At 36.7% G+C, this 72,089-nt stretch overlaps 1 protein-coding gene and 1 long non-coding RNA gene across 2 annotated transcripts; one reads left to right on the plus strand and one right to left on the minus strand.

Annotated features, from left to right (window-relative positions):
- Positions 1 to 18,969: 18,969 nt before the first annotated feature.
- On the minus strand, positions 18,970 to 34,469 carry LOC129260353 (nuclear receptor subfamily 2 group F member 1-A-like). Its single transcript, XM_064100126.1, has 5 exons — positions 34,378 to 34,469; positions 33,472 to 34,134; positions 29,203 to 29,265; positions 19,516 to 20,450; positions 18,970 to 19,248 (listed from the first exon to the last, which is right to left on the minus strand). The coding sequence occupies exons 2-4, from the start codon at positions 34,100 to 34,102 to the stop codon at positions 19,900 to 19,902; spliced, it is 1,245 nt and encodes a 414-aa protein (XP_063956196.1). The 5' UTR covers positions 34,103 to 34,134; positions 34,378 to 34,469; the 3' UTR covers positions 18,970 to 19,248; positions 19,516 to 19,899.
- LOC135154274 (uncharacterized) lies at positions 21,362 to 25,839 on the plus strand. Its single transcript, XR_010293713.1, has 3 exons — positions 21,362 to 22,367; positions 22,767 to 23,752; positions 23,796 to 25,839. It is a non-coding gene; the product is annotated as an uncharacterized LOC135154274 (long non-coding RNA).
- Positions 34,470 to 72,089: the final 37,620 nt, after the last annotated feature.

A 72,089-nucleotide genomic window follows, 5' to 3' on the forward strand; every position in this document is an offset into this window, starting at 1 on the left:
GGAGGGGGAGTGGAATGAAGTAATGGGAAATGGAAGGTCGATCTGAGAGGAATATATGTAAAGAGGGTAATTGACGTAGTCACATACGTCATACTATGAACTACACATGAAATCAATTGAGAGATAAATAGTTCCGTGGTTCTAAAGTTCACCAGATCTGTCCTACCCTTTCATATATTACATTTAATCAAATTTGAAAATGTGTCTCAGCGGGGAATCGAACCCGGAACTTTGGCTTTGAACGCCAACGTGTTACCCACAAAACCGTGTAGGCCTAGTAGGCCTACATGTAGGGCATGGAATATGAAAAATACATTGTGCCAGGACAGAAGAGAAGGGTGACAGAAAAAAATGATTGATTGGATAGGGTGAGTATCAGTGTGTGCGAGGATGTGTGTGCGTTTACCAAAGTGAGGGAATTTTGTGTGCATGTATTTCGAAGTGTTAACAGAATAAAAGAGAAATGAAACTTGAATTGGTTATACAAAATAAAAGAATCAAATATATACAGTCGAAACGGATTGCAGACAAATACACCAGTTAACAACAGGGAGATAGGGGGGGGGGGCATGAAGCGGAGGATGAAAATTGACGCATTACATACAACCATACCATTTTATATCCACCTCTAATATACCATCGCTGAGTACACAATAGGAGTCTAGTGATATTACGGGTGATCCTACCTATCTGATGGAATTAAAAGGTTACGAGAGGCGTGCTGGCGGGTGGAAAAGTGCAGCAAAGGGTACTGATCTGGTCTTTGACCCTCCTCATATAATACACGCTCAAGTGTTTGCATTTCAGAAAATTACGATTCATATTTTTTTCTCTTCTCTCTAATAAGAGAATGTCGATGCAGAACAAACAGGACTTGGTTAAATACGTCTCGTCGTTGTTGTGTATATAAGAGCAATTTGTTTGCACACATTAAAGAGAGAAGGGAAGGGGGAATGGAGACTAATATGTTGTACAAAACGAGTGTCAATAATGTCTTGCATACAACATAGAGTACGTGTATTAAAAGAATTATTCTCAGTAAGATCCATTTTCAAGAAACGTTTTTTTTTACTGATCATCAGAGCATCGTCCTCTTGTTTGTTAAGAACAGAATGGATAGGAATGCAAGAAGGGAAAAAAAATCCAAAGAAATGCGAGATAAAATGCTTAATAATCTAAGAACGCTTTTTATTCATTACAAACATATATATCTATGTCTTTCAGTGTCATTCTGTGTCAATAATCTAGTATCGGAAAGCTAATAAATAATAGAGGTACAATTATACAAATTTTGATTTCAATATTCACATGGATGATAGTAAATTTGATTGATAGGCTTCCCTTTTCTTTCTACATGATGCGTTCACGTTCCTATTTGCTTGCTAAAGTGCTTTGAATTTACAATAGAGCAGGTAGAATTCCGTCCGTTTTGATATATTCTCCTGTCCTTACTTTGAACAAATGTATTCGTCAATGTTTGTAACATTAAGCTCTCGAGTCGTGCCCAAACCTTGAACACGTCTGACCTTGGGGCTCTCTCAAGAACTTCGTCAACACGTTGTTATCATGGGACATATTTTGTTTAAAGATAAAATTGATTTTTTTTCTTCTAGCAAATGAATGGTAAATTGAATCCAAAGTGAAAAGGTATTGTGGCAATGAGTAGATCAGTACATGAAGTGATATGTCGTTAGTATTAATAACGAGATAAGAAAGACATCTCGCCTCGCGCAAAAATAACGTCACGCTGACGCATACTGATATTTCAATACCTATTATCTATCTATTTCCGAGATATTTCTTCCACAATGGTCTTTGACATTAAACTTCAAAAGGAAAACCACAGAGCATGATCAACTGTCTTCATTTGCCATTATGCAGACCTTCAATCTTAAGGCAAAGGAGAGTAGTTACACCAATTATTTCATGAGAAAGTCTATTAAATCACAATATGATGATAGATCGAGATCTGGTACATTGAAATAAACTTATCTTTGTGAAATCATGAAATCTTGGCTGAAAACCGCTAATTCTGGTGATCACTAACACAAAAATTCATATGTGGGACAGTGTATTAATATTGTTTGGAAAAATACCCGACATTTTGTGGAATCCCGTGCTTATTTTGCTAATTTCTCAGCAATTACACATTTTTTTCCAGAGTCATTTGGTATATATTCTTTTGTTTATACATATACAAACACTTTGGTGGTCATTTCATTAGATTCTGTTCGAACCCATTTTGAGATCGTTACCAGAACTGGTATTTATCTTTAACCCTTGAAAAATTCATGTTCGCCTGTCCCCAATTCATCCTCGTCATTCGCGAGGCGTTGTTATATATTCATGTCGTCACAAGAGTGGGATGGTAATTCGTCAAGTGAGAGGGGAAAAAATGGTATACTTCACGAAGTAATGAGATTTCCGTTTAGCACGTATTCTTTTTGCTATCCTTCAATTTGAAGAAACATTTGTGGCAAGTCTCTGTTGGTGTTCTACAATCCTAGAATTAAATTGTTGGTGTTGCATGATTTTACAAATAAAGCACATGTAGACAATAAGTCAAATTAAAAATATGTATTTGAATTCAGGTTGGGTGAAAGCCTTAAACAGCCTAGGGCATTTCCCTTCTTCCTTTGGGTAATTTAAAATGGAAAATAATAAGTTTTAAAGGATGATGCCAATATCGAGTTTCTAAGTGATGTTTTGACTAAAATTGCAATAAAAGGTAAACAGGAATTAAACTCTTTGGGTGGAATGCAATTGCACCTCATTTGGCTTGATCATATACGATAAACTAAATCAAAAAAAGCTTTCTCCTCGTGTATGCTATCTTTGTATAGACATATTTATACTATAAATATGTCTGCAGTAATGTATAGACAAATGTAGGAATGTTCCTGTGTTTTTATCATTTTGTTCATTCCTTAACATTCAAGGATGACGCTTAGGGCTATGAAGTATCTTTGACTCTTAACATAAACCCTCTTGATGTTTCCTAAAGGTCTACAAGTATCTGGGACATGGCGTAACATTGTATATATTTGTCATTTTGCAACATTTCCTAAGAATTTCAGCTTGGGCTCTAATTGTACAGTGTACAAAATATTATAACTGATTGAAGCAGTAGCTTAGTCAGATCATAGGTCCATGGTCAGATGATGGCAATATTTCCAGCAACTGTTTGAACACGGTGAAATATGTAGGTTGATGTGGAATTATAATTTTATCCTTCTTGTCGGCGAGCTCTGAAACTGAAAGAGCCGCCCCTGTCCGTTCCCCCTTCTCTCTCGAGTTTCTGTTTACCGATTCTCAGTCAGCGCTCCGTAGCGGGCAAGAAGTGCAGTCACATCCTACCCTTGCACGATAAGAAAGCCGATCCTGGTCGCCCGTGTTTACCGACCGTGGCCCTGGCTGAGGTCTTGAGAAGCGCAGAGTCACGTCGAACACCACAAATTCGACTTCTAAATCTCGCACTCATTTAGCCCCCTTAAACCTTTCTGCTTTCTGCAAGCATGGGGCAATGATCAAAACAAGGTTGATCGGGCATTTTTCTCTACAAAAAAACAGGCAGACTCTTTAGTAAGACTAGGTAAATGAGTTTTGGCTGCACTTTTCTTTCTCCCGGTCGAGTTCGTGTTCGTTGAATTGGCAGTCTCGCATTGAACGAACGGACGGCAAGGTGGACGTAAAATAGGAATGAGTACAGAGCAAATTTCAAGGTTTGGATTTCTGTTAGGTATCTAGGTTCTACACACTTCAATTTAAGAGCCCGCTTCCGTGGTCTGATTGATCGTAATTAAGCACGGAATGGGACCTGCAGGGACATCGTCTGTACTTCGGGTTTGTGTCCACCTCTTTGGCGGGAACCAAAGGCTGAATTCGTGTCTCTTTCTTTCCTGAGCACATTACACTCATTTCTTGTCATCTTTAGGTAATGATGGCTCATGTCTTATATTGCAAACTCAAACTCGGTGAAGAAGTAATCAACGGTCATGCAACAATGCCAGGTTCGTTTGGTTACAGCAAAGCGGATCAACTGACTGACATACACACTACTCACTTGAAATAACTTCGAATTAATGTTAAGCAAGCATAGGTGTGAATGCATGAAGAGAATATTACCTAAGACAGCATTTGTTTTCGTTACAAAATTACAATATACTGCAATATCTTTCTCTCATGAGCATTAAACACAGAGAGCATATTAATAAACTTCATTTGAAGTATGTGTACACTGAGGTACTTCATCAAATGTGATCTAGGGTGTATCTGAATAAATTTTTAGAATGCTGGTAATTCAAGAATACATTGTAATTTACCATATTATTCATCCTTTGCAGGAACGCTAGGTATATCAACATGTCATTAATGATGGTTTAACAAATCTCATTTACCCAGGTATTATCTTGCTGCGTTCTCAATTGTACTGAGCTCCTGACAAAAAAGTACCATTTCAAATCTTTGGTGAGACACTATAGAGCATCTATGCCAGGTGGTAATGCCAACAGATGGGGCAGGTATCAATGTATGCATATAGGCAATGTTACTTTTAAGAAAGCAAGTTATATATTCTTGGTGTGACGCCCAACAACTGCAACCGGTTCCCGCCGTCCCATTGAGACGCTGTGCGTCCGGCGTAAAACGCCACTTTGGGGCATATCGATAATAAGGGGGTAGACCTACATATCTTCGGTCTAACGCAAAGGGTCATCATCACATTCCAATGCTACTCCGCATTTTTACTACTACTACTTGATAAATAGTGCTTTGACAATCCTTTGTCACGTGCACCAATTACAGCAGTGATCTTCAAGTCTCGGCCTCACGAAAAGTTAAAAAGGTGTTGGCGTTTTTCATGTCAGTCTTACTTCGTCCTGATTCCGAATACCACCAACTTGGCTCTAAAATAACACAATAGAACTAATTGACATTGCGCAGGAGAGTTGGTGTTTTTCTTTTACCACATCATTTAATATTCGATTTCATAACTTGAAAGTCATCCCTTATACAGAAACTGTAACGGGTTTTATCATTGGGTTGCAACCTTGATTTAGATGTTTTTATCATCATGGGGTTTTCAGTAGATATTGAGATTGCACAGTTGAGATTACATTTTTTTTCTTACAATATGCCAACCACAAAAAGCGCACTGGGGGAGCGCACGAGTAAACATTGTAACTATCTTTAACAATTTTTTCGTAGCGTTTATAACTTAGTATCAAACAATACATAAATTTATGGCTCGTGAAGATGCTTATAAGTTATAACCCATATTTCGCACCTGGTTTCTCGTGACCCGCACAAATCATCAACTATAATATCTACGGATCAATGTACTACACTTTGCGGTTCAATGTACTCGATCGCATGCATAATTGCTCATGCTCAAACTAGCAACCGACCGTTGTCACCGAAGCCATTATCTCTATCATTTTTCTTAGCCTAAGTGACCTCGCTCATTCATTTAAATTGATTAGAAAGGTCTTGTTTGTCTCCTGTTATTAATCGGGGCGTAATAACATCGCTACATCGCCAAACTCTCTCGTTACAAACAACCCTAGATATACGTATATCGGGTTTGATCAATGTCATCATGTCAGGGCAGGATTGACACCGAAAAGCCTCTACCCCCTAAAGAACAATTAAAGGAGAATGAAACTCTTGGAGCAAGTTAGCTTTTGTGAAAGCAGAAATATCAAAGAATAAGATCAACAAAAGTTTGAGTAAAATAGGACTAGCAATAGAAGAGTTATGAGCATTTGAATGTCGAGATCACTAATGCTATGGAGATCCTCCCATTGGCAATGCAACCAAGATCTATGATGTCACAGATGAACAACTCTCCCCTTTTGGACACTGAAAATGTACCCCAAAACATCTCTTTTTGCTCATTCTAATCATATGACAAACGATTCATCAATGATATAATGTTGTGAAACCTATGTACTTGTCCTCTCATAAAGAGAACACCTCACCTTGTGATAGACTCTATAAAAATTAGAATATAAGTGAAATAAGTACTAAAGTAATGAGGGAGTTGTACGTGTGTGACATCACAGATCTTGATCGCATTGTCAATGGGAGGATCTACATGGCATTAGTGATCTCAATATTCAAATGCTCATAACTTTCTTATTATTCATTCAATCTTCCTCAAACTTTCAACAATATGTTTCTTTGATTTTTCTCTTTGATATGGATTCAGCTGGTTTCATTCTCCTTTAAGACAGCTACAGGATATGGGACATTTGATGGCGTTAAGATACAACGATGGAACTTCTAGACCCAATCTACAACGCAGAAAGTGGTAGGCATAGCTAGCTATACATATTTTAAATTCAAATACGAGATGGTTCTCATAAAAGATTCAATGTTTCAGGGGAAACCAAATACAAATACCATTAAAGTGAATTTTGCCAATCGTTTCTTCTATAACAATAAGGAATAATGATGGTTCAAAATCGTTTTCACTTTCGAAAAATAAGGCCCACTGATTAAAAAAGGAGGAATACATGAATGAAAAGTCACACGTTGAGAAGAGCTTTTAATTCACAATATAATTTTTTCAATGGCAAAAGAAAACCGAAGTATCTGAGTCCGAAAAATAACGATCTTATTTTACCTCGTGATCTTGTAAGGATGGGAATATCAACATTTTCATTTCATTTCCATTCATATTCCAATTTCAAATATGACTTGTATGATAATCACCAGGACAAAACGAATAGGAGATATTAACAATAAACACTATTCCAAATACCGGCTTCTGATTAAGGAAGCAAGCGTTAGCTGAACATTTAATATTTGTCATTCACAAACGCTAAACGCGGAGACATATCGACCCTTTAGGAGAAAATGCAAATCGAACCCATGCATTAATACTAGATTACACTCAACCAGGGTTCATTAACGGTCATCAGCCAAGGCCAAGGTTCCTTGAACGATGAACCAATAAAATGAAGAAAGGGGAGGGGCCAGGGGAAGATGTGAGGGACCGGTAAGGTGGCAATAAGGGGAGAGGATGGGAGAACGTTCGTTGGGTTCTCTTTCAGATAATTATTTGCAGGGAGGTACGAATGCATAAAAACAAACCTGCTTGTAGATGTGAGAAAAGGGTGTTGCGAAAGAAAAAAAAATGGAGAAAGGAAAGGCCATCGAAAAGGGGGAAAATATGAGAGTAGAGAAGGGGAGGAAAGAATGAGTGAATGTAATCAATGAGTATCCAAAAATCTAATTCTCATCTCCACCACATCACCCGACATCCGATGCCCCGAGCGACCGGCGCGGCCCTTTCTCTTCTTTCATTACCGCTTTCCCCCATCTCTCTCCCTCTTCTGATTGGAAAAAAGAGGGATAAGTCGCCGGGCCATTTTATCCTCATATTTGAAACAAACAGAATAACCCTTCCTAAATCATTCACCTTCCGCCTTCGCAAATTTGAGGTTCCATGAACTTGTTCATGAAAAGTGTCCTTTTTTTAAAACAATACATAAGCACACATTATTGTGGCACTCTTTTTATTAATAAAGATCTATCACATAAGGGGCTTATGGAAATGAAATGTTGATAATGTTGATGTGTATGATATAAAGGCTGTATTGTATAATGGAATTAGTAAAGAAATTCGCTAATGTTGCAGAGTACTCACTAATAGATCTCTTCACAAAGTGGCTGCGATTAGTTAATAAAACCTTTAAATTGTATCACTATCAAGACATGCTCAATATTTCCAACAGCAGAGTTCGGTCTAAAAAATATCGTGCCCTCTTTTTCAGGTCTGATCATCCATAGTCACTATTCCGTTTACATAATCTGCAAAGGATTGTTTCGGTGTCCAAAGATTATCAGAAATGGTACAATGTAAAGCCTGATATGAACTAAAGCCTACAATATTCAATATAATTGAATATAATCGTCTTTCGGATGGTGACGTTAAAGGTCGGTCCCAGACGTAAATAATCATATCTGATTGATACACGTCTGATAAAACTCAAATACACACACACACATTGGATCAACATACCTAGACATATCTGGATTATACTTAAAATGAAAAAAAAAACGCAGCATATTATGATATTTCCCAGGAAACTTTAATCACTCTGAGGGTTTCATCGTCAACATTGATTCCATTATAAAGATGCTGGCTTTTAAGTTGGCCTTAATGAACTGAAATTCTCAAGTTATATTCTTCAGTATAGCTGCTAACCTTAAGGTTAGATCAAGGTATGGATCTACTCTACTCCTAACATGTCCTGATCAACTCAACTTGCCGTTTCGAATTTAAATTCATTCCTGCACCTATAAAGAAGACAGTCAAGAGAAAAACAAAAACTACGTAACATGGTGGGGGAAATAGAATGTCCCCAACCCTTCAAATATGTAAAATAAAATTTTGAAAGGAAGACCAATCACTTCAAGAAATTAGGTCTGAAGTCAAAGGACGACCCATTTCACCCAAACCCGGTTTTTTTCTCTTTCAATATTGACTTCAAAAACATAAATTGCACGCCTCACGCCCCCCCCCCCCTTCCCCGCAAGCAATTCACTTTTATTTCTTTAAATACTATTCAGACGGTCTTTGTTTGCTCTCAAACAAGCGGCCAGAAATTCCCACTGGAATTCTTAGAGAAGACACGAGGTGAAAACACAAGAAGACGAACTAAAGTTGACAGTTGAAATTGTTTCTTCCTTTTTCCTTCTCAAACGAGACCAACATTTGTGATTACCCCGCCCAACTCCTATCAAAGGAAGATAAATAGTCCTAACCCACATTTTGAGAGGTATGGTTTCGAAGATGACAATTGCAAGCGATGGAATTCAGTTATTACGACCTCCTTTTCCCTATGATCTTGATTTACACGAGCCAATTTGGAAGATTGGATCCACAGTTTATTCCATGGCAATTACACACGCACGCGTATGAGAAAAAAATAAAGGTAATGGTTACATCCATGATCCATGGTTACATGAAATCAAGTGTGACAATAACACACTGTTCCACTGTCTCCCTGCAAAGCAAGAAATAAGAGCGGAAATACACAAAATTCGAATTTTAATTGCAGATTCTGATTGCAAAAAGAAAGGGTGGATTAGCAGGTAGACTTGACGAGAAAAATTTGATATTGAATGTTGACAATGTCTCACGATAATTTTATTTTTCTATCATTGTTTGTGCATGATATAATGTCGGACCCCAATGGTTTCCACATTGGATCAGTCTTTTCGAAACAGCGCCACCTGGCGCGGAATCACGGAAAATTGTTTGGATTTCTCTTTTACACTGCTCGACCAAAACCCATGAGTAAGAACTTGTTCTAGAGTGGGTAGCTATTATACAATAGTTCACTTTATTGATTCCTTGAGGGCAGGAATAGCTTACTTAAAGTGATCTAAAACGTAAGAAAGCTACGGAGTGAAGCGACCGAGCATATAAAAAGGACTTTGAGGGCATTTTTGGTTGAAAATAAATATTTTGAGCACACACTACACACATATTTGTGCAAAAACTTGAAATGAAAATGTTAAAAAATATTGGTTGAATTGTATATCATATACCTTTTGCTGTGTACCACCCAGTACACGTTCATTATGTCAAGTACACTATTTGGGAAAAGAGAATGGGGAAGGAAATCATGATCTCATGATCTCTTCCTGCAGACGGCTTTTTATAAAGAACAATTCAATTTGTTATGATTCACGCCATACAACAGAACGTACAATACATTTACATACATAGAGCTTATTATGTCTGCCTCTGCTAATACAATTTTACAGTTGTTTTTTCATCAAATAATTTTTTATAGTTTCTAATATTTAAGTAACATCCATTTGGTGTAACAGTAACTTAATAAGTTAGTAAGAATATATCTATATCAGAAATAACATCTCCCTATTAGGCTGTTTGACAATTGCTGCACTATGATGGAAATATTAATCCCAGCTGCCCTAAATGACATTGTGATAAATCATTTGAATTTATCACCTTTGCTCTCGAAATGACATTACTGCTCCTCCTCATAAATGTAACTTATCATCAGCCATTTTATATCATTGTCTCAAAGTTTTTTTTTCTTCTAAATTTGGTTTAGTCTCTTCTTTACCAATTTCACATGTTTTATTCATTCTTGTCTCCGTTCTGTTCCCCCTTCTCGCTCTTTCAACATTTATGCAAATGTATTTTCAACAACTGTAGGAATCATCATTTTTTCAATGGACTGGTGAAAAATTAATTTTCCTAGGAGTAGGAATGTTGTGGTTACAATACGGGGTAGGATCATTTAATCAGCATGAAGGAGGAAATAAATGCAAACCGTGTTTTGTTAAACCTTCCCGTAGGAAGGGAACATTATACCAGATAAACACGAAGCGGGATTGCGAGAAATGGTTAATTCAAGGGAAATTTTCTTATGCATGCTTTCTTTTTAACCTTCCCTTTTTCACCGTTTCTTTTCGCACATGATATAATCTATGGTGGGAGTCATCACGTCTACTCAACACGCAACCAATTCACTGACTCATGGCGAACCCGAACAGTACTTTCTGTCCATAGCAGCCAGTGCGTCGCGGTGCAGTCGCTAAGAAAAATGTTGTTCACTCATCAACCATCCGTCCGCCCGCATCAGGTCATTAACTTCATTCATGACATCTTTTCGAGGCGACTTCATCTCCAATGTGATGAACTTTCACAGGCGGGAAAGGCCCATGTACTCCTCCGACACGGCGCGACTCGGAGATGCTGATGATGCTGCGTTGCGGAGGAGCAGGATGAGAGTACTTGCCGGGCTCGGGAATGAGTCTCGGTCATAATCATTCCAGCCCAATGCTTGTTTCGGGCAATCACCGCATATCCTGCGATTACATTCGCTTCGTAGGACCTATATGAATGACTGAGCGCTTTACATTCAGCACGTTTCCTTGAAAAGAAAAAAAAAAATCATCATCAAAATGTTCTCTTAAAAAAATACTCAGCATGATAAGTTTTATTCATATACACTAGGGAGTGCGTTGATTGTACATTGGCAACAATACATACTGTTCTCCCATGGACCCAAAGTTGTCGCCTCTTTTCCATTGAATCAATTTGATCGCATGCTCCACCGATTAGTAGTAGTAGCTCGGCATTAATGGTCTATGTATATGGATTCTCCTAAAAGAAGGAACACTTTAAAAACCACCGATTTTTTTTTTTTCTTCCCTAAAGTTCACTCTTCACGCTGATCTAACCTTGTATCTGCGAACCAGTCGTAAAAATCACTTGGTGTGAAGCACTGGACTTAATAATAACAATAAAAGAACACCAAATCGATGAATGTTTTTTGCATTCTCTACGGATATCTGCAATATTCCAATGTGCGGGAGATGGAAAGGTAAAGAGTGCAAGTGCACTATTCGTCCCTTTCATGCTGGCTTGCTGAGCAGGCATGACACTCAATCGTCAAACATCTGAGAGAAGAGTTCGAAACCAATGACACTACATATTAGAGAAATTCATACAAAAAACTGAGACAGAACAACCCTTCGAATGAATATTACCATGATTAAGTTCAGTTAGAAGAAATAGTGCAAAAGTACGAAGTCTAATGACCCTAGAAGACATTCAGTCTGTCAAAAACTATGTTCATGAGGTGCAAGACTATATTTTCACGTAAATTTACATTAAAGAACAAGTCCACCCAAACAAAAACTTAATTTGAATTAGAAAAAAAATCCAACAAGCATAACACTGAAAATTTCATCAAAATCGGATGTAAAATAAGAAAGTTATGACATTTTAAAGTTTCGCTTAATTTCACAAAACAGTTATATGCACACCCTGATCAATATGCAAATGACGAGACTGATGACGTCATCCACTCACTATTATTTTTGTATTTTATTATATGAAATATTCTAAATTTCTCCTCATTGTCAAGTGAATCAACAATTCCTCCCTGAGCATGTGGAATTAGCATCGTTTAATACTATATGGTTCAGTCAAGTTGTTCCTTATTGTCTCATCTATAAAACATGAATTATTGTATAATTCAAACAATAAGAAACGAAAGAAATAGTGAGGGACATCATCGACTGTCTAATTTGCATGCCACTGAAATGTGCATATAACTTCTTTGTGAAAACTAAGCGAAACTTTAAAATGTCATAACTTCCTTATTATAATCGCTAGAGGGTATTCATTTGTCTCGCAATCTACTATGGTCAACAATGAAATTCGTGATCACTCTCGCAAAAAGTGTTCATTAGCTTTCTAGGAAATTCGTGATCACTCTCGCAAAAAGTGTTCACTAGCTTACAAGTTCACGAGCTTTCGAGTGCCGCTGCAACTCTTTATCAAGTGACGAATGAATACCCTCTAGCGATTATTTCAGTCCGCAATAATGAACCTATTTAGTATTCCTTATTATACATCCGATTTTGATGAAATTTTCAGTGTAATGCTAATTTGATTGATTTTTCTCTATTTATTTAATTTAAATCAACATTTTTCAGGGGTGGACTTGACCTTTAATAACCGGATTGCCTTTGTCCCACCTGTAGGTTTATATTGTATCAGACGGATAAATTAGTAATTACCGTGACAAAAAAATATTGTGTGTGTGTGGGGGGGGGGGGGTGAATACAAAAATATATAATTCGAAATGTAAAGTTTCGATAATATCCATCCTATGAGGAATCATATTAATTAAACGGTGTTTGTTAACTTGATTTTTCAAGAGTGATAAGAAAACTGAGGGACATTTTCTTGTAAATAGACGAAAATTATCTATACAGAGATTTTTAAATGTATCCACTTTCGTAACCCGACATATAAGAATTTGAGACTGAATATTTTTTTTGAAAAATATATACATGTCCAGGATATATGTATAAGGGCCCACGGCAAATGTTTAAGTCCTAATTGCCATAAAGTAGACTTCTTCAGCGACTCTTAACTTTCTAGCTACTAAATTGCCTCAGGTTTAATGTTAGGTAAGCATACGTACCATACTGTCAGCCTGTCAAGGTGCATATTTGAAGCATTCTGATAATCTAAATGTAATTATGACTGTGATCCGTTTCTATGTCATGTATTCTAAACAAAAATGTAGGCCTACATCAAGGTGCTAATCTTTGTACAATGACACATACTCTTCCATGTGCTTTATCATGCAATATAGTGGTAAACGATTTGCCTTGCGAAGAAGATCAGACCAAGTTCACAACCAAATTATCCCACTAATATTTCCCGCAAATCTGTGCTCTATTATTTGCTCTTCCACTTCGATCTCGGAGCTGTTTGTTCAATGCGAGTGACCTTTGACCCGATACATCCAATTTGGAATCGTAGCGACAGGGCTTGTTGTTCGTTTCGCTATTTTGCCTCAATAGCTGAGGTCACATAATCTGACCTCTGCATTTCAAGAGCCTTCTCAGACAAGCCCCAAGTAGTTTAGTCGCGGAAGCCCCTTCCAACCTCGCCAAAAAATGTGAAAAGTTCAAAATAAAACTAGGTTGACAATCTGGGTCAACCTGACACAATAGTATTATATATAAAATCGATCATAAGAAGGCATCACGATGGAATGTGCCGGTAGGAGAAAGATTCGATACTCCAGCTACACCTTGGTGTAATAAAGTTTTCATTCTGCGACTACGAGATACACTCTCGGGTCTTGGAAACCATGATATATTTAGCATGGAATAGTGATATGGGGGTCTGAAAGTCGGTTTAGTTCAAAATCACTCCCTTTCCCACCGCCTCATTGAAGTTCAACAGCAGCCTATATACGATAATATTTCAGCGAGTACATGCTATAGTAATCTTTATTCACCACCCGGGTATGACTTTTGTACCCACCCTTTCATCCAGTGTCGATAAAATGAAGAATTACCTTTTCTTTTCCAAATAGCTCTACAAATCAAAACGAGACAAAACACCAGTCAATACAGGTGACAAAGGCATCAACCCCAGAGATCTGTAACAACAAGTCGCAATTTTTTTCAATGGAGATTAAACGGGAGATTTTTTTTTGGATAGAATTTGTTATTCCAATGTGCAATATAACGTGGAAGTCAGTGCACTGCCAGGCTAGCATAGCCATAGGTATTTCATGTAGTGATCTCTGGGAATCGTCAGTACATGTTGAATCATAGATCCGATTCCCTGGAAGTGGTGTGACATTGGTCCACACTTTATTCCACTGAAAAGTTCGAAATGAATAGTCCTATTATTTTACAATGGGAGAGAACAGAAATGCAGGAAAATTGTCAAAATCAGGTCAAAGAGATACGAACTTACATTATTGGTAAGATGAAGTTTACAATATCATAATGAAATACCTGGAATGTTTTGTTTGAATAGCAACCTTTAAAGTGATAAAAACAGTAAGAAGTGACCTTCAATTTCCAGGGTACCCGGAAGAGAGCAACACTCCATGGGAAAACATAAATCCATTCTGGGTAAGTCCCGCTTCTTTTTCATGAAGCTTTGGCACAACCAATACATCATCCGAAATTACAATAATTTCATACTTCTGTGAGAAAAAATATTTTAGTTTCTATTTTGTTTTCTATTCGGATATGAAAACCACCATGTGCGAACAGAGTAAACTCTAATTAAATTACTTGGTCTGATGAGTTTTGTGATCATGGTCTATATCTCCACGGTTTTAGGATTAGGCCTACACACTATATCATGATTTCTAGTACACAAGACAAACAAGAAGTCCCTATACTTTGCTTTTCAAACTGAATAAAATATCTTCAAAAATCTTAACTTTAACACAAGGGTAACACTAACACTGGGTTCCTTGGCAAACAGTAGTGCCATGATTGTCATAGTGGAAAATCAAACAGATTAAATATTTTTTTTACCTTGTACCCTTTAAAATCATGTGTAAATTGCAGGGTCTATGCTTTTGTTTTTCTTCATCTTTATTTTGAATGCCTTGGATCTAGAGTAGATGTAAAGTCATTAGTCTACACTGTTATTATCTAGGCATATAACAAAACCGGCTTTCTAACTTTGGCAAATCTAACTTAATTTTTTTTCGTGGGTGGGACAACTTTTGCTTGGCGCTGCTTGCTCCAATTTTCTTCCACTCTTGTCCTCGCTTAGTTGTGTGAAGTTCATTGCTGATTGATTGAAGAAGAACGTATTCTTTGTTCTACTACCACCACCGTCTGAAGCAAAGTTCTACTTCTCTCTCATACCACCAAATACAGTACCACCACCAGTGTTTAGACCCGTCGGCCATCGCTAGATCACCGCTCCTTCTTCTTTTTCTTACAATACTGCTTACAGGTGACCTAATTCCTAGGGTAGGCCCGGTAGGGACACCACTGGAATACCAGCGGTGATGTGGTAGAACATGAATATAGGCATAACCTGAAACCCTTTCATCCTGTCTTGTTTCCAGTTTCGGGCACTTTTTTAAGTGTATGGATTTAGCAGGTAACGGTATACAGTCCAGATATTCTGTTTACACCATTGCTGTAAACAGTTGTGTCTTCTTGATAGACAGGCCCAAGAAGAAGGGTGGAAAGTCAATTGCAAGAATATACAGGAGTAACGGGGGTTGTCTATGCCGTCTCTCAACCATTATTTGGCTCATTGTCAACATCATATTTTTGGTAATGACATCGACCCGGATGTGGTGAAGTCGCATGTTCTGACGTTTGAATCACCGTCATCACAATTAATGCGCTTGTAATTCTGAATCACGGTAGCAAACGTGCAGTCTGTCACTTTACCATACTCTGCGCCTTTACTTCAGAATATTGTTTGTTGAAGGAATAGCTTGACATTATTTTGTACCAAAATTATAGGCTTGATCAGAAACAAAATGTCAGTTTGTGGCTGTAACACATATCCAAACTATAGGCCTATATACGTAGGCCTAATTATAATAAGCTCAAAAAATGAGCTACAATGCACGTTGTGTTTAATACCGACAGTCATGCATTCTGCATGCCTTTCGTGTATATCGCCCCATTTTTCTCTCGATTTTTTTTCCATCCCTAAATTCCTTTTTATCTTGCTTTTTCTGTTTCACAGCTTTGGTGTCATTCCATCACGTCTACTTTCAACAGGTGGTTTCCATGCAAGTGTTGAGGGGTGGGGGCCCTCGACCCCAACCTGCCCGGGCCGCGACCAGGGGTTAATTCCTCAGATTTAACAAGTTGCACGATGGGATTACAAGAGCGAGGTAAGCTGATGGCTTTCAGAGTTCTAACCCAATATCTTCAATTCTCTCTTTCCCTGTATCGTATCAAAACTCTCTTGTTGCGCCAGGGAAAATGTGTCAAGGACTGAAATATGAAATTTGATCGAAGAAATCTATTTCGGGGCGCATTTCACACCCGAATAACTATTCTGAGCCCAAATATACAAGGGAAATAATTACCAACATCTTATCGCTTTAAACCATAAGGTGCCTGAAAAAAATCTTCAAAGCAGTAAAAACAAAAACGTACTGGTTACTTATATGAACTATAACAACTATTAAGACAATTAAGGACATTTCTTATTCAAGAATTAAGAATTTATGTTCGGGGGGGGGGGGGAACATTTGCATCAAAATCTAGTTCTGATCGACGATTGTTACCAAAACATAAACAATGTCTCCTTGTAAAGTAGGAAGGTCAACGAATGTAGAATGATTCATGAAGTAATGGAATATTTTGTTATGAAAACTAATACTACCCATCATTGCAACCATTTTGACTGTGAAGTATACGAAATGGTCGGGACCTTCTCTCTTGAAAGGGAATAACGTAAACCATAAGTGAACGCCAAGCAGTTAGTTATCACAAGGGTCATGACTCATATAAACAAAAGTCACACCAGCGAGATAGTTAGAGTAATTTTATTTAAACAAGTGCTCAATTATATTCGCTTCTCATCATACTTCGCTTTTGAAGTTGAACCTTCGATTCCAAAGGTGTATCCAGGATACGATGTCACCACCCAACAAAATTGCTATTAACTAAGACCACTATCAAACATAACCAGATTTTCATTTCATTCAGTCATTTAAAAAAATCTAGTTACTTTTGGATCTAATCATTGCCAATTATTAAGGCAAACAGTCCACCTCCATATTATAAAAAGGGGAAATCTCAATATTTCCCGAATGAAATGTCACAATTATGAATGCGCGAAAGAGGTGGGAATGAAAATAAGACATAACGACGCGAATTCAGCATCAAAATATAACCATAAATTAATACAGCATCTCAATATTTCCCGAAAGCCCAATAGAAATCAGGCGTGAACACTACAGAGACGACAAAGTCCCAGTTCTGATGCAAAAACATTAATATTTATACTCGTAATTGGGTATAATTAGTTATTTCATTTATCTCATCAGGCACGTCTGCGATCTAATCGAATCTTGCGCACCACACGAGGATGCATGCTTGGGGCTAAAGTGGGCTAAAATGTGACAGGCGGTGTCAGGAGACGTATTAAAGGTCAATGCTAGGATGGGAAAGGAAAGCAATATGGTTCCGACGTGGAGTGTTTTCTACTATTTCATTGCATATGGGATTCAACCCCCCTTCTCCCAGTTCTCTTTCACTTTCAACGATTAAGGTGATTACTCAACCCGACCTTTCAGCTTGCAGGAATCTGCATCAGGAGCAGAAAAAAAATCCTTGATTGTATACCCTCTCGTTATCCCGTCTCGCCTTGATCTTTCCTTTTCTTTACCGTCCTATTCAGCTCACGGACTCGTTCATGTTACTTTATTATGTTTCAGTCGGCCTGCACTTGAAGAGCACGGGAGAAGTGGCTGTATGCCCCGGGTGCATCCTAGTTCGTCGGGGTTCAGGGAAGGCCATTGCCCCCGCGACACCATCAAATGCATCTCACTTCTCTCATCGACAGCGAGATGGGAGAATAGCAATGAGAGAAGGGAGAAAGAGAGAAAGGCTACGAGAGAGATATGACAAGATGGAAGATGAGCAGACAGCAATGATCAAAATAAAAAATCGGTCTGCTCAGAATATCCTGATTACACAATCCTTAATTTCAGATGGTCGGGTCAGAATCGGCGAAGGGAACCATTACAATATAGACATCTCTATCACTCAGAAGCGGGCAATCACCACAGAGCTCTTGAATTGCGCAGTCGCTCACCGGGATCAATTTCTATTGAACGAAAGCGGAGAAGGTGGATTTTCATATATATTCAGTCCGTGCAATCAGCGGTTCCTATCAAAATGATTTATTGTATGGCTAACAAAATTGTTCCTCCCTTTAACCGCCGTCCACCTCTGACATTATTTGCTACCTGTGCGAATTATCTGGCTGACATTTGGCGCATCGGGGTCATTTATCAGTTTTAATTCGACTTCGATTGCCAACCATTCCCGACCGGAGATGAGGAGATGAACAAAATGCAGGTAAAGATTTAGCCACAACATCGAAGGAAGCTTAGGATTGAAATGGGGATGGGTCGGAGGGGGGGGGGGTGGAAGTGAAAGAGAGTAGAGTAACCTTTCATTCAATAAAATATTTGGTAATGGGAGAGGCATATATCAGACCATGACGTCCTGGTATCATAAAGACAATGAACTTGACTAAGAGGCCTATGATACATTCAACAAAAGTGCTATATAAACCTACCGATATAGGCATCCATGTCATGTGTAATGCATTATCAAAATCAGGGAAAAAGCAGATAGCGCGGGGATTGCCAAATTTTAATTAGACCTACATTTCTAGAGGGCTGCTATATTAATCAATTTCATGCTTCAATGAATCGATTTTTAAATCCAAAAGATTTATATTTGTAAGGTCATGTAACTGCTCCAGATGACAATTGCCTGTAAATAGCATTTTAATATAAATATCTCCCAAGACGGTAATTCATGTAGGTTGATAAGCTTCGTGTACATCAGCTAAAGCTTCAAGCTCAAAGAATGCGATGTGTCGCACATAAATAACGTTTAGCCACCCTTTATCAATGTTTTTTTTTTTTTGAAGAGACCTCACATTTTTAGATCAGTGTCAAGGTTGCTGATTATTTGACCAGATTTAATTTATGGTTCGAGAACTGACGGAATTAATTGGCAGCGGTACAATTTTTTCACCTAAGTTAAAGGCAAATGAAACCTTTGAAAGAAGATAGCTTGTGTGAAAAAAAAATCAAAGAAACAGGTCAACGAATGTTTGAAAAAATTAATAAATAATAAAGTTATAACTTTTGAAATTTAGATCATTATCGTAATGTAGATCCTCCAGTTGGAAACGACAAAGATGTGTGATGTCTCATGTGAACAACCTTCCCATTACTTTTGTATTTATTTCACTAAAATTGCCCTTTTTTATCACTTCCATAAGTAGATCATGTATTTTCTTTATAGGAGGGCATGTAATACAGATTTTCAAGGAATACATTATGGATAACGAGTTTGTATCACCATCAGAAAGAACAAAAAGAGCCATTTTGGGGGTATTCTATTTATAGTCCATCACAGGGAAAGTTGTTCACATGTGACATCACACATCTTTGTCGCATTGCGAATGTGAGGATCTCCATATGCAGTTGTGATCGCAGTGTTCAAATGCTCATAAGTCATAACTTTCTCATTATTTCTCTGATTTTTCTCAATTTTCTTTGATCTTATTCTTGGATTTTTCTCTTTCCACACAAGCCCATTTGTTCCAAAGGTTTCATTCCCCTTTAAGTTCTTGGTGGAACACAGAGGAGTGTATTAAAATCAGGGGGAAGCCTGCAGACAAAACATTGCTAGATGTTATTTCTTTAGACATGATAATGGTAATGAAAAATGTACATGTTCTACAATAAAGAATATTTTGAAATTTGAACGAGAATGTAGTTATTGTAGAGTTGTAATTATAAAGTAAAGCAAGGAATGGGTTAAAGCAAACCATGCAGCATCAGGACATCACGAGACGTAGGAGGGCCACTCTGTAAACTCACCTGACGTAAAGAGTACAATTGCCTTGATACAACTATACTCTGCCGAGTCCACGTGTAACGCTTTCAGTTTTTCAACTTGTTCCTGGAAAATACGGATATGGTCCATGAAAGCGACCACACGGTCAGCCGACATCGGGCTGGCGTGGAGTCCCGATGCAGCAAGGAGTGGGGCGACGTGGAGGGGCATTGAACACTGCGACGCGTTGAGAACGAAGAGCTCACTCCAGCACATTCTGAGCAAGGCCACCTGGTCGGTGACTTGGAGGTCGGGGAAGAAAGGGATGTTGCGAGCCCACTCGACAGCGCTGAAAAGAAGACGGGCTGCGAGCTCGCAGATGTTGTCGATCCCCATTACCGAGTTGGTCTGCATACACTGGGCGTAACGCGACGTCGGGTAGGGTTCAGCTCGTAGTAACAGCGAGATGTAACCCGAGAGGAATGTATGTCCTTCGAAGCGGCCATCCAGGTACTGACCAGGGCCCGGTTGGGTCGGTGGCATACGACCCCTCTGTACAGCTAGGTTAAACAAAAGAAACAAAACAAAAAATCAAAAAAATCAGAAAAATCAAAAGCATTGAAGTCAATAAATCAGTAAAAAAATAATTCAAAAGTACACAAACTAACTGAAATAGACATGCATATAGGCCTATTCTTATCATGGATTCAGAGAGATATAGGTTAAAGTTGAATTTCAAGTTCTTCAAATTTTGTCTAATGTCAGCCTTTGTATATGGTACATGATATTTACTGTTTGACATGGAAACACAATTTTGTAATTTTCGTTGTAAACTTATTCCCCGTTTGCATCGATCAGATGTACGCCTAAGTATATTAAAACTACGCTCTCATGATTCAATGTCCCGTAACATCAATATACATTTGTTTGTTTTATTTTTCACCATGCTTAAAAATAAATAAATTGACAAAATATAATGTTACACAGTATGAACTAAGCATAAACAAAAAATGTTTGAAGTGCAGAGTCCCCTAAAAACATCGTACATTGTAAGTAACTCGTTTAACTAAAAATGGCGCGAAATAAGCATTCTTTAAAACAGAAAAAAATAATACATACAAATACTAAAATAATGTCCATGGACATCATTCATGCACCACAGATATGAGAGTAATTTCGAGAAATATCATTATCATATACAATATTTTGGAGAGATATAAATCCTTCATATTCTTCTTGAATGATAATATATGAAAATATTGCTACAAATTCGTATATTTAAAGGTAATGATTTCCAAATGTTGTCGATATAATGTTGTCATGATCGGAAAGGGGCAAGCTACGGTGCAGAGAGAGAGATTCATACCTCCCCCCTTCCAGATCTCGCGGTTTACAAAACACCGAACTTTTTTAGCAATTCAACATATAAAGTATCTTTATTCATCCTGAGGTTTATATTATTTCTTTCCTTGGTTTCTCCATTGTGGAATTATACCTTGACACCAAAACCAAAAGAGAAATGCAGTAATCAAAACTGACTCCAGCAATTAATCTTTGACTTCCCCACCCTTTTCCTTGAAAATTCGGGTCACTTTCTTTCTCGTGTTATATTTTTTTCCAATTCTCTGAATTATAATACAAGTCGGCCTACATCGAAACTTATATCATTGCAAGTATCTTTGCGACGTGTTTCGAGTGCTGTACATCTGGGTTTCCTATCTGCTCAAACAGACTGATTTCTCGTTTATGTGGGACCTGCCATTATCACGTATACATGTTAGGCAAAATCGCTAGGTCAGCACACGTCAGCCGGTGAGAAAAAGAGAAGTTGGCTAGACTTTTTTTTTCACCAACTGTAGGGAAGTTGTATAAACCAGAGCCATGTCCGTGCTACCATACGGGCAAACAATCATGGATATACAGTGGGATTTTATGCTCAGTGTTCGCGCCATTATCCAGTAGAGAAATTTAACGAAAAATTTAGCTGAATTTGCAACGAAGGTTGTTACACGTTGAAATAATGGAGCTACTATGACAGTAACAAAAACTTACCACAGACATGACAGGGCAAAGCGTTTACAATCCATATCAGTTTCATATATAAATTTTGGATAATGATATTATATTGATCATGGTTTCACAGACTTACTAGATTGTACTAGGCCTCTTATTCATGAATGCTAAAGTGCAATTATTTCGGAATGCTAAAGTGCAGTCTTTCGTATGAGGGGGATGAATATGATGGAGGTAAATGATGGCAAACTGCTGTACCAAAATACATATTTACATGTCCATACTTGTACGTGTAAATATGTTCGCGAAATGAATTATGGAATAGATAATTGTGTATGTTCGTGAAGGGATTGGGGTGCCTGGTATTGTTTACCCGGCCAAATGAATGTTTTTATAACCTGTCAAACTCAGTTCATTCCTATATAAGCATCATTCTTCTTTCGTTAAAAATAAAATAATTTAAAGCTAAACGATAGTAGTTGCAGTAAAACACTAATTTCGTGAGAAAGTCTGTAAAACCAAGGTTAAGTAAGACTATATCATCGTGGATCTAGATCTGGTACAGTTACATAAACTGAACTTTGTGAAATCATAAAATCTAAGCTGAAATATGATCACACTGAAAATCGCCAACACAGATAGGCACACGTGGGACAGTGTATTATTATTGCTGGAATAAAGACCCGACGGAAGTGACCGAATCCGCGCTTATTTTGCTTATTTCTCAGCAATTACACAATTTCTTCCAGAATCTTTTGGCTCATATTTTTTATTCATACAAACAGACACTTGGGTGGTCATTATATTAGATTCTGTAAAAAGTCATTTTGAGATCGTTACCAGAACTGGAATTTACTTTTAAGCGTTATCAACTCACGTTTCCTTACTGCGATACTCAGCGATAGAGAAACATGAAAAAGACGAAAAGGGTATAGCCTAGATCGGGGAGATAGAAAACCTACATGAAGGAAAACTTGTGGGGAAACTACATCACAACTGATACAAAAGAACGAAGTTCGGTAAAGTAGAACTTTTTCTCTCAACATAGTTCTATTGATAATCTCATCTCGACTCATTTCAATATTACATGCCAATATAACATGAAGGTAGTATTAAAAAATAATCATCTCAGTAGAACTACTAGTCGTATCGCTTAGGGTGATGATATCAGGAATTGTATAGAGCCTATAGGGACTGGCAATGTACCATCTGTAATAGCTCTATGGTACCATGGTGGGTGAAAGCATATCGCACAGCTAATGAAAGACGTGCTTGCTTGATACATGCTTGATGCTACAGACTAGTCAAGGTACTAGAATATGCTAGTTGCACTTTATGTTCCGAACATTTTGCGACCAAGGTTTGCAATCACCTTTCTGTCATTCTTGTGATGTATCAGTTCAATTAAACTTTCAATCCATCTGTAGATGAATGATTTTCAAAGGGTCACAGTTCAGATCAATTATCGTTATGAATATGCTTATAGTATACACAGCGACCATTCAAAAGCAAATTCACATCGATACCTTTAAGGAAAGATCACTACAACGCGGGACCTATCATATGTTTTTAAACCTCATAATATTAGCCAAAGTCAAAGAAGGTGGGGGGGGGGGAATATCGTAGGTTTATAAGTGCCATATCGATGTTGATACAATCTGGTCGGAATATCTACTACAGCATAAACCTACATCATATACTAAGCATCACTTCTGTTCTATTGGATGCTTTAAGTTTGGTTAGTCGGTTGCTTGGTTATCACTGAGGTTAGAGATTTAATAAATGTGGTTTTGTATGTTCGAGCGATTGTTGGCTTTGCTCGAACTTTTCACGCAGCCTACAAATATCAGTGCAATTGCAAACTCAATCTTGTAATAATAAATGATATGTAGCCTAAACACCGCTCCCACAATTTTACTTTGCCTTTCGACAAGGCTGTAAAACATATGCATCAGCTTCGGACCACTGGACTGACACCCTGTACCTAAAATAATGTAGGCCAACACCATCTTGGAAACCCCTCCCGCTGATGACAGTCATAACACTCGATGTTACCGTAAACTGACCTAAGGTCACCAGACTGCAATTGACCTCAAAGTGACCTTACAGTTCTCCTCTTTCTTTACCTCCCGATGTCACCTTGTCAAAATGATTCATGTAGTAACGATAAATAATTACGGTTGGCTCACCCTGGCCAAGCAGGTTAAAGGAGCCCGGTTTTTTAATTCTGCGACGTTTCAAATATGATAAACATGATCAGCGTTTTACTTTAACCAACCCTCGTCAGCAACCATGTAACGCGAAAGTTTTTGGCAATGATGAAAGCATAAATCTTTTCTTTGGATTTTTGAAACAATATATTTTATAGGTAGGCCTATAAAACTGATCAGTCATTATCAGAATGAAAGCCAGCTACTCCACAATTCAAAAAATAAAAATAAAAGAATAAGCAGTATTCTGAAGTCTATAACGTACGACTACGAGAAGACAACTCAAGCTTCTCGTGCTGAAGAGATTTATTCAAACAATTGGGTATATAGATTAATCGAAGACAGTATACAAGACGTGAACTACTAATGTCCTTGGTCTATTTTATTGATAATAATATAGTATTTCTATACGACAGTTATCATGGCAATGCCCAAATATCACACACACACAGGCACCTAAACTTTAAATATGGCCTAACTACATAACCCTGGCCTGTTGACACATTTAACCATTCGATTCCGAACTAACCTATCAGTCAACAATCTCCTTTTTCCCATTTTCCATTTTGCCATGTCTGCCGCGTATGAAGTGCAATTCATAATAATTGTGCCACACTTGGCGAGCCTATTATCGCCTTTTCTTTCTCCCAGCTCTATGACTATGAGAGTCAATAGATGATGAAGGACAAAGATCAAGATCTTCTGCACTTTGAATTATACCACATAAATAGAAAATGGGTCATCGCCTCAATGCTACGATGTTGCAACAGCCATGTACATAATTTATAATGTTCTAGACCCATCTCCAACAAGTCATCTACTTTCTCATGCCTGGATGCAAATGAGGCTAGATAAAGAACGAATTCAATTGTCTGGGCCAGCCTATAAATGCAGCTGAATTGATACGTGTCCCAGATAACACACCTGACCTATATAATTGGTATTTACATGCTTGTTGTTTGTGCATTTCCACATGATTTATTTAATGCGGACAATTACTGGGACGAGTCTGCCTAAATATCCCCTGTTCATTTGAGACAGTGCACTACCCTACCAGACAAGCCTTGTTAAGCGTAGCCTATAATCTAGGCGGAGGCTGCAGTTATTATTGTCTTTGCTGTTATGCTGAACGCAAGAGATACGTCTGATCTGGCGAAGACTACCTATTTGTGACTGCCTGATCGTAGCGTAATAGATGGTCCCACGTATAAGCTTTTATGTTCACAAATCAATAAGTCGTATTTATATGATAATTTTCGATAAATACTCAAATATCATTCATCACTTTGGAATAATGTCCATTCATTCCAAACATATTTTAAGGCATTCGGAATGTATAAGAATCATACTAGTAATAGAGGTAAATTCATGATCACAAAGTGACGAAGCCATTTCTAAGACAGGATGTAAATGCCTAGCATACAAAGCAGAAATGTCATAAAATTAGAGATTTTCATGTCCTTCATATTTTTAGTGCCCGGAATAAATCCATTGTACAGTTCAACAAGTGAGTTCTGGAAGCTATTTGACCAGACATTTCTTTTAATTTCTTCATCCGACCAAAGGTTTTTGGATTACTTGGCGACGAATGGCTCTGCAACATGCAGCCCGCTCGTAAGAGTTATAATTGCTGACCTTGGTTATTTTTTTTCCAACTGTGGAGTAGAACAGGTGGACTTGTCACAGAATGATGGAAACCACGTTAAAATTACTGATATTCTCCTTCAAAAGTGTATTTTCTATCCCAGCTAAGCACTACAAAGTGGGTCGGATGTGGCCGAGTGGTATGGAACAGTCATCAGAAAAACGAGTTTTCCGATAATCGGAGATGGCTGCAGGAAGGGAGGAACTCGTGAGCCTGTCCTGCTATTTTTTGTTTATCATAACAATAATATAACAATAATAATAATAATCATGAATCATGAATTTAATTTTCATATAGTGTCAATCAATAGCGCTTCGAGACGTATAATTCATCATGATGAAAACTGAACTGTTATTCTGAAGAAAAAAAACGTGTTGAAAATGGGGAAAAAAATTGAAGTTGTGTAAAAAGGTATATGAAGAAAGGGATTTTAATCTCTTTTATTGTGCGATATTTCACTTTTATACCTTGTAATGGTCATAAAAGAGCATGTGCCAAATGGTGAAAAGGAAAAAAAAAAGGAGGGGGGGGGGGAATACTCATTATCACCCTCGGGCTCGAACCCGTGTACCCATGACCACTTGAGATACCGATTGAGCTACACTATTCCCCATAGACTTTACATGTAAGCAAAATACGAGAATCTGAAACTCGATTTTGCAAGTAAAATCCGGGGAACCGGTCGAAAAATGAAGGCACACTTGCGAAAGCTGAGAATCTCAGCAAAAACGTGTTCAAAGCTCAGGGAAAGTCAACACAAAACAATGGAGATATAGCTCACGAAAGAGAAAAATGTAAAATCCAGTTTTGAGAAAAAACCATCTCCCATAGAGATAACACGCAAAATTAGCAAAAATGACATGCTTCTATAAATTGCCATTTTTCAGGATGATCCGTTTCTTAAAATGAAAAATCAACCAATAGCTCGGAAAGTGTATGACCTCAGCTATAACGTATCGAATATTGGGCAAAAATCGACTAATATTTACAAAGAGTCAAATTTGGATAATTACACGCAAAATGAAAATTTCGAGTTCAGACGCCATTTTGATGACGTCATGACATTAACGAGGGTCAAATAAGACATGAAATCATATCTACGGTTCATAATTTCATTCGAATATTAAAATAAAAAATTGGGGGTCAACAGACTTTCTGAGGAGCTGTAGTGAATATTGGATGAGCATGTTTTTGCACATATAAATGTATGGCCTATGGTGAGATCGCGCGCACGTGCTGTAGACTTTGATGGAGGCTAATTCCTTTATTACTGATCGTAGACGGTTGATCAGGGGAGCGTTTCATCAATATTTTTGTCCGACAAGTTGTCAGGTCTGACAACTTTCCTTGAGTATGATTGACTGAGAGGCACTGTTACTATGGGAACTGTCGGATATACTTGTCAGACGTCTGACAAGTCCTTTCATCTGACAAGTACTGTTTTATCCGACAGTCACTATGGTAACGGTGCCTCTCAGCCAATCAAAATCAAGAAAAATGTCAGATCTGGGGTCCGTTGCAGAAAGAGTAATAAAAAGAAATTGCAAGTCCCAAACGCGCACTGTTGATTGGTTGAAAATCAAGTTGCGCATGATAGTTAGAGTTGCGATTGATTGCAACTCTTTCTGCAACGGGCCCCTGGCAACTTGTCGGACGGAAATGTTGATAAAACGCTCCCCAGGATATCAAATTGCTCAGAATTATATCACAAATGCATTGACATTAAAAAGACGGCGATTCTACGTTTCGTAATGCCGTTACGCGCGAGAACGCACGCGCAAATTTTCGAAATGCTCAAAATTACCTAAATCGTACTCTATATTTCGGTCAAAAAGTGATTTGAGCATTTTAAAATTTTGACGCGACCATACGCGCGTGTCGTAACCTCTATAAGACCTTTGATGACATGGACAGTTGATCCCTGACCTGAAGTTGATATGACGTAAATATGATTGATTTTTTATCATTGATAATGGAGATATGATTGATAATGTGATTTACAAAATGGCGCCTTGATGATGTCACAATGACCTTTGACCTTGAACTCGTTTCATACACATGGCATAATAGATCTGCATTTCTGATGAAATTTTTAAGAAAATTGATTGAGTTTTGGAGATCTTGTGCCAACAAGAAGAGAGTGGAAAAATAAATTCATAAATAAACAAATAAATAACAAAAAAAGAAAATTCGTACGAAATCAATAGTTGATCTGTCGATTGACATATCACCTAAATATGAAAATATTGTATATTCATTGGAATCAATCAATTAGAGATTTATCCAGATTCATCCAGATTCATCAAGATTCGGTAGAAAAGCAGAAGCGGTGCCAGTGAGATTCGCTGTATAAGCTTTTCTTCTGGTGCATTCTTGTTCTAGGGTGGCCTTTAGCAGATGTGTCCATATGTGATCTTCTTTGATGTATTCTTTGTAATCAGTTAATAACTGATAATACTAACGCTGCGTTACCTTTAGGATCTATTCGTGTGTGCACTGTTTCCTAAACCATGGACCTACTTTAGAAGTGCCAAGTGGGAAGGTCCCTTGGTTTGTCACAGGAGATCAAGAGAGTGATACCCTTCATAAATGAAAGAAATGGGCGCCCCAAACACCTAAAGTGCAATGTGACGAAACTTCAAATAAACATTTCAGACCTGTAGACATACAAATATACAGGGCTGCTAATACATGGTCCTACACTGTTAATACGAGAGGGGCTTTTGCCGGGATTGTCTTTCCAGGGAGAGGGGTAGGGATAGGGTATTCCTCTATCTGCCAGTGCCTGTTGACCATCAAAATGTGTCTGGTATCAACTTGTCAAGTTTGTTTGTGCGATGTGATGTGCACTTTGAGAAGGATGAAGAACAGGGCTGAGAGGTTCAGGAAAGTGTCTCACAGGCTTGTGTAACACGGTTCTTTGCCATTATGAAAGTATTTGGTAGCAAACTGTACTGTAGAAGAGAAGCACAAACTCCAATCATACTTTTAAAAATGCAACGATTCTCCCTGCTACGCACTACAAGAACCACGGTAACAGTCAGATTTACCCTATATTGAACACGCTCTAGCATTTATAAATAATTATGACAAAATAATGATTAATTTATCATTATTGAATGTCACTTCCATCAGTTCCATTGGAAATTACTTTCAGTTGGGTAGCTCTAATTAACGTTTACCAGAGGCACTGCTTCTGAAATATTGTTAAAGAATATATTGCCAAAATGTCACCCCTTACACGCAGCATTAACTATAAAAGATGCGTTATGGAAAGTGATGGGGATAAAAAAAAGCATGCATCCCCCCAAAAAAATATAATGATGATATCCATGACAACATTACATTCGGAAATTACCCTCACCAAATAACTAGTCCTACAGTATTACGCTATCACTAATTGTTATTGACTAGTACGAAATGGCGCAAGGTATTTCCACATACCTTGTCCCTCGGATGGGAGGTTAAGTTGAAGGTCCAAAGGGTGATGGGATACAGTGTTTCTGCCTTCTCAGCATTCCCGGTTAAAGAATCACCATATGAAAATAAGAAATACAGGAGAGACTTGAAAATAAACTTGGCAATTTCCATTTGACATGTTTTTTTTTCTTCTTCATGGATTAGTGACCGAATAGCAAAATGAATGATCGTAAGAGAACTCACTCTCATTAATTATCTTAATCAATTTCTAGTTCTGTTACTTGTGAAATTGTTAGATTCTTTGTATATGATAGGACCACTAAAATACAGATCAGAGACCTACATCCTGAACACTTAACGTTATATAAAAATACATTACATAAACAACTAATGGCATTTCGCATTCTCTTTCATTCTATTTTTCAAATGCCATACTCTGCCTCAAGTTTTCCTTTCCAAAACACAGTCGCAAGTATACTAACAATAGAATAATTACGATTTTGATTTCTTTAAGCATGTCAAATTCAAATTTTTGTTAAGTTAAGTAGTATCAGAGGGAAGATTATAACATTTCATTCTTTCACTTAAAAAAAACCAATGCAATTCAAAGTCAATTAGAATAAGTCCAGGAACATTTGGTATTCATTTAAACTTAAAGATAACTCCTTTTGAAACGAGGAAGCAGGGAGGAATCATTGCCCAAATTCATTTCAAATTTCTTGACCGATCCCGATGAAGAAACAAGTTACTGCATATGGAGAAATAACAACTGATGCCGGAGACATTCGATTCGGGGTAATGTCTAGATATACAAGTAAACCAACAGGTCCTTCTCTGCTCCAAAAAGAAACTGATGTCATTGTCAAATTCCACTTTTGTCATGGTAAAAGTATTCGGGATTTTAAAGAAAAAACCAACAAGACATTTTTGATGAATGCTGTCTCGAGTGCTAGATTAGGGATCTTGTCGATGAGCATAGAATGAACTGATGTTATGGTTCTCATGTCTTGGATAAATCGGAAATTCATGACAAAAATATTTTTCTGTTTTTCCGAATATTAATCCGACATAATGGAAATAAATGGATATAATTTTTGAGTTAACCTCGTCGAAGTTGTTTCAAAAGGAAAGCGATAGGACAGGTGTAGTGAAAACCAAATTGGCCGTGAACAATAATTATTTTCCCGAATGTATTACTTCTAGTTTTACATCTCCCGTTGTGTCACTTGGGTGCCCCCCCCCCCTCAGTTCTACCAAAATTAATGAAGTAGTCTCCCAATCATAAATCTTTGGGTAGATAGTAGAGACAACAAATAATTAAGAAAATGAAATAATCATCTTTGACTAGTCACCATTACCACAAACTAATATAATCTTATGAAGCCTATAATCAAAGACACTTAATGGCACGTCTAACAGCAGTATACATATATTCTATTTCACTAGTATTTTATCATTAAATAAATATGTTACCTGACATCTGTGATTTTGTGATATCTCTAACAACTAATCATTTTGTTTAAATAGGCATACAAGCATTCTATTCGCCCTCTTTAATGATAAACAAAATTAAAAGAGGGGAAAAGAGCACTGATTCATATCACAAATTAGTTCTCACGAGCGCTAACAAACAGTGAATCAAAACTAATATATCAGTATTACGTCAAAAGTTGTTTCCTAACTTATTTGCCATGTATAATGTAACTTAGGACTCAAAATGGAAAGTGAAACACATTCTAATTATCTTTAAAAATAACATTTTTAATTGCCATATACGTGTGTTTTCACAAATAATCAGAATAAAGGAGAGGTTTCTTATTTTTTCATAAAAAAGTTTAGACCAAGATAAGTTGTCGCTTTCTGAACACAATACTCTCCTTTTTTTAAAACAATGACGTGTTTTAATAAAATCAACATAACGATTACAGAACTCAATGATCTTATGGATTTGTTTCGTTAGAAGGCATGAACAAAAGTTATTAGAAATGCGGAATATAATTGTTTTTATTGGCAATATCTAAGTCAGTGTACAACTGGAAGAGTTGACAATTTTCATTAACATGGAACATGTCTTGGTATTTAATATTGAATTATTGGTTCTGATATTATACAACTAGATTTAAAATGAGACGCATGGAATGTAACTGAATTGAATGCAAATAGCAGCTACGAAAGCAAAATATCAATCAACATGATCTAGCTTAGGTATTGGAGGGCTGACGACAATAACTCATTCTTACTGCTGAGTTAGCATGTCTAATTCGATTCGGGTTCAATCCTATAGTTGTGAAAGGAAAATGTTTCAGCTTATTTAAATTGGCAGAGCATGTATCCTTTGAAGTGCTTCAAAAGAATGATTTCTAGATCAAAAGATATCCAATTCATTGAATCAAGCCAGGAATACGCGTAAGACTGTGCTGTCTCATATCCTACTCATATGCAATGAACAAGTAACCAAAGTGATTGTCTAATTATTGACGAAATAATTTTATGTCATTTGAATCACAATCATAAAAGTAAATGTATGCTATTGAATATAATTGAATATAATTAAATATCATTCGATTAATTCTAAAAATAATAACTTTATCTTAAAAATAAAATCACATTTTCAAATATTTATGTGTTAGCATAAATCAAATCGTGTCTTAGAATGTTGTTAAAAATATTGCATTATAATCACAATTATAGTTTAATACAGTTTGCAGTTGGGTAACTTGTGGAATTTGAATTTCTGGAAGACTATACTAATCTAGAATTGTCCTATATGTTGGTATGATGAAAGTTACCAATATAATAGTTTATTTTGATATTATTAAAAAATATTATCACATGTTATCAATAGTCATCATCTGTAACTGACATCGATCCTATAATACCTTGTACTTTATGTCTCATTTATCATACATTTTGAATTTCTTCATTTTTACACAAGTTATGAAAATAAAGACTTTAGAAGGATGTAGGGCTATGACGTTTACATTTTTAATAAAGTACAAATACATGTGGTTACCTATACCTAATGCTTTTAAAATTGTTTAAAAACTGCGCTAGATCACTTTATACAAACGCGAGTGAAGGTTGTATTTGGAAAGGGAATGTCAATGTACTGTTGAGTATACAAAATGTGTGCCCTTGAACCTCACATTACAATTCTAAAAGAAAATTTAGGTGAAAAAAGGGGACTGTCAATATAAGAGAGCAAATCAGAACAGAAATGCCGCATTTAGAAATATACAAACCAGGGCAGTGGAAATGGGAGAGAGGTATAGAGAACATGGTACTTTCAGGGGGGGGGGGCATTTCCTTGGAGGGTAAAGGAAGAGACAGACACAAAAAATGAACCACAAAATTTGACAGAAATACAGATATCAGGTTGCGCATGTTGCGAGGGAGTATGGATAGTTGTGTAAGTGTGTGTGTGAGAGAGATAGAGTTGTGACGTATGTGTGTGTGTGTGTGGGGGGGGGGGTAGGGCAGTGATTGAACGAAACAAAATACCCCCTACAGTTAACTGTGTAGCTCTACCGCCCCGGCTGCACATATTGACAGACGATGATGATATTTGACATGTACCAATTTGTGCCCTTGTGAATTTCTGAATCGAAAGTCTAGCATAAAGATGCTCAGGTTTTGAGCCTAGACCAAGAAAGGGTTTCAAAAGACACCGTTCCTTGCACGTTCGTTTATGACAACTCTATATTTAAGCTCTTCAGCATAAATGCAGGTGTGTTCGAGCCCCGGGGTAGAAAACATGGCCATGGAATAGGTCCAGCCATACCATGCTTAGTTACTTAAATTATTTTCCCACCATACACTTGACTGCAATTATATGAACTTAATGATAACTATGAATAAACAAATAAATTATATATATGTATATATATATATATATATATATATGTATATATTATACTACCACAGATAAAATAACCCACATTTGAGACAAGCATTCAGCAACTTGATTACGTTTTGGAATAAATGATCTATAAATCATAATATCTATGGCCGGCACTTTGCGTTAGAAATGACACTTACCCTTATCATAATTCAATTGATGATCAATCTTTTTTTCTTTTTACTTAGATACATATTTTTTAGAATTCTTTTTTTTAATATTCTACTTCACTAGCGGACATGACACTGCACTGTATACATGGATTATGATGCATAATGGCGAATAGCTTCAAATAATGGGGAAAAGGGAGATCATGCAGGAATGTGAAATACATGGGGCATTTTAAACCAATACAGCAATGTTTTTTGTAAAAAAAAAAGTCAGAAGAGGCTTACCTTCTCTTCTCATGCCCATCTTGAGGCACTTTTTAAGTCTGCAGTACTGGCATTGATTCCGATGGTGTTGATCAATTGGACAATTCCGATTAGCACGACAAGAGTAGGTGAGGTTTCGTCGGACGCTCCTTTTGAAGAAACTTTTACAACCTTCGCAGGTAAACTGACCATAATGCTTTCCACTACTTTTATCATGACAAACTACGCACTCGATATGCTGTGAGTTGTTATTGTTATTGGAAGTGACATTACTACCCGAGTCCGAGCCCGATTGCGGGCCATTTTGCGCTGCTCCCCCGCCTCCCTGGCTCCCTGGTCCTGTCTGTGTTGGTGTGGCTGGTGTTTGCTGCGGCGTGGCAGCTTGCAATGCCCCTGAAGGTGGTGGGGGTCCAATAGGGGCTTGTGGGGGCTGTTGTGCCTGTGGTGGTGGAGGTCCGGCCGCTGAATGCGGGGGCTGTGGCTGTGGTGGAGGTGGCGGCAACCGCAGTGGTCCTGTGTCCGCATAATGATCCGTGTCTGGTGGGCAGGGATCAAGAGGTGAAGGTTCGAGCCCTGTCTGCTGTGGTGGTCCATGGTGCTTGTCAGCGGTGAGGTGGTCCTCATTCCTCCATGAATTGACTGCCATCGACATACTGCGATGGCGTTGAGGGAATCGATCACCGGCTGGTAGAAAGAGTCAACAAGACAGAGAAAAAAGAAACAGAAAACCGGGTTAACTCGCTGACCTACGCATGACAACATTTAACCACATGACATAACTTTACAACTCATGAGGTGGTAGACAGTAATATTGATACACGTTGACATTGACGACAATCTCCCGCGCGCGATGGACTACGATAACGCACTGTTTCCGAACTAAGTTTTCGTGTTCGCGGGTCAAATTGAAGGGCAGGGTCGGCTAACCTAGCGGGGTGCGGTGGCACGACCTGATGCTCTAACTTCTAACCTCAGAGTGGCAACCTGAAGCGCTAGAGAGGTGAGCCAATGCGCCCCTGTGTGACTCGCCTGCTCAGCAGAGCGGAGTAATCGCAGCTAAACGGGGGCGTGAGCTCTTGTCTGTGTATGTGAACTTTGACACCAGCCGCTCAAACTGCATCGTTTCCATGACACCCACTGCCTTATATGGCAGGTGGTGTCACCGAAGTTCACGGGGTATCTTAGTGACTGGTGTTTAGATGGAAAGCTTACTACGGTATTTCTTACACAGGCGCTGAAATGGGCAAAAAGACACACTCTCTTCGATTTAGAGCTTCCTGATTGGCGATTCAGTAAGTATTTACTCTTATGTGACGTAGAACTTCGCTAGTATTTCAACCAATCATGCAATAGCACTCAGTATTGCGGATATACAGTATGTGACTCAAACGGATAGCCCTTTCGCTTTATATAAATCCAATTCATTTTATCTGGATATTTCTTTTGGACTATCTATTTGAGCTTTCTTACTCTGCGTAAAAATAACATCTGTTATATAGGTATATACTTGGAATATTGCATAAGCTGATAAATTTCATTAAAAGTAAACGAGTCACATAGAGGCAGTAATTTTTTGTTTTTCAATATTTTGTTCAATTCGCTTTTGAATTAACTCCATAGGATTACTACATGAAATACATAATGACAATTTTTAACAATCTCGGGGTAGAATAGGCTATACACCGCTTTTAACACAAAAAAAACCCAAACTGCTAAAAAGAGACTTCCAAAATGTGCCCATGTTTAAAGATATTGTTTAACGTTTTATTATAGACCTACTACAATACAATGAAATATACATTTGAGTGCTTTATTAAAGCATGGACTTAAAGATAGCCATGTGATTGACCTGAGGTTACTTAATGATTTTTATCTTAATTTATTAAAAGCAAACTGTGATCCTGTGTGATATTGAATGTGATTCTGTAAAAGACAATCATAAAGTCAAATATTTCAACCATGCCATGTACATGATAACGATGTGTACAAAATCGAAGTGGATGAATAGCACATACAATATCACGGAGAATTCAAGCTTGAATTGTAATACTACTTTATCGGGGAATTTCTATGATTTAATAAAAAGGCGGGAGACTGTAAGCTTTCGATGAATATTCATGTGAATTATGCATCACCTCTGTTGTCGTGATTACTTTGCCAAAAGACATTTGATGTGGTTGTGCATGGTGCAGGACCCTGGATTCCAGTTTGATCTTTGGCTCCTCAGTAAATACACCCCGTGATCTATTATGGCATTCGGTTCAGACCCTGTTAATACTCTCTAGATCCAAGTTCAAGTGCATCTTTATCTTGTTCAAATAATGGCCTCGACTAATATGGTATTTTGCCCCCTGTCTGCCTTGTATTGCAGTGGTTCAGTTATTACATAAAGATACGAAGCAAAGTCTTTGAACAGCTTTGGATCGAGTAAAATTGTAGAACTATCCAACACTAAAAACTTTGAAAATAAAATATATTTGTTTTAAAGATTTAGGCATAGCCATTGGCATGGCAGGCATGGCATTGACATTATTTTTGGGGAAACCTTGCAAATGAAAAATTGTAATCACCTTTTAATGTCATATTTCACGAAACTGATACGCGATGAGAACCCCACTGGAGTTATATTGTCGAATTTCTAAATCATATTTGTGGATACTGTTTTTTAGTCACCGTGACTATTTCATGCATCATAGTCAAAGGCAAATACGCATGAACATGCAATAAGCCACTCACCCCAACTCCATAAAATAAGATACTTTGATTTCACATGTTAATCTTCTTAGATCATACGTGTATTAAAAGTAATGCTACACTCTTAAAATGTTGGCAACATACTATCCAAAAAAAAACTTTATCTAACTCTGGGTAGTTTTCAACCAATGTAGTTTTCACCCAAAGCACAGATTATTGGTTTAAAACTACCCAGAATTGGATAGTTTTAAACCAATTATTGTTGTGAGGACAGTAGGTTGCCAAACATTTTTAAGAGTGTATATATCCAATTAAAATAAATGAAGACAGTGCTCTACAGAAAGATAGTACAATGCATGATTATACACCCCGTACATTATGTTTGATAGTTCAAATTCAAGCCATCGATGGTGAAAAGACAAAAGGGTACCATTAAATCGAAAGTTCACAAGTGAGGCAAAATCTGGTATTCACCCTCGCCCCCACCCCAACCCACCCCCTCTATCCCAAAGTGGGCGAATAGGTCATCTTCCTGTTTTCCTTTTCTAAATCAAATCGTAATTGCCACGGATAATAAACTGATCAATATTTGTGATCAGCTTAAGTTGTGAGTGGGAATAGAAATATATGCTCTGGCCCCCTTTTTAACATTCATAGCCAGCTTACTTTCTAAGCCCCTCTAACAATGCCGTGATAATGGCTTCCCAATAATCGTATTTCAAATTGATTTGTCTAGTATCCGGTATTTTTATAGGGCAGCACGGCTCATGAAATAAAAATATAATTCGTAAATCCATATTTAAAAACTTATTACCGGTGTCTTTACGATGATTTTCTTTAATGATCTTTGCATTCATTAACATGCATGAGTATTTGTTTTTCGTTTCGCCGGCAAAGCAGATCGAGACTATAGGCGCCGCTTTTCCGACGGCGTCGGCGGCGGCGTCATCAACATCAAATCTTAACCTAAGGTTAAGTTTATGAAATTACATCGCAACTTAGAAAGTATATGGATCTAGTTCATGAAACTTAGACATAAGGGTAATCAAGTATTACTGAACACCCTGCTTTTGTTTCAGGTCACATGATCAAGGTCAAAGGTCATTTAGGGTCAATGAGCTTTGAGCTCGTTGGGGGTATTTGTTGAATTTCCATAACTTTTAATGTTTATGGAGCTAGATCATAAAACATGGACATAAGAGTAATCAATTATCGCTGAATATCCTGTGCGAGTTTCAGGTCACATGACCAAAGTCAAAGGTCATTTAGGGTCAATGAACTTTAGTCATATTGGGGGTATTTGTTGAATTACCATCGTAACTTTGAAAGTTTATGGATCTAGTTCATAAACCTTGGACATAAGAGTAATCAAGTATCACTGAACATCCTGTGCGAGTTTCAGGTCACATGATCAAGGTCGAAGGTCATTTAAGGTCAATGAACTTTGGCCATGTTGTAGGTAGTTGTTGAATTGCCTTCATAACTTTGAAAGTATATGGATATAATTAATGAAATGTGGACATGGGGGTAATCCAGTATCATTGCTCATCTTGCATAAGTCGTAGGTCACTTGATCAATGGTCAATGAACGTAGTAGCATATTATATGAATAGTGTTTTTTGTGAATAATTATTTTATAGTCATTTTCAAAGTCAGCACTGCTACTATATTGAATCGCGTAATGCAGGCGAGACTTCCAGAAGCGCTCTACCTTTTAATTAATCGAAGCCTGTATATTTAAGCTTATCTTTTCACATCAGTCTTTTGCTCCTTATATTATCAAAAAAATTGTTGATGCTGACCGGATAACACCATGAATTTAGTTGTCAAATATCTAATTTGTATCTTTAATGAAATTGTATTTTTCTTAGACCTTTAAGCAGATTACAATACATTGTTCACTTTGCACACTTCATCTTTCTCCAACGCTAATAGATAATATTCAGCAAGAAATAAAAAGCAACTATTATTCCATTCATTTGCTTCAAATTGAAGACCATTATTATTTTAACACATATAAATCGGACATCAACTGAATAGCAATCACATATTCATGGAATTCGTATTTCTTATCAATTTCGATATTTATCAAACCGCATCAATTTATTATGTTTCCACGAGGCTGATAATGGCAGAATGATACCGAGAAGTACATTCCCTCGAAAACTGCCCCCAAATCGGGCAAAATAGTCAAAATTTGGGTAAACGCCCCTCATTTCCGGGTAATAACACGTTTGTAAACGCTTAGAAGTAGAGCAAGCGTTGTACGTTTATCATCTTCACCATCGTTCCCTTCACGTCCTGGTTATCACATTAAATTTCATGAAAAACATATATATGTGAGGAACGCCCCTCTCGTCATCACCCGCCCCTCTCACTGGAGCTGGTCATACCATGGACCTACCAAACACGAAGCACATACCAGACGCAGCGGAGGATTACAGAGTGCCTGCCTACCAGAAGGTCGTGAAGGATTATTCTATAAAACCCCATCCCTTTCCAGGGCCGAAGCTTGTTTGGATTCGACCAATTCCCCTGCACCCCATCGCCTGCATCAGTCTGCCATTTATTAAGAGAGAAGCAAAGGGATACTAGCGACCTACATTCCCACTTAAGTCTCCCTATCCTTTATGTTTTCATTCAATAACGCATAGGCCTAGGCCTACATGCAATTATTGTTTTCAGTGTGGTCTCCTTCAAACATCTAGCAATTCACAATTTTTCCGAAACATTTTATGATTAGCCAATTTTGAGCAAATTATAATATCTAAGCGCCGCAAAATGAAAATGCCTTAAGTTAAGTCCCCTCCCCCTTCACAAGCACCCACATGCCTTAACATTTGACACCCACACAGATAAACACACACACACACACCGGCACCATACCGCGATAGTGATAATTATCGATGGTAAGAACATTCGATATGCTCGGAGCCTTTCTTGTGCTAAATGAGATAGATACCGCAAATCTTCCCTGAATTAGGATGAACTTTACATAATTCACTAATCATAACAAATAAATTATTTTTGCATTCAAACGAATTGTAACAACGCTAAGTCTAATGAGAAAATAATTTAACACAATGCAAGCAAAAGAAACGAGATGACCGAAAACATTTTAATGTTTAAAGCGACTGATATAACGTATGGAATTTGTCTTTTCGTTCTTCGATCTTTTCGGATAATAAAACATATATATTATAGGCCTGCTGTTTTCCACGCGAGAATAATGTTATTCTAAAGTGAATTTCTATAGGAACGCGCATATTCTAAACTATACAGATTCTTCATCTTTGAGGTGACATTAAAGGAACGGATAACGTTTCCCTGGAGTTACTATTTTATTTTCAAATACCTTAAGGCGCACTTTTGTAAGACGTTTGAAAAAAACCCACCTGTCTGACAAGTTTAAGTTGTTTTTTAATTACAAACTATATCGTTAATTGTAATGCCGCTTTTTCTCGTAATGATGAAACTTATAGTATAGGCCTATTTTAATAGTGTAATGGTAAATACACATAGGACTGATAGGTGGCAACCCCCGTTTTTCTGAAGACGTATGGAAACTCTCTCTCTCTCTATATATATATATATAATAGATATATATATATATATATAAAACCTTGGATTTTTTTTCGTGTTTTCCATGATCGGAAGTTTATTCCAAGTCGAGATAAAATAATATGAAAGCCTTTTCGGAATATTCTGCGATATACAAACTAGCTAGGATCATACCTTCGCCCACGAGCTTCAGTGAACACGGATTTCCTTAGATGATACAGCTAAATATAAATGTAAAACAATCTTAGGGACATCATTATTTTCCCTAAATCGGTGAACAAAAATGTGTGGCTTTTTTATTCGTCGTGCCCACAAGATAATCCTGCTCGTTTTCCCCTGCGCATACGGCTTACCAGCTGAACGTGTATCGGAAAGGAAAGTGGCCTTCGATATTTTATTTTCCTCCATGTAAATTCGGTAATACCGACTCGGCGGTCCCATAGCGTTGGAGAGGGTAAACTTTTTTTTCGACATGCCTTTCTTTCCATGAGTTTAGACGATAGAGCCCTGGTTTTGGAATGGGACACCGACCAACAAGAGGAGTCGGAGTTTTGTTTCCCATCCCCCATTCTCATCTTATGATCTCACTTAAATCTCCACATCGAAACGGCTCAACGTCTCCATCGTAAGCAAGATGCAAACATTAGATTTCTATTATTAATATGATTATCCACTTAATATGTTCGAACAAGGCAAGGATACAAAGTAGGATTCATTACGCTCGTGTAAACCACCTTCCGCCTTTTACATCTTAATAAGATTTTCCTGAAGTTAAAATATTTAATCTACCATTCATTTGATGGGCATCGATCTGTTATAAAATTGTATGCTTCTCTCCACCAACAATAATTCTCTTTAAAAGGAGTATACCATGTGAAATTAATTACAATGAAGCAGATTAAAATGGAGAATTCAATTCACATTTATGACTTACTATTTTACATACCCCTGAACTTGGAAGCTCAGGCTGATGCTTAGAAAGTTGAAATGCACTTTCCCTTCCTCTCTTTTATGAAGGTTGGTTTATTCAGGGAATCCCTTGCTTTTTTCATGGTATTTAAATCTAAAACAGTGAATTGTTATTAATGATTTATATCATACCAACGTTTTATATAAATTGTTAGGCCTACGACTCATTAGATTGATTATTAAAGCTATAGAAATAATAACCAAGTTTAATTTTATAATCTTATTGGCAATATCATTTTACTACATAAAAGGTAAAGAATATTCTAAACGAGGTGCAAAATACTTATTATGTATCTATATGTCAACACAGGCAGGTATCATGCCGGTGACGTCATTAAACGACAAATTAAGTTCTCGAAGTGATAGTATCAATGATATGGATAAACTTCCTATATTCATTTCATTTTGTTTAAGAAATTTTACAATTAACATTATTTTTTAACATACCCCCTTACGGAAATGAAAGAGAGAAACAAGAACACCTTTCATAAATAAATAGTAATTGTCATTTGCGTTGCCATACGTTTTGTGTACTCTGTGTTATTTTATTTATGCCGCAAATAATAAAAAGTGTAACAATAGTGACACATTTTCTTTTAGGCAACAATACAAGGGTATGAGGGGTAAAAATTGAGTCAAATCGATATCAACATTTCATTTGTATTATTATGGATTTCACTAAAATACACATCATCAAAAAATGAATATGTATGAGGAACAAACTTAGTGTAGGCATTTCGTATCGTCCCGGAGGCTCCGATGGCAACATATAGGCCTAATCATTAGGATTTGAAGAGATGAATTCAATTCAGAGTACAAATACGAATGTCTGCACAATGTTATCCATTGCCAACGATGAATTTATCACAATTTGATAATTTTAAAGGTTAACCGTTATATCTCCTTGGTATAACGCTTTTGGGGGCAATCGGAACACGGAGAGGCTAAAGATTATGTCTGCCTCGAATTGCAAAGCCCTCTTCCCCACGGGTCACCAATGGTATTCGAAGGGTGCTGTGCTGTTTTACTTTCATCTCCCCTTTGGAAAATCAGAAATCCAAATCTTGAAATCCCACTTCGAATATAGCCTCATCTTGAGAGGAAAGGGTAACTCCCATACTCCTCAAATATTTCAAACTTCATCCATCTCAGTTGGAACTTCGTAATGTTGGCTCAATATCATGTCATAGGTTTTGTGTTTTATCTAAAACTATCTTTCAAATTCGTATTATAATGTAGAACTGTGATTCACTCCATCTATGGAGATACCAACATTCTCTGAATTCGTGCTCCGTTGATTCACCATTTCATACAGATTATGAAATATCATTTCAAAGAATAATGCAGTCTCATACAATATTCGAAAGATAACTTTGCTCAGTTTACAAGAGTTATAGGTCTTTCGTAATTGCAGACAAAATATGTCTTTCTTACAGAGAAACAATTCTGAATCACACGACTCTATAGGCTCACAGTTTTGAATTGAATTACACATTTTACTGATTTTTTTTTTAATGAATGAAATGGAATATGGTAGGCCTACATGGCAGATAACGATAGACGTGTATATCCAAACACTCATTCTAAAAGGACATCGGGCCAACTCCAAGATCATGATAATGATGTATGATTTTTATTAATTTGAGCCCTCTACGTGCTAGTTATTAATCATTGATTAATGATCATTAATTTAAAAAAAAACGAACACTCCCCTTTGGCAACATAATATACATGATGCATATACAAGTTACACCCTTTTCTCACTATTATGTAAACAAACAGCGATTGCAGTAACAACCATTTTCATCAGAAATCATTACACACGCCTATTTTCTTATCCAAATATTACTAGATTATCTTTTGCTCTATCATTTCAGACCTAAAAATATTATTATTATTCAACTTATACCAATATGACTGTTGCCTAATTACATAACATCAGAGATAAGTGTTTTATTCATATTCTCTTCAAATTCAAACCAAAAATATTCTCCTCCAAAAAATAAATTCATATCTGGGTACGACTGAGAATCCATCTGATATCTTGACTTATTTCACACTGACAGAAAAAAATGTACAACATTCTCCATTTCCTTTCTACTGAAGGAGCAATGGGTGATAAATGATGATGAATGGTGAGTACAAATTTCTCACACAGATGTATACTTAGATGTAACGTATATATAAAGCAATAAATTCGAAGATCCCTAAAGACTAACATGATGGAAAACGTTCACATCGTTTTATACTATCATCATGCTCGCTTTATTTCCATTTGTAAGAGCCACCTATCCAAACCATGGTGTAATGACAGAGAATACACAAAATGTTGGCACATTAATTTTTGTTTCGCGCAATCAGAAACGCTGACTTCCCCCGCATAAAATCGATCATAAGCAATTTTTGACCTTGAGCTAGATTTGAATGAAATTATAATTTCAATGGTAAGACTGATGCAGAGCGGGGTCAATCGCCGGAGAGTATTAGTCTATCTTCGAGGCTTTACGTACATTTTCAAGTTCATGATACAGATCACTTAGATGAAGTCACGAGGTCTGTCAATTTCCCTTATTTTATAGTTAATGAGTATTCGCTCTGTGATCTTTACGAAGAAAGAATTTCACACCTCACGATTTTTTAAAACGGGAAGTAAACTAATTGCGACTGGAATAAGGTAATGTTTCACACGACCCACATATTCCGTAAGCAGTCGGTACTTTCCCGTTAACTGGTCTTTTTGTACTTTTTTGAAAGTGGTTAATCAAGCAAAGGAAAATTGTCATTATTTGTAGATTCATCGTTTGGCACTTTCATCTGACATTTGATGCATCCCATAATGCAGGATAAAAATAATTTCTTCTAATCAGATCAGCTAGTTGCATCTCCGAGATCTATTTAGGAATGTTAATTATGCTTGCATTATCTCTGCATAAATGTAATGAACCGAATATTGTTCTTTACATTCATAATCATTATAAAAATACTTCACATCGTATTTGTACTTTTCATATTGCTAATGCATGCGCATGCAATGCATGCGCATGCAATGTACATGCAATTTAAACAGAGAGAACTTATTAGATTGTTTATTATTAGAAGTATGCTTTTTTTTCTTCTTTATTAGCATTCGTTTTTGTTCATATCTTATTTCTTTAAATAACAGCTCAACGTTCACTATCATGATGTATTTGCAACTACTTACATACATGCATGTATTGTTATTCGTTTTGCTTATATTTATTTTTAATTATCATCCTCATTAATATCATGTTTGTATCAGTATAACCATTATATTATATTTTAACACTGTTATTATTTCTAGTATTGTTACTAATATATATTTTAAAAAAAATCTGTACATATACACCCCCTCCCTTGAGAGATATAATAAAAATTTGTAATGTAAACGTGGCGTTCTTACACAGTTTTTGCTTGTCAAATTTTACATGACGAAATATGACCTTCAACTTTAACTGAATTTTTTATACTTTTCATATATATTTACAGTTGAGGCCAGAAGTTTACATAAACCCAGGAAATTCCTAGAAAATTTGACACATGCCAAACATCATAAAATTTAGTATATCTTATAAAATATTTGTGCTATCATGACGAATTTGAAATCAAAGAAATGAGTATGCCTTGCATTGTCATCAGGAGCTGAAAATATTGAAGTGTCATTTTATTCCCCAAAAATCTTCATATTTTGAGAAATTAAAAATAAAAACAAAAACAATTCATATTTATGCAAGTTTCTTCTCAACACAAACATTTCAGACTACACTTTTTTGTTCAGTGGTGACATATCATGATAGAAAACGTAATATAAATCATAGATTTGACATTTATATATTTCTATGAAACAATGTTTGAAAATATAATAACAAACGATAGAATACATTTCGCACGAATATTACTTTTTCTCTAAAGAGAATTCCATCTGAAATATACTTTAACCCCAAACGGCATCTCAATTGTGAAAGAACTTGATATGCTCTTTCATTTGATACCAAATTTGTCATGGTAGTATTTATATTTCTGAAGAAATAGTAAATTTTACGATGTTTGTCAAGCGAAGAAATTTAACTTAATTCCATGGTTGCATGTAAGCTTTTTGCCTCAACTGTATATATATAAAATTAATTACAAAAAATGAAATATAAACCAATGGATGCTCTAATGAAATTATTTCATCAGATCAAAGTGTAAAAACATTTCTCTTCAGGGTAAGACCATGGGCGAAGTCCCGGGTCAGTTTACTGTTCAATTATGTCAAAACAGGCGGATTGATATACTTTTATAATGAAATAATTTTGTTTTTAAGATTTAAAAGGAGGAGAGTCATAATGATATTTAGGCTAGGTGTGTGAGGGTGTGCGAATCTGCGTGTGTGCGTGCCATAAAGTGAACTATACCCTAGTTTTGTATAAATAATGTTGTATCTTTACCTCGTACAACGAAATGGAAGTTACCATTTCTTTTGATATGTCACCAAATAGAGTATGATATTTGATGTCATTTTAAGGATATGTCTAATATATATCATGCTCTTTGGAATTATATCCACTATTGCCGTTTAGGCCATACTGTCATTGGTGGAACAAGTCGTTTAGTGGCATGTTAGGCATTTTTCAGTTGAGGGGTGGATATTGACATTAATAATCAGATGCTTGTATTGGGTAATCTTGTATAACGTGTTTGTTTACCACTATTTCTGAGAGATTGGCATGAGTAATTCACCTGTCTTCATAGACTCATTTTAATAACAAGTATTCATATTTCTGGCATCGAAGCTTATTTCACCACATGTCATTTTAATGTTTTATCTCCATAAGATAAGTAAGTGAGCATACTAGGCTGAATATATTTCATAGCAAAATATTATGTGGTTATAAAATGAAATGTTTTGTATATAATATTTACCACTTAATATATATGTGTACACACACACTCCCCCCACACACGCACACTCACACATGTATATTATATATAAATATATATACATACAGTATACAAATACATATATATATATGTGTGTGTGTGTATATATATGTAATATATATATACATACATATATGTTTTGTTTGTTTCTATGAATATAGACCTGATAAAAGCCAGATGAACTGCTGAAAGCTTGTCGAATTAAATATCTTCATAAATACATCGAGATCATATCAATACATTATTCGAATCGACATTACTGCCACTGTTACAAAAGTATTATTGTATATATATATATATTTTTAATAACTATAATTTCCTATAAAACAATCATCTGCACAAGGTGTGTTTTCATTTTCCATCTGTATGGTCTTAAGGCTTATCCGGAAAAATATAAGAATGATTCATGCGTTTTACGTTAAAAACATTGGATAAAAATTAAAAATATTATTGACTTTTTCTAACGATCAATCATCAGGATGAACAAATATTTATTTCACCCCCACCCGACCCCACAACAAAAATATACGGCAGAATGAAAATGAATTGATTTGTTGAAATATTTTTTTTCAACTAAATTGGAACACAAAAAACAAATCTTTAGAAAACATACCATGTAGAACCATGAAGATGAAGAAACCCGACGATTTTTTTTCTCTCAAGAAAACGATTGCACTCTCTCGCCTCTTCGTTATCGGTGATTGGATTAGCGCTCTGTAATTTCTTATCAAAATCCGAGAAATTTCATCATAAATGCTCGACAGAACTACAGCTCATTCAAATATCTACAACTGCTTGCTCTAAAATTCTTTCTTATTTTTGTGTCTTCCCTGTCCAATTTTCCGCTTGTTGATTATGTTACCACGTTGGTTTACCGGCTTACAAGCATGTACAATCTAAACACCAATCTTGTCCACTAAACGATACTAGCAGATTGCCCTTAGATGACCGATAGCTGAAGGTTAAGCTTTCCCCGTGAACGTACTGGAACCAAATACAAGGAAGGCGACTGACTGAAGCAGGTTGATCGTGGGGAAGCTAATGCAGGGTTGGAGATGTTTTTGTTACTGACAGTGCGCCACGCGACATGTCATGAGGAGCAGACGACACAATGTTTATAACGGTGGCGGTAATGACTAAAATTTGTGTACGCCACAGTACGGCGCGCTAATCAGTTAACGAATGGATGCACGTAATCAGATAGCAGACGAGCAGCTTGCAGCTTTGATTGGTTCGCAGGGGGTATAGACCCCTGAGCGTAGTCTTTTTTGTGGACGGTCAGTCTTGTTGGCCCAGTACACGGTCGTGATGCGCGGGGATGTCCAATTTTGATTGGGCAATGGAATGTGATAGATTTCAACGGCACTATGGAAGGACTCGGGTTGCGGAGGGAGAGCGATATTTGATATGAGTCATTTCACATTCCTGCTCAGATTCTCCGTGGTCAAGCGCTAGCTAGTATGACCATGACCTGGTTTCACCCCTCCAGACCAGCTGTAACGATGGACGATTACGCGTTGGGGTTGACCGCAAATGAGAATGGGCACGTGCTGTCTAGCCAGCCGGCGGAACTATTACGTAACATTAGGCTTCACGGGTCAGTTCGGGACACACTACTAAGTGGGTTTGTTTACAATAGATTGACTCGACTGAGAAGAGAAAACAAAAGCGCGTAAAAAGAGAGGTCAGAGAGGAGATTTTTTTATTTCACCGAAGAAAGATTGCAGTGGGAACATTGATGTGTGCGCGTGAGGGTGTGCCTAATTTTAGATGAGTTTCAAAAAGGTCTTTCACTCAATGTGGGCGTTTTTAAAAATTCACAAAAAATTGTATAGTTCATATATTAAAGACAGACATTGAGTTATACAAATGGTATATTTTTTAATGAAACTTGGGGTTGTACCATTATGATCAAGAGTGTATGACGTGTATGGAATGCACAAACTAGTCCCGCATTTTAGATCCTTAAAAGTTACTAAATGTGTATTTACAAAGACGTTTCCAAGTATATATCAGCATATTTCAAGTTTAGCTATTTGATTGGGAATCTCATTTGGCGCATCCTTAATCGGTAGTTAAGACAATGGTAACGCATATATAGTGGAGCGTTGTGGCCCAGTGGATTAGTCTCCGGACTTTGAAACAGAGGGTTGTGGGTTCGAATCCCAGCCATGGCGTAATTTCCTTCGGCAAGAAATTTATCCACATTGTGCTGCACTCAACCCAGGTGAGGTGAATGGGTACCTGGCAGGAATTTATTCCTTGAAATGCGTGTGCGCTGTAATCTTAGTAATTACGGCTGCCAAGCTACAGCTGGGGTAATAATATCCAAGTCCTTTGGAAGCGCATAGAGACATTTATTCATAATCGTGACATGCGCTATACAAGAACTGTTTATTATTATTATATATAGCTTCATAAAACACCCCATGACTGACTAAAGCACACATTATTCTCGTGACTTTCATTCTAATACTTAAGTGCGTTACGCACTAATTCAGCCTACCTGCTGGGAAGACATATGAAACATATGTATCTGTGGATGAAATTCATGTCAGGGAATTCATATGATTAGCACCATCATTGATGGCATTAATCTTGTCTGTCTAAACCACAGATCATTAGGTGTTTCATGGCAATGCAAAAGTCATTATTCAGTACGTGGGTAAGTTAAACAGGTCCCTCGATACTCATTATCGGGCGTTAGTTCATAATTATTTGGATACCATGCAAGTCCTCTGTCAACGGAAAAAAAGAGGATTCGGGAAAATTTTCGGTAACATTTTATTTTATTTCGATTACCGGACATGGACGCGTGATGTTTGGTAACCTTCTCTCATATTCTCTTCATTTCGTTTTACGAGGGACAATACTGGTCCTTATTTTGCTTACTATAAATAGAATACTGAATTTAGCAAACATAATTTATGCTAGACGGTTTGTGTAAAAAAGTTAGATGTATATACACATATCTCAATAAACGGCAGGGTGAAAATGCAACAGTAATTATCAGTCTACCGTGAGTGGTTCAACGATGGCTGCAATTTTTTTGGGTACGAACCGATGACAAGTTTGGTATAGCGCCATCAACTTAAAACTGCCAGCAAGTTCAGTTGGGCATTTGAAATAGCAATGCTCTGAGTGATAGCCATACGCGAAATATGAAGAAATAATGATGTTATACTATGTTGCATTGAAAAGTTCAAACCTGCTTTCCATATACATTTTGCAATAAAGGTATAGATAATATTTTGCAGGTTCATCTCTATATGGAAAACCTTCATCATTATATGGAAGCACTAATTTATGTTATAAAATAGAAAATAATATCCATCGCAATTTAGTTTATTCCTATATTTTTGCCACCAATAACACTCGTCATGTTCGTCAGGCAACCAGATGCGTAGCATTATGATAGGATAAGGAACCTTTTTTTTATTGACGATCGTAAGCACAGAATGATTATCTCGGGCCAAAATAAAGAATATGGAGTCTTCAAAATATTAATCAGAACTCTACACTCAAAAAAATATCTGAAATTGGCAGAGACTGATTAGCGAATGATTTATGTTTTTTTTTAAAGACAGTTGGAATATTAGATGTACAGAGTAACTTTGTAACTGGAATATTTTGGATAACTCAGTAAGTGTGCACCCGGTTCTGTGAACCTAGGAATGTCAATATTCACCTTGCTGACCTGACACACAGCTCGTCATCATTCCGAATAAAATCACAGGCAGACAGCTTGTCACATAGAGCGACGAAATAAACATGGATTATGAATAATACATGCATAGCTACAAGCTAGCTCCTCTGATACGCGCGCGCTTAAATTTTAGCGATCAAAGCAAGGGGTTCGAAGCAGTTGTGTCATCTGCTAGGCTATGGTGCTTCGGGGATGCAGTGTCAACAAGATCTGTGAGTGTGGGTGTGTGGGTGTGTATTATTCCTTTAATAATCCACCCTGACTCATATAGATGACATCGGTGAAGGAACTCACGACGTCATCATCTGGATGTTGGAAAGGGTCAATGATCGCCTATATTAATTAACGTCTCGAAGAAGACCGAAGAGTAAGGAGGTGGAAAAAACGCCAAGATTAGTCGCTGAAATCAGACACTGATTGTGTAATGTACACTGAATGTAGAATATATCATCTTACACAGACAAATTACTTCGTCGTGTACAGCAAGGAGTGTTAACACGGAGTATAAAATAGCCAAGTGGGTGGTGCAAAACCGTTCCTGGTGTTTTATTTGCAATACGAGCTTACCCATTCGAACTCGGGTTGCAAACTGTTCGATTGGGTTCGTGTACATACATCTAACCTGTAAGCACATAACAAAGTTTTTATTGAACTATTTTGAGTAGAGGAGAGTGTATTCATACAATGACCATGACGACCTGGGGAGCGTTTCATCAACATTTTCATCCGACAAGTTGTCAGATCTGACATCTTTCCATGATTTTCAATGGCTGAGAGGCACTGTTACTATGGTAACTGTCGGATAAAATAGGACTTGTCGGATAAAACGTCCGACAAGTCCTTTCATGAAACGCCCCCGGGTCATAAACCTACATCCAGCCAAAATATTTTCGTGTTTTTTTTAAATGCACTTACATAACTTATGAGGTAAATTTGTCACAGGTGGTTTTCAGTTGTTAGAATCAATTATTCACATTAATTAAGGGGAAAAAATGATAATAAAAAAAAAAACAAGGACGTAATGTATTTATCAGCACCATTTTAAACTTAAGATCGGCGGTATGATATGTTCGTGCCTGGGTATAAGCCTGTTCACTGTTGTAAACTGCGCACGAGCAGAAAAAGGTCATTTGAGATAAACCATGAAGGTGGCTTTCAAATTCACTGACAAAGGCATTTGTGATTTGATGATTATTCATGTATTCCTTTCAAAATATTCATTTTATCACATCCAAGCTGAAGAGTAATAAATAGAGCCTTCATAATCACTGGTATTTGACAGTAGCCTAAACATTAGTCAAATGTGCCAAAGGCAGACAATAAAACAGATTTCCAAACTTTATCCCTGATGTACTATTCTAGTCACCTGGTCTATACAATGCCTTTTGTTCTTAGAATTCGAATACTCTACCGGTAAAGCTTACGCAACATCTACATTTGAAAATGATAGTGCTTATCTTAATGAAAAATCACAAAGGTCATTTGAGAAAAGTTGATCATGAGCTAACCGTGAACTGGCTTATATATTACTCAAGAAATTTGAGTGAGAAGTCACATCAAACACAAACGTGCTCACTTCATAGGACAAAACAAGAGTAACACCAATGTACATATGACATGAGCACAACTTGGGGAGACAACTCATCCGAAGGCAATGGGAACAGCTTGCGATCGTGTTAATACACGTGAAGTACATTCCATGTTATCCCACAATGTAGAGTCGGTGGCATCGTTTCGTCTCTACATGAAAATGAAGCGAGACAACAGAAGAAAGACGCGAATGAAGAAGAACCCGTATCCTCAAGAGGACTCTGGCTGAATGTCGCATTACCAAATAATCATTGCCTTGATCAAGGGGGTTTCGTCAGGTAACACCTAGATAATGTTATTGAGATAGAGAGACACATACTCAAGATCATGTTTGGAGTAACCAGACTGATCGGAGGGAGAAAGAACATGCCCCCGAGGAGGATAAAGTGGGATGTGAACACGGCGTGGCGCGTTGAGACTACCGATTTGTGCTTTGGCGAGGAAGCTGGAAGACAATAACAAGCAAGACGGGGTACCTGACAGTGCGGCGAGAGAGAGAGAGAGAGGGGGGGTGGGGGTGGGGTGCGAAACAAGGAAACAGCGAATGTGTGTGAGAGGGTGTGTGTGTGTAAGCATGGTATGTCCATGCTTCTAGGGAAGGATGACAATAATGTAATAGAACTCAGAGCTGGAACGAATAAGTATTTAGTAGGCAGATGTGATGGAGAATGGGGAGAGGGAGAAAAACATTTATTTTGTGGTTAACAATATTGCTACTGAGTAAAGATATTTTTATATATATATACACATATATATTAATTTTCATTAACCATGTTAACAATAACTATGATAATCGTGTGAAATGAATTACAGGAGCAATCAGAATAACGAATTAGATTATCAACACAAATCAACTTATAGACTTAATAAATAATAAAACATGGACATTAATCAAGACGACTTTCAAACAAAGGCATAGGGCTATAGCCTAATAGGCAGGGCAATCATTACTAAATACATTTTATAGATGCTCGCAAACGTTTTCCTCAGACAATTGTTTTTTTATCATTAATGATGCTTCATTGGCAGATGGTTAAACGATTAAGTATCTCGTGAAAATATTTAGTGTTTAAAAAATCATGATAAAAGTACAAAATGCATTTACATTGTCAGCGTTATCTTCACTCTTCTTCTTTTCGTTCTTCACCATGCTTTTATTGCAACGAATAATTTTTACTTGTGCATCCACCAACAAGCGGCCTTTAACACGTTTCACCTCAAATAACCTCTCGCGCTGCCACTCATTCAGCGCAATCTTAGAAAAATACAGGAGGACAGAAAGAAAAGCGAGAAAAGGAGAAGAAGTTAAACATTTAAGGAGGAAGCACATTGTGTAATTTCATCTGGTCGCGTTGGTGTTCGCTAACATACTGGTTGGGGCCTCAGGTTGCGTTCGTCACACGTAGTTTACACGGATCACCTGCCCGCGAGTTGCGGGTGAGAACGTCTGCTCGTGGGTGCATCGACTGAACGGGCAGACGACAAGGCGCCAACAAACGAGGTTTTTCCCCGCGCGCTCTTACTCATACTTTAAAGGTAACTGTCTCCTACACACTTTATCTTACCCTTTCCGTCACCCCTTTCTCGAAACCCTCACTCTCCTCAATCTTGCACAACGTTCCTCTCCATGCGCTTATTTTTCGTTCTAAGGCTTTCTGTTTTGCATCCTGTCAAAGTGTAACTCTAATTACCCCTCTCCACCACAAATTAACTTTCGCTTACTTTTTCTCCATCTTTCACACACACACACACCGCACACATAATATATAATACACCCTCGTATATTCTTGAAAATACACACACACGCACACACCCTCTTAGATCAATCCAAATTTCTCGCTCTTTCCCTATATCCAGTTCATATCGATGAAAAAGAAAAAAAAGTGGCTGTAAATCATTGTCCCTTAGGGCCGATATAACGTCATGTGATCAAGGAAACGAAGAGAGCGAGCTTATCATGGAGGCGAGATATTTCTTATTAATTATTATTTTTATTTCAAAGCTGAAAAGGAAGGATCTCGTGCAACAGTCATGTTGATTTCTTTTTCAGAAAATAGAATTGCTGAAAAAATACCAATGCACCGGCTTCCTTGTATTTAATTTACTTTAGTCCTTATAATTTTTGTTGTCATTGTTATCCATGTCGTTTTAGCAACACAAAATGTTGATATGACGTCAAATGATAATAAGCCCAATAACAATGATTTTAATGGTAATCTTAATATGATATATATTGCAAATTAATTCTGCTTTTCTTGATATATGTCAACAAGCATGATAGGATTTGGCTCTTCAGAGCTCTTATTGCATGCCACAGTTATCATCGTTTGTGGGCATGATTGTCTAGCATGTGACGACGTTTCTTGCAAGATAACCATTTACCAAACCTGGATTTAAGTGTGGCAAATGTAGATTAATGTTGTGGCAAATTATCAATACCAGAGGACATTTTATATGGTGAAAGAGAAGTACTGACAAATCAGCAGTGCTAATTTTAAAGTGCCTGAAGTAAACAAATAGATTCTTACACAATTCATGAGGGACTATTTAGGTTCCATTCTAATTGGATATATAGGGTTGTCGCAATCGTTAACGAACAAATAAATAAAAAACAATATGGAAAATGCCATCGCATTTAGTATCGTGTTCTAAGGGTTTTGTTTTATACCAAGCTACCTTCCAACTTCCACGCCAAATTAGTCATAAACGCGAATTATCCCCACCTTTTCACACAAATGTTTCTCCCACAGGTACTTTTTGTAAAATTTTCATCTGTCTAAATGAGTAAAGTCATGAATAAAGAGGCAACCTGGAGAACTGAAAGGCAAAGAGAAGGCGTTTAGTTGTGTAGATGCCGGTAAGGAGAGGAGTAAAAGGGGGGGCAAGAGAAGATAAACGATTAAGCACAAATGGCGTACATCAACAAGTCATTGACTCAAAGATAGCCAGCCCTTGGAGATGCTATGTCCTTAGGTCAAAAATATAAACGGCGACGAATATTGGACTCTACTGACCCAATAATTATCATTACTGCAAATAAAACCATTTCAACTGGAAATGTAATAGGCAAAACTGCTCGAGGAAAGAAATTTACGGCGAAAGGAAATAAAAGAAAAGTTAAAGCCATGAAAAATCCAGCGTATTTAATGACGGCCAACGTCGAAGTTTTAAAAGTAACGGATATGAAATAAAATACTTTAACAATAATAAGAAATCTTCGCGAATCGAGGGATTAAATCCCATTCAATCGTTCAATGGTTTTAAATGGTAATACGATATTTTCTGAAAAAAAAATACTTGACATAGTTCTGAAATCATAAGCTGCCAAAACATTTTTTCAGTTCAATATATTGCAGTGAACTTGTCGGGGGTAAATCTTGAACTTGACTAGACGATGTCAAATGGTGGATTTAAATCCAGTGTACCGATAATAAATTCATTTTTATTATTTATTTGACAAATAATTCATATAGATTTAGTCAGAAATATAAATTAAGTAGGTCATTGATGTATTTGGTAAAATTTGTTATACTCCTGATACCGGAAATGCTATGCACAAGTCGTGTTTTTACTGTCTCTGTATTTGGACATGAAATTACTGAGATAGATGATTTGGCCTTTCCAATGAGAACTTTCTAATAACACGATTTATATAAAGAAAGAAAACATTATTCATCCCAATGAAAATTCAATTCAAATGATCAACACTCCCGAAATATTGATGTATTTGATTCCATTGTATCATTGTATTGTGTAAGAGCAGCTGGGTTTGGTACTCATAATTTCAATAATAAGTCAGTGTCTATGAAACCAGAAATTGATCAATTTGATATCCTCAGGTCAGAGGCCAATACAAATGAAAGCGATGAATGTCTCCTGTTCTACTCGCCGTGCTCACCTAAACATAAATACATAGCTACCCTGCATGGAATATTAGAATGTATGCTGTTGGTTTTGGAATGATTTTAGCCTGGGGCTACAGACAGACCAAATGCCTGCATGAACACTGCTTGGTGTGTGCACAACACTTCAGCTTTGATAATGACCTGTACTTGGATTAAAGAACGACGAGTTGTTTTGAATAGGATTTTTGGTTTTTACCTAAAATACCTAAATTTAATTTAAGGATTATTTTCCGTGAAAAAATGGATCTATCACAGTCATTCTATGTGAACCTACGAATTGCAACCCATAGTACTCGACGATACGTTCAGAGTGAGTAGTATTCCATGTACTATTTTAGCTTCTCGATTAGTGGTATTTAATTATGCAACAGGGAATGTCCAGCCGCTTTTATAATGAAAAGTAAAACATGATAAGTGAAATTCTGACAGATATCGTTCATACTCGACATTGCACATGTAAGCCACAGTTACAAGTGGAAGGATATATTAGCCAAGCAAGCACATCGCTCAAGTGCACTGCGGCAAAAGAAGTGGGAGTAGGCGTAATGCCTTTAAATGAGATGAGAGTCATCCCACGGTCACCAATGTCAGAGACCTCGGTGACCTTCTATCGCATGCTATCAAGGCATTATGGAGAGGTAATACACCGTCAACCACAAAACGAAATACGGTTCAGAACTCGGATAGAATACCATCATTAAAACCGTCTACCGTGACTCATCTCAATTCATGACATTCTCTCATTGCAGACCCATAGATTAACCCTTTCTCTATACCATCATGTACCGCGGCGCCACCAGTCACGCAGAGAGGTGTCTTTTTAAGCCCCCATGTGTGCCAAGGTGTACCCCTGTAAGGACTGGGGCAGTCTTTAATGATGGCCATTCATTAAGGTGATTAAAAGATGTTACAAATCACACAGCAATTGAGTTCCTTGAGTCCCGAATATATTCTCTCGACAAAAACATACTTAATATTTTCTCAAATCTAAACCCCTTTCTGAATAGTATGTATACTTATCAACCCCATAATCATCTCTCTTTCGTTCTCTCTCTCTCGCTCTCCACCCCCTCTACCCCCTCTCCCTTACCGTTCTCCAGGGTTGTCTTACCAGACAAATGGGGAGAGGACAAGAGAGTACAACATTCAATCCCTAAAGGTATGATAACAGGTTGTTGTTCCTTGATCGGATATTAAACTTGTTGTTCCACTAGACTATAACACGTGAATTTCCTTCTCATGGAACATCTGAAATAGTTATAATTATCAGTCATATCTATTATGATTTAAGAAAGAATCATTCTATTTAAACATTTATAATGAATTTGAATTCAAAACATAATTAAAATTCATTTGTTTTCTTCTCTCATCCCTTCCCCTCTCTTCTTCCAGTTATAATGTCACATTATTATCAAAATACAGATTCCATTTCTAGAATAAATACTGACATGTTGAGTTGCATGTCGATGTATATACACATACATGCGTTTAAACAGCTTTGTTGTAGAAAACATTACTGTATAGTAATCAATTATTTAAAAAAAATCAGCCAACTTGCAACGCTGAGTGAGTTGATATCTGCATAAGATAAAACTCACGTATGTCTCTTGTATAATGATAAAATTAAAAATGACTTGGTAAGACGTTAATATCATAGTTAACATCTAAGTCACCATGGCTTCTGTTTTCAAAGTTTCTGAGTATAGCTGCTGATTTTTTTCCTACTCTCTTCAATCCTTACGCAGTGGTTTGGTGACTACTTGTACCTTGTTGCCTTGAGATATATATGGATATTCTGTCAGCGAGCAAATACGTAACAAAATCTTACATTTGTAATTGACCAGAAATATTTAGAAAGTAGAGCACATCTTTGACAATAATTCGTACATCATGCCAGTTAAGATTAAATATCGATAATGATAACAATTAAATATTTTCAATTCAATTGAATTCTTATTGAAGGAGATAAGGATCGATTTCTGGTCTAGAATGAGGTTTTTTAAATCCCAACTAAAACAACATCACGAAAGAAGCTACAATCCATGCAAAATTTTATGAAAAGCAGTTTCGTTTACAGTATTTTGACAATGATCATTAAAATGTCTAGACACGCATACCATACGGTAGAAACTATGAATATTAATGAGTACGAAACGGATTTTCATATGACGACAAATCAAATTATCAGAGTTGTGGAACATATTGTACCTAGCATTACCTACACCTATATATTTGTGATCTTCAAAAATATAGTATACTGAAATACATTATTGCTACACAGCGATACCTCACAATACATTATTTAAAAAACATGAAATAAGTCAGAATGTCCGGTTTTAAAACAAGCGTCGTCAAAGTAAGTAACAATATCGAAAGAAAGTCTTGGACATCAAGACAAATTGTGATAGATCTAGGGACCGGGTAGAGAAGAACACGTGGTCATACATTTATTACAAACAGTGGTGCCCAGAAAAAGACAGAATATCATGCTTTTTTCTGCTAATTACTGACCAGTGAGCAATTATTATTTTTCTATCAGAATCATTGGCATACTGTATAGACAATTGGGTAGTCATTATTTGTAAGTCAGTCGAACTCAATTCATGATAGTTGCAATGTTTGTAAAGTTATCGCTTTAATATATATTATTTAGGAAAGATAACGCATAGCAATTTCATATTGGCAAAATAATGCTGATTGAGATCACCACAGATTTGTTTTCTGTGTTTCTTTTAAAGCATGGATGTTCCTTTCTACCTCCAAGGTTAAAAGTATAAACTGACATTACAAAGGTCTTTTATATTGAACTTTCATTCATGTTATATTTATTATTATTCAGGTGGATGAAAAACACACAGGGAGAAAAAAATCAAATCAGTGCATAAGGCGCATAGAGAAATTAAGAAGTAAAAAGTAATGTTTTAAGAAAAATTTTGAAGACTCAAAAGAGCAGTTTGTTCATATCTTTGTAAAAAAACACACCACAAAATAATGCATAGTTAATAATTTATTAATTTAGAAAAACAAATTAAGCAATTATCTTTTCATTGATATTATATACACGTATTATTATTATAGTTGAATACAAATTAATCAAGGTGAGCATTTTGGTGAATAGGACTAATTAAAGACACAATAAAAAATGATCCCCCAAAATAAATGAATAAATAAAATAAATAAGAAAAATGAAATAAAACGAGCCACGGTTACGTCGAGTATTATGGTATCTGCACCTTCACATTGGTTTGCTGAGTTCACTTGAGTGCTCCGAGATTCTGATATGAAAAACAAAGCTTTATTTTCCATTGGGGTTCAGCGCCCTATCTGCTTGTCATTTAAATGCTAAACGAGAGATCACACTTTCCCCTTTCTTTTGTTGTTCATGTCTAAGTGAAGTGAGGCGTGCCACTGAATTACTTCCTAGATATTAACGATGGGAAAAATCTTTCAGGTATACGACGACGATAATTCCAAAGGCTCCTCTATCAGAGTTTTGCAACTCATTTTGCTCTTGCAGAAACATCTTTTGGCTAAATCGACTCTGAATAAGGATATGTTAGGTTGGATGGAATCAACGACCCCCTGACAGCAAAGAATAATTGCGAGGCAGTTTTCAAAAAAAAAAACAACGCAAAAAGGGTGGAGTCTTTAAAATGAATCACAAATATACTCATGAAGCGATTGGTCAAAATAACCAGTCAGTAGGTGAATGTATGGCCCCATCAAGAATATCGGTCAAAATTAACTAATATTTTGGTATGTTCTAACCAATTAATTGGTTTACTTAACCTATCTCTGTTGTTTATGGTTGAGACACATTCACCAATGGCCAATACTTTTTAGGGTATTTAACAAAGCCTTAGAGACAAGTTAGAGGGCAAGGGATGCACTCTAAATTATAGGGATTCAAAATAAATCCAGGTAGACCGTAATTAGAGACAAACCGAATTCTGGATTTAGTTTAAATTAGTTAATCCTAAAGATTCATATTGAAATGTCAAAGGACTTGATTTCAGAACCCTCGAGTTTAAAAAATATTTTTTAGTATTTAAAATCTAAACCCAGAATTTGATTGTTACCTAACTACATTCCACCTGTATTTATTTCAAATCCCTGCAATTTAGAGTGTGTGTTCAAAATCATGAGTATCTTTTATTATACCGACCACCTTTCACGTAATATTATGTACCTCCGAGTGTGTTTTGTTTTGTGTGAGTTTTTCACATACATTTCACATACAATTTTATTGCAAAGTTCATGGGTTTTCCAAGGTTAGATCTGCGTTTCTTCGCACTTGCCCAATCATGTGTTAAGACGACAGAGAGGGGAGAAAGTCAGTATCAATTGAGTTCTTTGTCATTTTCATCAGAGCAGCTCGTCTCTTGTCTTCCCTCAAAGGAAGACGGTCGCCAAGTTCAAAATCCAAGCGGAAACCTTGGCAAAGCCACATCAACAATCCGGACATGACAAAGGGTTTCGAAGAGCATTCACGATCAACAAACATTTCGAGCCCCTAAAACAAGCCCTCATGATTACTTCTCGATCATTACTTTCCAGATTCAACACTATCAACATGGCTAACACTGTCTTCGGAATTCTTGTTTCTCACATTTCGTCTTTGTCATTGTTAGCTGAAGTATTGAATAATAGATCCGACTCGAGGATCCATAATCTTTCCCGCTCAAAACGCTCAGTGTGGAAGTAGGGTGGGATATCCGTTCATGTGTCACGGGGAACCATTCAAGAACAATCTAGGCTTGTGCTAATATATATTGTGTCGCAATATGTGACATCATAATTCGTTCTTGAAAACTTTTCACAGCCATGGCAAAAAACGTTGATCTGGAAACGGTGGTCCACAACATAAACATGAAATGGTAGATTTGATTTAATTCTGCGTAAAATCAAAGTATTTCGGTTCATGAAGAAGCGGTTCCACCAAAAAGATATTCTTAAACTTCAAAAGATACAAGTGAGAACAATAATAATCAAACTAAATAGTGCATGCCAACAAAGAGTGCTGAAGATAAAGAACGACAAAAGATAATTTAAGAATTAAGATTAGATCCACTGAATATATATACCCTACTAGGTTACGTGTTAACGTGATAGAGAGTAGGAGCTAGAAAGGATTACACAGTGAGCCACTGCAGTTTTTTCGCCCTTTTTTCGCCGTTTTGTGTGTTATAACCTATGGGAAATTCAAAGTTGCAGTTTTTTCGCCGTTTTGAAAACGGCTAGAAAAGGGCGAAGAAAGGGAGAATTTTTGGAGAAAAAACGGCCAAAAAACGGCTACATTATGTTTCTTACATAAATCTTGAATTATTATGGAGTGCCATGATTGTTTAATATTAGCGGAGCTATTGATTTCCCCATGAAAACGGCGAGAAAACGGCGAATGTTAAGGACGAGGATCCTGTTAGAGGAGTGAAGATACTGAAAGAAAACGGCTAATAAACGGAGAGAAAAGGGCGAGAAAACGGAGACAAAAGGGCGAATGGGTAGTAAGGCGCGCGTTGCATAAAACGGAGAGAAAAGGGCGAGAAAACGGAGACAAAAGGGCGAATGGGTATAAGGCGTGCAGTGCATAAACGGAGAGAAAATTGTGAATGGGTCCCAAGGAGTGCATTGCATGAAAGGGAGAGAAAGTGGCGGGACAACGGAGAGAAAAGGGCAAATGAGTAGTAAGAGGTGAGAGCATGAAACAGAAAAAAAAAGTTAGAAAAAAAAAGAAAAGGGCGAATGGGTAGTACGAAGTGCATTGCATAAAATGGCAAAAAGAAATGTGAAAATGTGTGATATGCATTGAGAAAAAGTGACTAGAAAACGTAAAATATATATTTGCAATTTTTCTGCCAACTTAGATTTTCTGAAGAACTCCTTTTGGAAATAAGCTCTAGTTTTCATGGGTAATATTTAATAATAATTCTCATTTCATTCATGTAAACAATTTTTTATTTTACTTTCGGGGGGGGGGGGGGGTTACGCCTTCTTTCATAAATCTTATTTACATATTGTATAGGCCTACTACATTAATTGTTTTATATCAACATTTTTTATATTTCATGTGGAATTTGATAAAATGTCAATCAGATGAAAATAAAATTTAATTGAATTGGATTGAAACTTCTTTGAATACTTTATTCTTTACTCTTATTTTCCCTTCTTCATGGGCGGGAACCCGAGGGGGACGTGTCCCTCACTTTTTGGAAAGGGGGGCATAATATCAAATCCCCCTCTGCTATTTGTGGTCTTTTATGATGGAGAACAATAAATCATTCAAAGTCGAATGTAGTAAAAGAGCTTAAATTTGCCCTATTTACTAAAAAAATGCAAAATTTCTCGCGCCGAATATTGGCACGCAGGTTGTCAGGGAAGTAATCTACAAAATTGTATCGTAATTTGTTTCATGCAAATCGCTATTAAGTAATGCTAATTCATGCGTAATTAGTATGCAAAATCATACTTTTTCCTCTAACTCCCTTTATAAAGCTCAGAATGTTCTATTTTTTTGGTATAAGAACTCTTTGTCTACATGAACAAAATTGTGATATCAGATCAATTTTTTTTGTCTTATTGTTTTTTGCAATTCCGTATGTATTTCTTTTGTTTTTACTTTTTGTTTTTCATTATTTTTTCGATTAAATTTGTTTGGGACTCTTCTGACAGAGATGCCAACCGTTACGTTTTTGCCGTATTTGTTACGTTTTTTCACCCAAAATACGGCGTTACTTTTTTTCTTTGTAAAATATGTTTTCTTAAAATTTCGATCGTGTACAATATGCAGGCCGTCGATGCCCCTATAACTGGCCGTGATGCCTTTACAAGAAGTGATCAATTCGCGGCCAAAAAGGCCGTGCCCTTTTTTTCTACCTGGCTGACGTGCCCTTTTTCAAAACTGGTCATGCCCTAGCTTCAGTGTAAGATTAAAGTTTACAAAGTTCTCCCATATTTCACAAGCAAAAATACAGAAGAGAGAGAGAGAAAAAAAAAAGTTAAAAAATAACTCAGATCAATTCAAATTGCAAGCCATTTTCCGTGATTTTCTGGGATCTACACACAGACACACACACACACGCAAAGTTAGCATACAGTGTACATGTACCAGCTGCCGCACGTGGCTTGGCCTGCCTGCCTGTGTGGTGTGTGGCAGGCTTGCATGATCGGAGGAGATTTGCAAACTCTGAATCAAAGTGAACAATCTCAAATGATTAATAGTTTTTCCAACAAAATAATCACAAAATCGGCAGGACATTTTTATAATTACATATATATGGATCCTCAGATTAATGATTTGGTGATGTAGTCGTAGGAGCAAGTTATCGAGTTTTCATTACTAGATCGAGTTGTTTCAGCTTTTGTTTTGAGTGAAAATGAGTCTTCTCGTGTTCGCACTGATAACAAGAAGACAAGACAATGGGAATAGAGATGGTGTGATGCCGCGATGTTCATTTTATTTAAGTTTGACAATGTTTCACCTTCAAATTTTATTTGTTTCTAAAACATTTTAGTTTTCTAACAATTTTTAAATATATTATACAAAAGATAAATATCAGTAAGATTTTTTTGTTAGATGATTACATTTGTTTTGTTTGCTTGAAGCTTAATTTTTTTCCTCTTTAATTCTTTCTTCATTTCTTTCTTTATTGCTTTCTTTCATTCATTTTCTTTCTTTTCTATCTTTTTTCTTCATCCTTTCTTCTATCCTTCCTGCTTGCTTTTTTTTGTTCTATCTTATTTCAAATCTTTCCTAGCTTTCTTTCCTGATCCTTTCTCTCTCTCTGTTCATTTTTTTTCTTCCCTTCCTTCCTTTTCTTACTTTCCTTTTATTTCCTTTCTTCTTTCTTTCCTTATTTTTTTGTTCCCTTCCTCTCCTCTGTGTTTTATAGTGTTAAAGACCCCAATGCACTTGAGCTACTTCGTTTTATAGGAAAGATAACTTTTAAAATGTATAACAGAAGCTTTGGAGTGAATGCCCTAGCTGTTGCGACTTCAATGGGGTCAATTAATTACACCGTCTCGCACGTTTTGTGAACAATGGAAGGTGTGAATGAAGGTGTGAAGATTGCAGTGAACACCTAACAATAGGAAGAATCTGTTTCAATTTAAGTTACGCAATGATCACTTGTGATCTCTCGTTGTGTTTCTTCAACCCGGATGAATCCCCCAAACCACATTGTCCAATCACGGACCTACTACAATAGTCAGCTTTTGTGAAAACGGAATGATAATCGAGGATGATAGTGTATTTGTGATGTAATTAAATAATGATAGTGGTGATAATGAAGGGGGATAAAGAGGAAGAAGAGGACGAGAATGATGGTGGTGGTAATGATTTTGATGGCGGTGATGATGATGACGGTAACATAATTATTTTTTTTCTTGATAAACATATTATGTGTGTAAATTTATTAAAAAAAAGGAGGAAATTTAAAATTAAGAATTGTGATATAAAAAGGACAAAGTCTTTTTTCCAGACCCGGTTCTGGAAAAAAGACTAGACTTATATTATAATTTCTGAAACGACTGGGTCTGGAAAAAAGACTTTGGACTTATATTATACTTTTTGAAACAACCGGGTCTGGAAAAAGACTTTGCAATTTTGTGCTTTATCAACGTATTACTATAGATTTTAGTTTAGAACGGCATTCGCCTAAAATCCCTTCAAATTTATTACATTTGTGGGTAAAGTCATTTTGTGGGCGATCAAAAATTATTACATTTGTGGGTAAAGTGCATTATTACATTTGTGGGTTAAATTGTTACATTTGTGGGTAAAGTGTTATTACATTTTTGGGTGTTATTATAATTGAATACATTTAGCACATTGCAGCATCTTTCCAAAAGAAAAATGATGAAAAAAAAATCATATTTATGAAGTATCAATTTTCTAAACATAACAAAATACGGTGAAAATGAATTAATTATAGATTTTTGTTAATTCTCTTATGACAGCAGAAAACACGTGTTTGGTATACGAACCACAAGTGACAAAAGATTTCACACGCAAAGAGGGGCGAAATCGGAAGCTGAGAATTTTTTTTTTTCAGATATAAGCCGATTGATTTCAGCCATTTTAAAATTCTTATTTTTAGTAGGTATTTGTGATTACTTTATGGTGGAATTTTGATGAATTTTAAGAAAAGGTTTGATATGATTGAAAAAACTGAAGATTGTTCGGTATTATCCACTACCATACATTACGGTAGTATGAATGTTATTCCAAGTTGTCTCAAGTACATGCACTCACCCGCTTGTGTGGTACAACATTATTTGCTGATTTGTACTTGTTTAGTCCTATTTATTACTAGTTTTATTACTTTTTTTTGTGCCTTTCGTCATTTATTAGCAGTTTTGAAGGCTTTTTTACCGATGGGGGTATTCACCCTTATATTAGCCGTTTTGTAGCCGTTTTCCACAAGGGAGGTATTCGCCCTTTATTAGCCGTTTTCCACAAGGAAGGTATTCGCCATTTATTAGCCGTTTTGTAGCCGTTTCCCACAATGGAGGTATTCGCCCTTTATTAGCCGTTTTCTCGAAGGGAGGTATTCACTATTTTATTCTGATGAAAATCATTGTTGCATACAGTTAGCTTTCCATAGTCGGTACACTTTTTTTGTCGCCGTTTTTTAGACGTTTTCTAGCCCTTTTCTAGCCGTTTCCTGTTGGGAAAAAGGGAGAAAAAACGGAGAAAAAACGGCGAAAAAACGGCGAATCACCCAAACCAGTCTGGCTCACTGTGATTATATATCACGTTTCAACTTTCTTTCAGTCTGGTATCGGTCAGTAATATTTTAGTTGTCGTGGGCAGCATTTAAACCTACATTTACCTCAATCAGAGTGAATAGAAAAAATATCAGCTCAAATACAAAATAATTGATAATTGAATTTATTTAAAGACCTCATTATCAAGTATTTTATAATTTTGTTTTTATTGTAATTTTTCATGTTCATTTTTTCATATTTTCTTTTTCAAAAAATTCATTTGGGTGTGTGATGATGTCGGTGTGTGTTAGGAGGGGATGTTCCATGTATTATTGGGTATACAACATCTTCTCTCTCATTCACCCCCCCCCCCCATGATATTGTTGATATCACGGGGAAATGGTTGAACCGCATACATCTGCCTTTCCCCCTAACATTTGCAAAATAGGGAATTATACTGATACTTTATGGCATAAAGGAGGAGACCTACTTAATCTTACTCTGGTAGTGTATTATCATCATGAATTATACACTAACATCTCCTATATCCGCCGCAAATTGATCCGATTATAGATGTAATAGTAAAATAAACAAAGGGGTGTTTAACTGGAAACGGCTATATATACATTTATGTAAATTAATTCATGAAAAAATAAGCTGGATATATTCTCCATAATTTGGCGACAAGTCATCAACCCCGACCTTACAGAGGTATAACTTTAATCTAGTGAATCTTATATCAAGTTAAGGATACAATTTCTTGAAATAATGGGAATCATGAAGATCGGTAGTTATGTTCCAAATCTTTAATGATAAGACAAGAACTTGGATCCGAGACTTTAAAGTTAAAAAATACCGACGAATACCAAGTGGCACTCGCACATCGACCTGGGTTTGAAGCACACCGAATTAGATAAACAACAACTCAGATATTCGAGTCGCAAGACTAGAATACCTGCATTGACTTTAAAATGGCAATAAAATCAGACTGTCTTGGAAATTGAGTCTGATCATGGAATCACGACTCAAAACGAATTCCATTAACATTTTCAACTTCAAGGGAATAAATTTATTTGAATGTTTTCATTAAATTGCCATGGAAAGTGGGAGATACAATTAAAAGTAACTTCAGTTTGGCTGCACTTTTAAAATGTTGGGCAACATATACTGTCCACACAATAAGTGGTCAAAATTATCCAACTCTGGGTAGTTTTCAACCAATACTGTGTAGCCTTCATTCAAAGCACACATTATTGGTTTAAAACTACACAGAATTTGGATAAAGTTTTATTAATGTAGACAATAATAGTCTTTCTTCCAGGTTTGCACAATTCCATCGAACTTAGTGAACGATGCTACAGCGAAGAAATCGGTACGTTGCGACAAAGTTTACAAATTGAGGAGCTCAGTGGCGTACCGTGGGTCACAGCATGGGGGGAGGGCACCAGCAACAATTTTGAGTCACTTATTGAGGGTGCAAAGCGCGCTCAGTTGCCAGGTATACTGATCTTATAGGGACATTTAAGGACAGTGCCATTTAACGGATATGTATATCACTGATCAAATAATGGGAGCGCGAAGCGCGAGCTGAAAATTCTTGATATTCAGACCTAAAAAGGGACATTATAAGCCAATTTTTGTAATCATGATACGTACCTGTCTCGCTAAACAAACAATACGAGCGATAAGCGCGAGTTGGAATCTTTGTATATATTGACCCCAAACAGGGACATTTTATGGACTATATTTTAGGGAATCCATTAAGAGTATACATATCTCACCATAGTCATCTAATGCAAGTGCCAAGCGCTTGCTGATTTTTTTTTTTATTATTCTTAAACACATGAAGCACTTGTAGTCATTGTAATTATGATTAACATACGCATCTCACTAATCAAATATTGCGAGCGCGAAGCGCGAGCTGAAAATTTTGAAATTCAGACCTGAAGAGGGGCTTTCTAAGGCTTGTTTGTAGGAATTCACTAAGACCATACATATTTCACTAACCCAATGATGCGAGCGCTACATTCTGCAGTAACATTTATTTGATACTTTTTTAAAAGACAGGGAAGAACAAGAGACTATGGAACAAGTTGATATCGTACATCCCTCCTGAAACTTCTTTTACTACCTTTAAGATAAAGCATAAGACCACATTAGCTCAACACCTATTATCATTCCCCCTTACTGCATGCTACTCCCCCCCCCACCATCCCCCCATCCAACTTTGTTTGATTGTTTTTTTACATTTGTATAAGTTGTAATTTGTAGTCGTAACTTTGTAACCTTGTGTAGGATTGATTTATGTTTTCTTTTATATATGCATTTGTTTGTACATTGTATTTTGTATTTTAAAAAATGTCCACTGGACCCCTCAGTAGAACAGCCTGTGGCTGAAGAGGGCCATCCAGCCCACGAGTGAAAAATAAATAAATGAATAAATAAAATATGGTCTCACAAGTATTAATACTTGTGGATGCAAAATACAACGCACGCAGGTGATATATTTCAATAAAAAATATAGCTAAAATGGAGAAAGAAAGTGAATGCGCACAGAACAGAATGACAGATAATAAGAAAGAGAATGGAGAGAGAAAAAAGAAAGAAGAGACGAGGAGAATATTAGAAAGGAGACTGTGAAACAAATGAATACGCTCAATTTGGAAAGTTGACAATGCAGGTTGACAAGCTCCCGACATCGCCCTCACCAGGTTTCTGATATCATGTATATACAATAAAGTAAATACGTGTGTTTGATGAGCAAATCTCTCTTAGCCCGACCCAGCTATATAGCCAGGTTCGTGTGAGCGAGCGAGTCTACAGCGATCGACAGGTAATTGTGATTTTACGCATGCTAAATTTACCCCGGAATTAATCATGCAATGATGCGTCTCTCTACGACATCACTGTGCTCATCAGACGAAGAAAAAGTTCATTTGACCCCCAACAAAAAGACGCGCCTTTCTTAACAAAATCGCGATGGAGAGAAAAAAGCGAAACACGTTTCTCTTTTACTTTCCGCATTCTTTTCTCTCTCATCTATCTGTGCACACGTTTGAATTCTTTTGCACTTTCTTTTCGCGCTTTTATTGCCATTTCCCCCACCTCCCGGGTATTCATTTAACAAGTACAAAGATGCGTTTACCCATAGTCTATTGTAGGTGTAGTTTGGTGAAATACAAAAATCTCCGTACGAGTTTGTAATTGAGCAATTGCAACACGTACAGCGACCAATTAATGACTGTAAAAGTGACTGCACTTCCGACTCACCTGCAAGTTCGTGTTTGAAAGTCGATGATACCTTAGGAATGTGATGGTTCGTGTCTTCATCGTCGTCTGTAATATTTTGTCTTTTTTCCTTCATAATGCCGGCAATTACAAGAAAATACTTCGAAAGTATCAAGTGCAGTCACCTTTAATACCCGCAACATTTCTTAAAGAGGAATGAAGAGGGGTTTAAAAGGAGTGCAGACCTAAACACTGAAAGCACATTGGGAAATCAGTGGTCAAACCATTATCATGCCTTGCTTTAACAATTTCCCAAGTTTTTTAATAATAGATTTGATTTCTATAATAAAGCATAGCACAGATCAGGCCTCATATGACTGATCAATTTATCAATTTATTTATTATTTACAGATACAGATTTACAGATATTTACAGACAAAAATAAAGAGAGAGGGGATACATCTATTACAATACCTCACTACCTCCCTAAGCGTTATAATAAATCTTTCCGGGTTTTTTCTATTTAAATCTAATCAGATCTAATCAAATCATTACTACTAATATCAACATCATTTATCAACACAATTGAGTAATATATTAAATTCATTAATCAATACGAAAATCTGTATGTCCAATGTTTTAGCCTCAAACTTTCATGAAGTGAGAGAGAGTTGGCTCTACTGAATATTGCCATTCCGTTTCAAACCAGTGACCTGTAGCAGCTTTGTGGTTCATCCTGGTCACCGAAATTTTCTTCCCAACAATATCAAAACCAATCTTATACAAATAGCAATTAAGACTGATTAACGGAATTAAATGTCATCTCATCTTTTCAAATCATTTCATAATTTCAGCCCACGAGTGTTTTTTCATCTAAAGGGAGCAAGAACAGGCAACAGCAAATTATTTCAAAAGAAATTGAATTTTATGAATGAATTGGTAAATAGATCCAAACATATTATTATATCCGGATATAATTAGCCAATTTCATGTCCATTTGATGGTAAATGTTTATTCATACCATACAACAATGAACACCTCATATGAGAAACACTGTGCCTGTAACTCCTCATTTCCTCTTACTCTCTTCTACTCTTTCTCTCTGTCACGCAATTATACAAAATAAGACAAATGTCACACATAGTATTACTATAATGACTTTAATTACAAATAAATAAACGGTTTCATTTAATTAATTTATACAGATATATACAATTATAAGATTACATAATCAAAAGTACACATGTATTAATTCCATTCCCAACTGGTCAAAACGGAAAGAAATTTACCGGATTGTGATCACTCATCAAAGCGGAAAGAAATTTACCGGATTTTGATCACTGCTTGAAGCGGAAAGAAATTTACCGGATTTTGACCACTGGTCAAAGCGGAAAGAAATTTACCGGATTTTTACCACTGGTCAAAGCGGAAAGAAATTTACCAGATTGTGACCACTGGTCAAAGCGGAAAGAAATTTACCGGATTTTTATTACTGGTCAAAGCGGAAAGAAATTTACCGGATTTTGATTACTGGTCAAAGCGGAAAGAAACTTACCGGTATGTGATCACTGGTCAAAGTGGAAAGAAATTTACTGGATTTCGTGATCACTGGCGCTGAAATTGTCAGAGATGAAATAATTCATGGGTCAGGGAGGATGTCTTTTTGCATGGTATACGCACGCCATTTGCATCGGGGCAATCAATAGCAACTCAATTATTGAATTCAAATGGCAGAAGACAATGGCACTTGATGCGATGTTAGTTCAAAAGGAGAAAACGTTGTGAATAAAATGGAGACCTCTACGCTCTTAGAGAGTCGCGTTGTTAAAGAAGTTTCAACAATTTACGGTGTCGCTTTGAAAAATGTACATTTCTCTCCTGTTTGGATTTCAAAACTTTTTCCCATTTTCAGCTAATAAAATAGCAGTGAAAAACTCAAACTTGAACTATACATTAACAACAGCAAGAATGAAGCTGGAAATACATCTACTATTTTATATTCATTCTATTGTAATATTGAATAAATGATTTGCTTTAGAACTATTTATATGAATTGTAAGAAGACACGAACGGGCAAGCAGATGCTTTCAAACAAGAGCGATAGGATATCATGAAACACACCCCAAGTGAACACGAAACGAAATAAAAAGGAGAAAAAAACGAGTTGATCCTGACGTTGATCTTCAACAACAAAGAGACAACCGTTTCCCATTTCAATCGTTCTTTCGATGAGAAGAAATGATAAATAATATAACACATTAAATTAAGACGGGTAGCTAACCATCGATAACAGATTTGCACTGCTTAAGAAACACGAGTCCTTACGTCATTGGTTTGAAGACGTGATGTTCGTTTGTCAAGCCCCAACGTTCAACAATAGATAGTTGGATATACATTTGTCTCATATACGTCTGACATCTTCTTCTCATGGTCTTATGAATAGCTGTTGATAGCCTGTTCATCACTTTCGATGCTAAGTTTATCCTTATTGCTATTTTTTCTTTGATACTTCGAGAAGTTTTTACTGGCTCTGTTCTCGTCAAACATCGATTGTTTTGTTTTTTTAGCAAAGTATCGAATTGTTGCACAAAATGTCAATTTGTTTTCGGTTCCGAAATACTTTGATCGATAATAAGAAATACAAGTCAAGAAAAAGAATTGTGAATCATTTGTCTTTGCTATTAAGTGTACTCTTGTTTATATGATATTATATTCCATGTGGTTTTTTTTTTGTCAAGGAATTCTATAATAAGCAAGCCTAAGGCTTGGGAAGCCAATGAAGTTCAGATGCGGAAAACAATAACTGAAATGAAATCTCTTCATTTCTCTTGACACGACAGTTGATTTCCTTGTCATTGTTGGTAAGGCTCTTTTTATTGTTTGGTGTACAGAGAAACTCTAAATGCCACTGTTATGCTACTTTATTACTAGCGACTTTTCGCAACGACACAGAGAACGAATTAAAAAAACGCAGGAAGTGTATTGAGATACTGGGAGATCTTTGTCAAAATTGGTGAAGTTTCGGAGATGACGAAAAATCTAGATATCCATAAAGCTGTTCGTATAAGTTAAGAGCGACGTTACGAACGACTGGTGATCCTTTCTTGTGGTAAATGGTATACACAAAAAATGATCATTGGCGAATAGTCGTTCTCAAAGTCGCTCTTAACTTGCGAACATCTTTATGAAACGGCTTCCAGGACCAAGAGGACAAAACTGCTGTTTTGATTCACCAGTGTTCAACACTGACTTCTTGGTTGCTTATCGTCATGAAGGGCATTTGACAATGCATTTTCTATGTTCTAGGACGCGTTCTGAGTCACGGTACGAAAACTCTCTAGTAGGGAATGAAATATGACGCTCTGATGGGTGGGGGAAATGGTTAAAGACCATGTATGAACACATCCCAAACAATCCAGACGAACTTCGAGGTGTACAAATGCCAGGATTTCATGATGTTTAATGTCTGTCCGTTTCTTCTGTTCTTCCATCAGAGTTAGATTAGATGGGTGGAAGCAACTGTTCCTCCAGCTCAGCATGCAACCGATAAATTGGGCTCGAGCTTCGTTGACTTTCCTCTCAGGGTTGGAGGAAGGGGTATTTCATGATACCATGAGCTGCATAATCTAGTCAACGAGTCATGAAGTCAAACTGAAGTATAGCGCATCGTTAGACATGGGCTAAAACAAAGTTTGGTTCTTGGGATAACAAGGAATAACATGCACAGTATAGTACGTTGACTTGTTTTATTAGTAAAGGATTTGATATTGAAGTTTGAATGGTAGTTTGTGGACAGACCTGGGTTTTTTTCTTCCAAAGAACAACCCACTATATTCCAGGGATGATAAAGGTGTCGATAAGGAATGTGACATAGACTTGATGTAAATCATAGGTTTATTCTCCTTATATGATAGTTCTTCATGTTTTCTGAACGTGTACCATATTATGTAAGACACAGAGTAGTATATAGCCAAATGCTCAATTATCAATTTCTTTCCTTGTTTAATATTTAGTATGTACCCGTGATCCAAAAGTAAGTACATTTTCAGACACACATGTTTGCCTATTTTATGTTTCCTAACTGTCCAGTCTGTAAGAACACACATAATATTTTTTCACGATAAGGATGTACAAATTTTATGAGGAACATATGTATTTGCAAAGTAGAAAATGACAGAGCCGACAGACTGTGTAAGATTGAGATATGAATGGAGGAAGGTATGAAGACTTGACCTAGAGTATCATTCCTACACAATTGGAGGTGCTCTCTCACCGCACACCTAGTAATATCATACCAAAGAGAAGTGTTTAAGGAACTGGAAAATCGATACACTAGCTCA

Source organism: Lytechinus pictus, chromosome 5 (assembly GCF_037042905.1).
Source record: "Lytechinus pictus isolate F3 Inbred chromosome 5, Lp3.0, whole genome shotgun sequence".
In the NCBI taxonomy this organism is placed as follows: domain Eukaryota; kingdom Metazoa; phylum Echinodermata; class Echinoidea; order Temnopleuroida; family Toxopneustidae; genus Lytechinus; species Lytechinus pictus.

Coding starts and splice junctions, on each gene's coding strand:
- LOC129260353 (XM_064100126.1), bottom strand. CDS start 34,102: ATGTCGATGGCAGTCAATTCATGGAGGAATGAGGACCACCTCACCGCT. Junction 29,266..33,471: donor GATGGGCATGAGAAGAGAAG/GTAAGCCTCTTC, acceptor AATGCTGAGAAG/GCAGAAACACTGTATCCCAT. Junction 20,451..29,202: donor CCTCCCATCCGAGGGACAAG/GTATGTGGAAAT, acceptor TGTTTAACCTAG/CTGTACAGAGGGGTCGTATG.